This window comes from Amblyraja radiata, chromosome 28 (genome assembly GCF_010909765.2).
Source record: "Amblyraja radiata isolate CabotCenter1 chromosome 28, sAmbRad1.1.pri, whole genome shotgun sequence".
In the NCBI taxonomy this organism is placed as follows: Eukaryota; Metazoa; Chordata; class Chondrichthyes; order Rajiformes; family Rajidae; genus Amblyraja; species Amblyraja radiata.
In genome coordinates, this window is record NC_045983.1 from 35741450 (window position 1) to 35811453 (window position 70004).

Here is a 70004-nt window from a genome sequence, read left to right on the forward strand (position 1 = left end):
GCCACGCTCACATACAGAACATACAGACTCAGGGATAGCTTCTTCCCCTCCATTATCAGGCATGTTTTCAAGAGAGAGTTAGGCTTAGTTAGGCTTAGCTCTGAGGGTTACCGGAATCAAGAGATATGGGGAGAAAGCAGGAACGGGGTACTGATTGTGGATGATCAGTCATGATCATATTGAATAGCCGTGCTGGCTCAAAGGGCCAAATGGCCTACTCCCGCACCTATTTTCTATGTTTCCATGTTTCTATCTGAATAGTCACAGAGTGATACAGCGTGGAAACAGGCCCTTCAGCCCAACTTGCTCATACCGACCAACATGTCCCATCTGCACTAGTCCCACCTGCCCATATCCCTCCAAACCTGTCCTATCCATGTACCTGTCTAACTGCTTCTTAAACGTTGCAATAGTCCCTGCCTCAACTATCTCCTCTGGCAGCTCGTTCCATACACCCACCTGTGTGAAAATGTTACCCCTCAGATTCCTATTAAATCTTTCCCCTCTCAAACGATGTCCCCTGGTCCTCGATTCCCCTACTCTGGGCAAGAGACTGTGCCTCTACAAGATTATCCCATCCTCCTGGACTCCAAGGAATAAAGTCCTAGCCTGCTCATCCTCTCCCTGTAGCTCAGGCCCTCGAGTCCTGGCAACATCCTTGTAAATCTTTTCTGTACTCTTTGCAGCTTGACAACATCTTTCCTATAACATGATGTCCAAAACTGAACATAATTCTCTAAATGTGGCCTTACCAAAGTCTCATACAACTGTAACATGACCTTCCATGAGTTAAGGTGTCCCTGCCCCATTGCAGACATTGGACTTTGTCTCTGGAACTGCTGCGCTACAATGCTGAGAACTATATTCTGCACTCTGTATCTTCCCCTTTGCTCTGCCTGTTGTAGTTGAGTTTGGGTTGATCGTATAGGAAGGAACTGCAGATGCTGGTTTACACTGAAGATAGACCCAAAATGCTGGAGTAACTCAGTGGGACAGTGTAATATCAGCCATGATCACAATGAATGGCGGTGCTGGATCGAAGGGCCGAATGGCCTCCTCCTGCACCTATTTTCTATGTTTTCCATGTTTCTATCTCTGGAGAGAAGGATGTCTGAAGAAGGGTCCGACCCGAATCGTCACCCATTCCATCTCTCCAGAGATGCTGCCTGTTCCACTGAGTTATTCCAGCATTTTGTGTCTATCTTCGGTGTAAACCAGCATCTGCAGTTCCTTGCTACACAATTAAACCATCTTGACTCTTGTACACCTGGCCATTATTTCAGAGCCAGTCTGACAGGATATTGTCCTGCAGACATTATTGCCATTCGCATGTGGCCTTAAATTAAAAACCCACTCGATGATGCAGCAGATCCCATCTGAAGATGGAAACATTGATAATTCAGGCTGGAAACAAGAGGAAGAAGAGAGAAGGAAACATTGGTGATGTTTATCTGTGGCCGTCTGTACATTGGTGGGAATGCAGGCGACAGTTAGATATAACAATTGGATTATTGTAGCAGACATTAGTCCACAGATAGACAAAAAAGCTGGAGAAACTCAGTGGGTGAAACTCTCCATAGACGCTGCCTCACCCGCTGAGTTTCTCCAGGTTTTTGTCTACCTTTGATTTTTCCAGCACCTGCAGTTCCTTCACAGGTAGATTGTCCAAACCACGTCAACAGTGCACAGTGGAGTGAGAGTTCCTGAACAAGGTTCGGGATGAGGGTTTGGGGCAGCGGTGACAAACCCAAGACAATTAACCTACAAACCTGCACGCCTTTGAAATGTGGGAGGAAACTGGAGCACCCGGAGAAAACCCACGCAGGTCACGGGGAAATCGTGCAAACTCCGTACAGACAGCACCTGTGATCAGGATGGAACCTGGGTCTCTGGTGCTGTGAGGCAGCAGCTCTACCCGCTGCACCACCGTGCCGTGAAGCAGAGAGGTCCACGCGGCAACTGACACAGATTTCCAGAAGACTTTCTTGGAGGTTCCACTGCGAGAGGTTTGCTGTGGACGAATGCTGAAACGTTGGAAACTAAAGGCTGTTCTGGTCTGGCCGTGAGATGGATTAGTTAGCAGCCAGCGACGGTGAGATAATGAGAACTTGGAACAAGTGCCCGGATCATCAGTGGAGCAGCAATCATTCACCAACGTTATTAATGGCAGCACGGCATGGAGGAGCAGTGACCAGCGACAGTGTGAACAACCGCAGTCTGGACAACCACGCTGACCCACTGTGACAATGGACAATACTGTACAATGTGCAGTGGGCTCACCCACACTGAATGACAAACACATGCTCTACATTCATGCAGGGCTCAGAGCGATGAACAGCAGGAGAGAGAATAATCCCTGCACCGATGATCAAAATATTGTTACAGGCCGGCACGGTGGCGCAGCAGGTAGAGCTGCTGCCTCACAGCGCCATAGACCCGGGTTCCATCCTGACTACGGGTGCTGTCTGTACATTCTCCCTGTCACTGCGTGGGTTTTCTCCGGGTGCTCCGGTTTCCTCCCACACTAGTTCAGTTTATTTTATTGTCACGTGTACCGAGGTACAATGAAAAGCTTTTGTTGCGTGCTAACCAGTCAGCGGAAAGACTATACATGATTACAATCGAGCCGTTCACAGTGTGTAGATAGATGTTAGAGTGTGGAGCGATTGTAATATGTGATTGTAGATCTGCTTCAGTGGCGAGCACGCAGACAGTCGCCTGGGTCGGGCACCGTCAAACACTCCAAAGACGTGCAGGTTTGTGGGAAAATTGTCCCGAGTGTGTGTAGGGTAGTGTGAAGGGCCTGTCCCACTTTGCGATCTTTTCGGCGACTGCGAATGTCAGCGACTGACGCCCTAAAAACCGTCAAGTTGTACGACACTACGCGTCACCCGCCTTCACAACACAAGTCACAACTACTGATTTGTCCTCCACAGCCCTCTGTGGCAATGAGTTCCACAGACTCACCACCCTCTGACTAAAGAAGTTCCTCTTTTCAAATAGAGCGCCCTTTAATTCTGATTCTAAAGATCACCTGATGATGGGCCTGAGGTGGGGGCTGTGGGGACCTGGAGGTGGGGATACACAGAGAACCAGGTGGAGGGCAGGTGTCTAATGCACCTGAAGGTACTTTAACCTATAAACTCCAGGTGTGGTGCGGCCCAAACTATCACACGCCACCTGCGATACCTTGTTCTTCACGTCTCCTGTCAATACGTGATTGCACCATCTGGTCCGGGCTGGTGTTAGACCCAGTCTGCTGCTCATGTACATGGCAACAGGGTGACTCACCATTGCCTGGGTACAAAGGGCAGACAGGTAGATGGCGTGGGCCGATGCTGGCTCCACTCCAAGCTCCTTCAAAGGGAAATGATCTTGCAATCCCTTCCCTTCCCGCTGCTTGACCAAGCCCAGTACACTGACCACAGGCTCAGCACAAATTAATATCTGGTTCAATCCAAAATCCAATTGTTTTGTTTAGTTTAGTGGTGAATCTGTGGAATCCTTCATCACAGGCGGCAGTGGATGTTTTATGGCGGAGATTGACAGATTTGTGATTAGTACTGGTGGCAGAAGTTATGGGGAGAAGGCAGAGAATGGGGTTAGGAGGGAGAGATAGATTAGCCATGATTGAGTAGCGGAGTGGACCTGTTGTGAGAAGTCCCACACATCTTTACCCCCCTATTTACCCTGGTTGCTATTTCATGGCCCCCCACAATATACTGTTTCAGTCCGGCCCCTCTTTGATAATGTACCTCCTAATAATAGTCAGGATTAAATCCCGTGATCCAACACTCTTCACAACATTCCATCTGATCCACACCCTGCTGTAGTCCTGGACAAGACAGGGCTCTGAAAAATAGCGGAGTCAGGGGATATGGGGAGAAGGCAGGAACGGGGTACTGATTGTGGATGATCAGCCATGATCACATTGAATGGCGGTGCTGGCTCGAAGGGCCAAAGGGCCTACTCCTGCACCTATTGTCTATTATCTATGGACAACTCATAGTTTGATAGTGAAATTCCTTTTACATATATTACACATGCAGGTGCTGCCGGTGTTGAAAGGCCATTCGGCCCACGTGCGTGATGTACTGGTACGGTCCCCCCACCATCCACGACATCACCAACTTCACACCACCCACATATGGACGAACCATTCATGCCACATTCACTGTGTCACAAACGAGGCTGCTCCCAGACCCACCCCAGGGCGACACTGCCGGCAAACAGAGTCTCCCTTCCTTCTTTAGTTTTAGTTTTTAGTTTAGTTTTAGAGATACAGCGCGGAAACAGGCCTTTCGGCCCACCGAGTCCGTGCCGACCAGCGATCCCCGTACACTAACACTACCCCACACACACTCGGGACAATTTACATTTACACCAAATTAATTAACCTACAAACCTGCACGTCTTTGGAGTGTGGGGAGGAAACTGAAGATCTCGGAGAAAACCCACACAGGTCAGGGGAGAAGGTACAAACTCCGTACAGACAGCACCTGTAGTCAGGATCGAACCCGGGTCTCCGGCGCTGTGAGGCAGCAACTCTACCGCTGCACCACTGTGCCGCCCATTCTTATTCACTCACGCTAAAGCCCAGTGTCCCGGCAGCACTTCAGTTGAGTTTATTGTCACGTGTACCGAGGTACAGTGAAAAGCTTTTGTTGCGTGCTAACCAGTCAGCAGTGAGACAATACATGATTACAATCGAACCATTCACAGTGTACAGATACATGATAAAGGGAATAACGTTCAGTGCAAGGTAAAGCCAGTAAAGTCCGATCAACGATAGTCCGAGGGTCACCAATGAGGTAGGTAGTAGTTCAGGACCGCTCTCTGGTTGTGGTAGGATGGTTCAGTTGCCTGATAACAGTCGGGAAGAAACTGTCCCTGAATCTGGAGGTGTGTGTTTTAACACTTGGTTTTTGCACTTTCTGGGCCCAGTGGTGGGAGAGTGATGTGTGTGTGTGTGGGTGTGTGTGGGTGTGTGTGGGTGTGTGTGGGTGTGTGTGTGGGTGTGTGTGTGTGTGTGTGTGTGTGTGTGTGGGATTGTGTTGGGTTGTGTAGTGTGTGTGTGGTTGTGTGTGGGTGAATGTGTGGTGTGTGCAGTGGTGTGTGTGGTTGATGGGTTGGTGGGTGTGGGTGTGCGTAGTGTTGTGTGTGTGGGTGGGTGTGGGTGTGTGTGGGTGTGGGGGGGTGGGTGTGTGTGTTGTGGGTTGGTGTGTGTGTGGGTGGGGTGTGTTGTGGGTGGGTGTGGGTTTTGGGTGGCTGTGTGTGTGGGTGTGGGTGTGTGTGTGTGTGTGTGTGTGTGTGTGGGTGGGTGTGAGTGTGTGTGTGTGTGTGTGTGTGTGTGTGTGTGTGTGGGTGTGTGTGGACGCTGTCATCAGAATGCCGTGCCCATGCCTTGTGTCTCCACGTAGACGGTAGGCGCAAGAGGCCAGACGCTAGATACTAGACTGTAGACGGTAGACGGCAGACTGTAGACGGTAGACGCCAGACGCCATTCTCGGCAGCGACACGAGTTTTACCCAATTACAATTCCATGCCTGGCCTTGGCCACTAAAATTGTCAGCTATTACAATGTTCACGGCGTGTGATTTGGAGACTGGACCCACAAGGTCAGATGTTAATGGGATTAAGAAGGGTCGCTGGTCGGAGGCACATCGGAAATGTAAATGAGCTCAGCATCAAACTGGCTCCATCTCTGCAGACACATGGTATTCATTTGTCAACAGAATCAAATCAATTGCTCCAGCTTGTTGCAATTAATGTTTCATGCCTGCCACCCTGTATCATCAGTTACAGCCACAAGCAGCGTTATTCTACAATTGTACACAGACAAGATGCTCCACACACCCACCCCCCCACACACACACCCCACACACACACACACCCCCCCCACACACACACCCCCCACACACACACACACACCCCACACACACACCCCACACACACACCCCACCCACACACACACACACACACACCCCACACACACACACCCCCCCACACACACACACCCTCCCACACACACACACAACCCACACCCCCACCCCCCCCCACACACACACACCCCCACCCACACACACCCCCCCACACACACACCCTCCCACACACCCACACCCACCCCCCCCCCCCCCCCCCCCCACACACCCCCCACACACACACACCCCCCACACACGCCCCCCACACCCCACACACACCCCACCCACACACACACACACACCCCACACACACACACCCCACACCACACACACACAAACCACCACCCCACAAAAAAAAACAACAAAAAAAAAACAAAAAAAAAAAAAACAAAAAAAAACACAAAAAAAAAAAAAAAACAACCAAAAAAAAAAAACCCACCAAAACAAACAACCACCAAAAAAAAAAAAAACAACAAACACAAAAAAACACAAAACAAACAACAAAAACAACCAAAAACAAAAAAACCAAAAAAAAAACAAAAAAACAAACAAAACAAAAAACACCAAACCAAAACAAACAAAAAACACCCAAACAACCAAACAACACCAAACAGACAACACCCCCACACACAGACACCACCCCCACACACAAACAAGCCCCCCCACAACAAAACAGCCCCCCCACACACACACTCACCACCACCCCACAAACACACCCCCCACACACACACACCCCCCACACACACCCACACACACACCGCCCCCCCCCCCCCACACCCCCCCCCCACACCCCCCCCCCCCCCCCCCCACACACACACCCACCACCCCCCCCCCCCCCCCACCACACGTTCTCCACAGAAGCTGCCTGACCCGCTGAGTTACTCCAGGGAGTAACTCAGCGGGTCAAGCAGCATCTGTGGATGCTGAGCTGTGGGCAATGCATCAGCTCCACACTGCCACAGCTACAACTCTAACGCCACACACTCCCGTAATCATTAACGTTCTGGACTCGCTGTATTATCATGTGTATCAGTGTAGTGCTGAGTAACCAGGTACAAGGTCGACCTTTGTCCAAGCAGTAGATACTTGCAAACAGATTTATCTAAATCCCATGATCATAAATGCAACATTAATGCTGCATGCAGCTGATACCAGATGTCCACAACTCCACAACACTTAGCCAACAGTGAGTGAGTTGCCAACTGCACTGTCACCCACACAGCCCGTTACAGAGGTACAGAGACCCGAATATTCCAACAATAACCATTTGTGTAAGAAGGAACTGCAGATGCTGGTTTAAACCGAAGATAGACACAAAATGCTGGAGTAACTCAGCGGGTCAGGCAGCATCTGTGGAGAACATGGATAGGTGACGTTTCAGGTCGAGACCCTTCTTCAGACAGAGAGTCGGGGGAAAGGGAAACGAGAGATAGAGACGGTGATGGAGGGAGATAGAGAACAAATGAATGAAAGATATGCAAAAATGTAACAATGATAAAGGAAACAGGCTATTGTTAGCTGTTTGCTGGGTGAGAACGAGAAGCTGGTGTGACTTGGGTGGGGGAGGGATGGAGAGAGGGGGAATGCCGGGGTTACATGAAGTTAGGGAAATCAATTATTCTATTTTGTTCATATCCTGCAACCGACAATAGGGTGATTTCACGTAAAGGTCACTGGAGCGTAGATCCGCACCCACGTGACCGAAAATTTTAACTGGGGGACAAGCGTCACTTCCGGTACATGTTAGTGAATGGGAAAACACGCACTTTCACACCCGTTAAAAACATCGGAAACGGCCAGTTTTTGAGCTGCAATTTACTGAGCCAGTCGGGGTGACCGTGAGGAACAGCTACCTAAATTTACAGTAAAAAAAAAAGATAGAAACTAAGGTAAATACAAGAGGGAGCTGAAGGGGCAAAAAAAGCGGAAGTTGATAGCGGACATTTTTCGTGGAGATTTAAAGATCCAAAATATCGGGAATTATTGCGTTTGCTCGCTGCATTTCATCAAAAGTGGCATTATTGACTTTGTTATCTTTATTCATTTGTTAGATGAAAAGTATTAAAAGTTAGAAATCCTTCAGTAAAATTGCAAAATCGCCCATGGTTCTCGGGTGGGTTTTAACACGTCTTGAAATAAATTTTACTCAGATGCAAGCTAAGGAATGGTATAATTGTCATTTGACAAAATCAGGACATTTTTTGGCTAATAATAAACAGCTGACAATTATACCATTCCTTAGCTTGCATCTGAGTAAAATTTATTTCAAGAAGCATTTATGATTCACGGATATTTAAATGGTGAATGTAGCTTCAGAAGCGTTTTCATTTTGCATGTTAAAACCCACCCGAGAACCATGGGCGATTTTGCAATTTTACTGAAGGATTTCTAACTTTTAATACTTTTCATCTAACAAATGAATAATGATAACAAAGTCAATAATGCCACTTTTGATGAAATGCAGCGAGCAAACGCGACAATTCCCGATATTTTCGATCTTTAAATCTCCACGGCAAATGTCCGCTATCAACTTCCGCTTATTTTGCCCCTTCAGCGCCCTCTTGTATTTACCTTAGTTTCTATCTTTTTTTTTTACTGTAAATTTAGGTAGCTGTGCCTCACGGTCACCCCGACTGGCTCAGTAAATTGCAGCTCAAAACCTGGCCGTTTTCGATTATTTTAACGGGTGTGAAAGTGCGTGTTTTCCCATTCACTAACATGTACCGGAAGTGACGCTTGTCCCCCAGTTAAAATTTTCGGTCACGTGGGTGCGGAACTACGCTCCAGTGACCTTTCGTGAAATCACCCTATAGCCATTACCTCTTTAACAACAGGCAGCAGGAAAAGAAATATAAAATGCATTGTTTATAAATGATAGGAACAGAATGAGGCCATTCGGCCCATCGTCAACTTCACCATTCAATCATGGCTGATCTATCTCTTCCTCCTAACCCCATTCTCCTACCTTCTCCCCATAATCACTGACACCCAAACTGATCAAGAATCTATTAATCTAGACCTGAAGAAAATCATCTGAAGGGTGTCGACCGGAAACGTCGCCCATTCCTTCTCTCCAGAGATTCTGCCCGTCCCGCTGAGTCACTCCAGCTTTTTGTCACTACCTTCTGAAGAAAATCCATTGACTTGGCCTCCACAGCCGGCTGTGGCAATTAATTCCACAGATTCACCGCCCTCTGTCTAAAGAAACTCCTCCTCATCTCCTTCCTAAAGGTAGAACATTGCCTGGTGGTCGCTGGTGTGGACATAGTTTGCTTCATTAGCTGAGGTGTTGCTGCTGGATTGGAGTGTGATCAGTACGGGTGTCAGGGGTTATGGGGAGAAGGCAAGAGAATGGGGTCAGGAGGGAGAGATAGATCAGCCATGATTGAATGGTGGAGTAGACTTGATGGGCCAAATGGCCTAATTCCACTCCTATCACTTATGACCTGATGGACCACAATCCCACATTGGCCTCTCTCTGTGTGTTTCCCAGCCTGAGGTCCGTGTTCACCAAAGTCCTTCCACTGTGAGCGATCTTGCTTCTTCAATACTCTTGTCTCGTCTCAAACACGGACAGCCCAGCCATTTATCTTTCACACACACGCCCTCTGACAGCCGGCTGTCTGTAACCACTCCAGCACAAAGCCATCTTGCACTTTAATCTGTCAAACCAAACACTCCTTGTATTTATCAGCCCTTGCATCAGGCAACGCCTCAACTAATATACCCTGCATCTTCTCCGGAAACCACAGTGTCTTTACGAACAATTTGTGGGGAGGGGGGGGGGCATGTGGGATTGTGGTCCATAAGTGATAGGAGCAGAATTAGGTCATTCGGCCCATCGGATGTCTCTGGGAAGGCAAAGCTTATCTTAGTGACGTCGCATGTTGTCTCATGATGTCCTGGTCCCTTTGAATGCACCCAAGCATTCTTCAAAACTTCAGAAACATCGACGTTCCCTAAACTGGCTTAGAAACGCTGCGCTGCTAATTTTGCTGACATTAACCCTTGTTTAACATGTTTAACCCTTACATTCCATAACTTGGGGTCAAGGGAAGAGCGGTCACATCGCGGCCTGTTCCCACCACCTCGTTTGCTCGCACACTCACACAAGAAGCACATGATGCACTAGACACCATTGTAGGCAGTGTAGAGAATTGTGTTCAGCTCCGGCTGAACAATTTCTAATCTTGTGACATGGACTCGATAAGGAGATTACATAACCTGGGTGCAGGAAGGAACTGCAGATGCTGGTTTAAACTGGAGATAGACACAAAAAGCTGGAGTAACAAGCTGCAGTAACTTGAGGGTGGTGGGTGTGTGGAACGAGCTGCCACAGGAGGTAGTTGAGACAGTTGCTATAACAACATTTGGACAGCCACGTGGATAGGTCAGATTTAGGAGGATGTGGGCCAAATGCAGGCTTATAGGATGCGCTGGATTCAGTCTTTGACACTTCCGGCCACATCAAGCTTCTGACTGTGTCTCCTGTCTATGCCACTCAATATGTGACGTACTGTACATCAATCAGGTCTCCCCTCAGCCTGTGATGCTTGAGAGAAAACAAGCTCTTATATCTGACACCCTCTAATACAGGCATCGTTGTGGTAAACCACCCCTGCCCCACGCGCTCCCTGTAATGGAGGTGACCAGAACTGCACACAATACTCCACATGCAACATGACCAAAGTCCCATAAAGCTGCATCAGGACTTCCTGCCTCTTGTACTCAACGCCCCGACCGATGAATATAGAATATAGAAATACTAGAATGGTGGAGACAACTCAATGGGCTGAATGGCCTTGTACTGTTCTCACTTCTTGTGGTCTTGAGGGGGTGGGGGGTGGGGGGGGAGGCAGAATTGGAATCGGTCATTGATTGGAATCAGGGAGGAGCTTGGACATGGTCATCTGCTGGAGTTCCTGGTGACCAGTGACTGCCAGCGGTCAGTCTGCCCCTTGCCTGAAGGACTAGAATCCTGGTTGCTGTGTTGCAAAAATGATGCCTGACTCATCGGGTCAGAGACAGAGTGACACAGCTTGGAAACAGGCCCTTCAGCCCAACTTGCCCATACCAGCCATCATGTCCCAGCTACACTAGTCCCACCTGCCCGTGTTTGGTCCATATCCCTCCAAACCTGTCCTATCCAAAGTCACAGTCTAAATGTTTCTTAAACTATGTGATAGTCCCTGCCTCAACTACCTCCTCCGGCAGCTCGTTCATACACCTACCATCCTTTGTATTAAAAATGTTACTCTTCAGATTCCTATTAAATCTATTCCCTTTCACCTTAACCCTCTGGCCCTTGATTCCCCTACTCTGGGCGAGAGACTCTGTGCATCGACCCCATCTATTCCTCGATTTAACAAAGACCTGGGGCCCCTGATTACTGGATTCTGTGATGTGTAATCTGGATGAAGGCAGGTTGTAGATCTGGGTGTCGGGTTTGCTCACCTCTTCACTTGCTCTCTTGAGTTTCACCTCATTGTGTAACACGCTGGTGGGATCAGCGAGTGACGGAGCGGCTCGTCTGCTTCAGGTAGCAGTGTCCAGCACACATTGCTGACCAGTGTCTGTGGGTCATCTTAATCACCTCTGCAACCGCACAGGTGAAACCTGTTGAACTTTCATTCCATTTAACAAGGTAATGATAGCTTCAGGCACATACATCAAGCTGAAGTTTATCAGTTTAGTTTAGAGATAGAGAAGAAACCGGCCCTTCATGCCGGCACCGACCAGCGATCCCCGCACACTGCCACTACCCTACGCACACTAGGGACAATTTACATTTACACCAAGCCAATTAACCTACAAACCTGCACGTCTTTGGAGTGTCGGAGGAAACTGGAGCACCCGGAGAAAACCCACGCAGGTCACGGGGAGAACGTGCAAACTCCGTACAGACAGCACCCGTAGTCAGGATGGAACCCGGGTCCCTGGCGCTGTGAGGCAGCAACTCTACCCGCTGCACCACCGTGCCACCCTTAACCCAAGCTTATTTTCAGATTGCAAGCACACAGGGCAGCTTCCATGTTGTAAATGCAGTGAAATATATAACAGGCATTGTTCATGCAACAGTAATAATGTGCTTGGAATTATTAACCCCATTACATTATTCAGTAACGGTCTGGATTTCACCTGGATCTGCATCAATAATCTTTTATTATTAATGTTTAATGTTTTATGTGTCATTCCTAACTGTCACTGTATGTCATCTTGTCACTTGCGGGCAGAGCACCAAGGCAAATTCCTTGTATGTGAATACTTAGCCAATAAATTTATTCATTCATTCATTTGAGCTTGGAGATGAACATGTGTCGGAAGAAAGTTTCCCCACCAAAGATAGACACAAAATGCTGTTGAGACCCTTCTTCCGACAAGTCTGAAGACCAATCTGTAGAAGGGTGTTGACCCGAAACGTTGCCCATTCCTTCTCTCCAGAGATGCTGCCTGTCCCGCTGAGTTACTGCAGCGTTTTGTGTCTATCTTTGGTGTAAACCGGCATCTGCAGTTCCTAAGTAATTACTAAGTATTGTATAGAGTCAATGATTTGCAATGTATTTTTTCACAAAATACTCCAGCATCTTGTGTCTATCTTTAGAGTTGAACATGTTTTATAAATTAAGCTCCTCTTTGCAAAGTGCACTTACTAAATTGGCAGAGTTGAATTTCAGTTTAAAAATCTTTTTTTTGCATCTATGCAAAGTCTCCAAGTGGCTTGTAGCCAATTATAATTGTGTAAATTATTGATGTTCATTCGTTGCTGAAGATCTATCCGACCTCTCATTTCCTCATGTGGATCCGGTGCCAATATTTGCTGCTGTGTTTCTGTACATTCAGTAACTCAGTGAAACCATCATTGTCTCTTGTTAGAGCCAAACACAAACATGAGTTGGAGCCCAGGGGATTTATTGGAACAAGCTTCAGAGTTTGGAGACAAGGATGTTTGTGGAACGTGTTTCAGACCTGTGAGGCATTACAGGTGAATGTGCTTAGCTAAAGAGGTCTCGTCCCCCCCTCCCCACACACACATCCCCCACCCCCATCCACACCAACTCCCACAAACACCCCCCCCCCCACACACACACACACACACACCACGCCCTGGTCATCCCCCACCACTCGCTTTGCCACACCACCCCACCCCCCCTCCACTCTCCCCCACACCACTGGTCAACCACAAAGTTTGTTTTGTTTGGGACAACTACAGAGTTGGTCACATACACACACAATGTGTAACTGCTGTTACTCCAGCATTTGGCGTTAAATCTTAAAATGTATGTGTATGCACGTGTACCCGTTACATTTACATTAGTATATAGATAAATAACATGTATGTATAACACACACACACGCACGTCCTCTGGCCCCACTCATCGCTACCGGCCATGTTGGTTTGAGCTAGTCCCACCTGCCTGCGTTTGGCCCTTATCCCTCTCAACCCTTCCTCAATCCATCCTCTCCAAATGTCTTTTAACGTTGGGATAGTCCCAGCCTCAACTACCTCCTCTGGCAACTCGTTCCATACACCCACCACCCTATGCGTGAAAAGGTTACCCTCAGATTCCTGTTCAATCTTTCCATTCCCATCTTAAACCCGTATCCTCTAGTTCTAGATATCACAACACTTGGGAAAAAACTGACATCCACCTTATCTCTACCCCTTATGATGTTAGACAAGGGGATGGTGTGTGGGACTACTCTGATCAGCCTCTCCAGCTAACCCAGGCCCTCCAGTTACAGTAATGTCTCTTGAATCCAGATTCAGGGACAGATTCCTGACCCGCTGAGTTACTCCAGCACTCTGTGTGATTTGCTTTAATTTGACAAGTCAGTGTAAATAATGAATGGAACCAGTATTTCTGATTGCAAGGTGATGCAAGTGAATATTCTGGACCTTCCTGCTGTGACGTCAAGCCCAGGAATATCAACGTCCTGGGCATGGAGATGTAACGCTGGTGATCTGGGCGCAGTGGGACCGGTGATTAGACCGTGAGCTGTATAAATGTGGGAAGTGGGACTGGCAATTAGACCATGAGCTGTATAGATGTGGGAGGTGTCAGCTGTTACTGCCTCACACACACCAGCTGCATTACCTCTTGTTCACATAATCATTGCTTCCATTCAGGATCGATGGGCTATTGAAAGCTGCCAGAGTGTGGCCTAAATCACAGCCCCCCCCCCCCCCACCGCCAACAACATTTAACCCTTTCCTCACCACACACTGCCTGCTGCCAGATTCATTTCCAGAGTTTGCATTCACCATCAGCCCTTACCGGAATCTTCCACGGATCCACGTTCACAAGTTCTTGGAGTAGAATTAGGCCATTCGGCCCATCGAGTCCACTCCGCCATTCAAACATGGCTGATCTCTGCATCCTAATCCCATTTTCCTGCCTTCTCCCCATGACCCTCGACACCCGTACTAATCAAGAATTTGTCTATCTCTGCCAGTCAGTGGATATGTTTAAGGCAGAGATAGATAGATTCTTGATTAGTGCGGGTGTCAGGGGTTATGGGGAGAAGGCAGGAGAATGGGGTTGAGAGGGAAAGATAGACCAGCCATGATTGAATGGTAGAGTAGACTTGATGGGCTGAATGGCCTAATTCTGCTCCTATCACTAATGAAACCTGTAAATGGAAGTTTCAGGAGACGTTACTCTTTGCACCTTTGTCTGCCGTTGTTGGAACTCTGCTGTAAAGAACAAGGAGAATAAAGCTGACCACAGCAAGCCCGTTTCATAGTGGTACTACCAGTTCAAGACTCAGGCTGTGTAGGGAGGAACTGCAGATGCTGGTTTACACCAAAGATAGACACTAAATACTGGAGTAACTCATCAGGACAGGCAGCATCTCTGGAGAGAAGGAATGGGTGACGTTTCAGGTCGAAACATCCCTATTCTTTCTCTCCACAGATGCTGCCTGACCCCCTGAGTTACTCCAGCACTCTGTGTCCATCTATAGACAAGGTGTTTACTTGTCATATGTACTGGCCACACAACAAGGAGGTTCTTACAAAAGCTCAACAGGCTTGTAAACACAATAACACACCGATAAATATGTAATGTTTAAGAAGGAACTGCAGATGCTGAAAAAATCGAAAGTAGACGAAAAATGTTGGAGAAACTCAGCGGGTGAGGCAGCATCTATGGAGAGAAGGAATGGGTGACGTTTCAGGTCGAGACCCTTCTTCAGACTAAATATATACTCATCAGTACTAGGTAACCATCAGTGTAAAATGGACATCCGTAGTGGAACCAAAGATTCAGTCCGCAGAAGATCACAGTTGCTGAGGTCCGTCTTGTGTAGTTTAGTTTAAAGATACATTGTGGAAACAGGCCCTTCGGCCCACCGAGTCCATGCCGACCATCGATCAACTGTTCCCACTAGTTCTATGTTATCCTACTTTTTCATCCACTCCCTACACACTAGAGGACAATTTACAGAGGGGGGCCGATTAACCTACAAACCCGCACGCCTTTGGGATGTGGGAGGAAACTGGAGCACCCGGAGAAAACCCACGTGGTCACGGGGAGAACGTGCAAACTCCACACAGACTGACAGCACCCAAGGTCAGGATGGAACCCGGGTCCCTGGCGCTGTGAGGCAGCAGTTCTACCCGCTGCACCACCATGCCAGTCAGTCGACGGACATTTAAATAAAGGACACCCATCGGAACCGATGTATGAATACATGTTTTATTTTGGAAAGGCAAATCATCTCTGATTCTGGCTTTGTAGCTCGATCAACAACAGGTCAAAAATAAAGAGTTATCGATGGAGAATCACAGGCGGAGTTACTGGAGACAGGGGCAATGTTTAACATTGCAGATGTACCTGTTCACCTACAGAATGGAATGACACTAGCTCCAGTCTCACAATCACGCTCCCGTCTCCTTAGATACAAACAACAGATAAAGTCCAAGTGGCATTTGGTGGAAAATATTCAGCTTTAGAAAAATGATCCGTTTTCAAAATTGGTGACTGTGGACACTGGCGTAGAAACAGTTTGCCCGTGATATTGTCTGTACTGAGCGCGAGACCCCGACTATTGGGGGGGGGGATAACAGGGAGAGAGAGTAATTAAAAAAGAAACAAACTTCTCTTTAACCGACTAATATCACTGTTTTATACATTAGTGGCTTTACCTGTTCACCTCTCTGAATGTGGCCATTCCGTAGTTTATTAAAGAGCATTTCAATTCTCCAACCAACCATAGTCCAACAATAAGAGTCCTGTGCTCCTCACGACAAGATCACATCCCTCCTGCCCATAGATAGAGAGGACACAGAGTGCTGGAGTATCTCAGCGGGACCGGCGGCATCAGTGGAGAGAAGGAATGGGTGACACACTTCACTCATTCAGAGTCTGAAGAAGGTTCTCAACCTGAAACGTCGCCCATTGCATCTCTCCAGAGATGCTGCTTGTCCCGCTGAGTTACTCCAGCACTCTGTGTTTTACCTGCTCAGGTTCGGTTGCATGTGTTGGCTGTGGAGTGAACATTGCAATGGGGCCATGTGCGGTGCAGGGCTAACTCCATGCATGGTCAGTATGGCTGGGTCAGTGAATCTGTCGTTCTTTAGGCAGAAGGTGGTGAATCTGTGGAACTCATTGCTACAGAAGCTTGTGGACACCATCAATGGATATATTTAAGGCAGAGATAAACAGATTCTTGATTAGTGCGGGTGTCAGGGGTTATGAGGAGAAGGCAGGAGAATGGGATTAGGAGGGAGAGATAGATCAGCCAAGACTGAATGGCAGAGTAGACTTGATGGGCTGAATGGCCTAATTCTGCTCCTATCACTTATGGACCTAGGATCTTTCTCCGAGCATGTTCAACATGGTAATTCTGAGACTGGGTAACATGGCCAGCTCTGGGCACAGTAACAAGGCTAACTGTGAAGGCTGGTATATGTTTGATCACCTGAGATGCCCACACTAGGCAGCTTACATTACAGTACACAAGATCATGCTCCCCATGACAAACACACTTTGTGTAGCACCAATCACCAGCCTGCATCAGTGACCATCACGTGGGATGGTGCAGGAGTAGGCCATTCGGCCCTTCGAGCCAGCACCGACATTCAATGTGATCATGGCTGATCATCCACAATCAGTACCCCGTTCCTGCCTTCTCCCCATATTCCTTGATTCAGCAAGCCCCAAGAGCTCTATCAAACTCCTTTTTGAATGCATCCAGTGAATTGGCCTCCACTGTCTTCTGAGGCAGAGAATCCCAGACTCACAACTCTCTGGGTGAATAACGTTTTCCTCATCTCAGTACTAAATGGCCTACCCCTTATTCTTACACGCCTCTCACACACACAGTTCTGTTGCTTGTCACCTCGTTACTGATCCTCAAACACGAGTGCACACAGTTTAAAAGCTGCCTGAAGCCCAAAGATGCAAAGACATGTCCAGGGCCGTTCCAGCAGCCCACATTGGACTGGGACCTGTTCTGGAGCAACCCTTTGCAATGGGAGTAGCCAGAGGTCATGAGCTCCGTTTCGATGGGCATGCGTCTAGAGAGATTAGACAAATACCATCGACAATGGTCACATGGTGAAGGTATTGATGTCTCCCTGAAGTGGGCAACCCCACCGATCGAGCACAGTGCCATCAGTCACACTCACAGTGGCAATGTTCCTAGTGCAGGGAGATCCCACATGTACCATGGCCCTCTTGTTGTATCTCAGTACATGTGAAGAAAAGGGAAAGCTATCAATGTTAAAGGAATAACCTTGTCTCTGTCCATCTGCCCATCGTTCAGGCAATGATCTTCTGTGGGATCTCCACTGAAGCTCTGATGAAGATCGAGTTGTCCCTGATGTAGTTCCTCTTCTTGATCTCCTCGTGAGAGATGAACTTGGGATAGCCGAAGCCTAGGCTGCTCTCGTCCATGGAGTTCCTGGAGTTCAGAGGCTTCTGGAAGTTCTTCCAGTTGGGATCTGGGATAAAAGTCTCGGTGATGTGTTGGGGTTTGGAGAGGGATGGATCACTCTGGTCCATAATGGAGAAGGTCACCTTGAAGGAGAAGGGCCACTCCAGGAGGTTGTCATATTCCCCATGTAGGACACGGATGTAGACGGAGAGATGGGTCCCCTCGCCGCTGCCGTTACCGTTGAGAAAGGCGGAGACCTGAAGCTTGTAACCGTAGCGATGGGTGTAGAAGGGAGGGCTGAAGAACTCGTGATTGTTGCGTAGTTTGGCTTCCTGCATCTTGCGCAAGTAGTCGGCGATTTTCCAGATGAGGACCCCGTCGCTGCCCACGGACAACTCCTCCACCTCCCGCCGAAGCTCCAGGATGTCCTGTCTCTGCCGGCCAACCAGGCTGCACATGAAGTTCAGGTGAACCTTCACACTCTCGTCAACGTGCCGGCCCAAAGCCATCTTGTGGCACTAGAGGGAGAAACACACCATTAACACCACGCACCGACATGCTCATCAGCTCATAGAGCAGAGTCAGGCCATTCGGCCCATCATGTCTACTCCACCATTCAATCATGGCTGATCTATCTCTCCCTCCTAACCCCATGATGAGCGTTTGTCGGCACTGGGCCTGTACTCGCTGGGGTTTAGAAGAATGAGGGGCGACCTCATTGAAACGTACCGAATAGTGAAAGGCTTGGATAGAGTGGATGTGGAGAGGATGTTTCCACTAGTGGGAGAGTCTAGGACCAGAGGTCACAGCCTCAGAATTAAAGGACGTTCCTTTAGGAAGGAGATGAGGAGAAAGTTATTTTGTCAGAGGGTGGTGAATCTGTGGAATTCATTGCCACAGACGGCTGTGGATATTTTTAAGATTCGTGATTAGTGCGGGGGTCAGGGTATTTGGGGAGAAGGCTGGGTTAGGATGGAGAGATAGATCAGCCATGATTGAATGCTGGAATAAACTTGATGGGCCGAATGGCCTAATTCTACTCCTATCACTTGACCTTATGGCCCAAATTGTTAGGCCATAGGAAGGAATGTAGGAGTCCAGGGAAAGGGGGGGGGGGGGGAGAGAGAAATAGATGCAGGTCCAGGTGGGGCGGAGGGGAGAGGGATGGCGTGAGGAAAAGATGGGGGGCGAGGAGTGAGAGGTGGGGGGCGGGGAGGTGGGGGGTGGGAGGCGGGGAGGTGGGGGGTGGGAGGCGGGGAGGTGGGGGGTGGAGGGAGGGGAGGTGGGGACGTTATAGGGGAGAGGATGGGGCAGGTTAGAGTGGGTGGGTGGGCGTGCGATGTACCACTTACCCTGTGCTTGCAGCCAGCATCTTTGAATGGACACAGGACCATGGCAGTGGTGCAACTATCCTTCAGATGGTGGGGCAGGTCCTCACGGGCAACGTTGCCGACCCCACACTGATTGGGGCAGGAGACGGGATACCGCGGGCACTGGTACTGGTGGTTCTACCGGAACACAAGCGCCCGTTAGTATCCGGCATTATTACTCCCACTGATGCTCCGCCATTATTACTCCCTTCATTGGGAGCATTATTACTCCCTACGCTGGACCACCCACACCAATACTGTCGGGGCTAGTATCCGGTCCTCACACCAACCCCCCTCCCCCCCCAACTAGTCCATGATTCCATCTGCCACCTGGTGCAAACCCACTGGCCCATCACTGGCCCCATCACTGGCCCCATCACCACCAGTGGGATCCAGTGTGGGGTCCAGTGCGGGGTCCAGTGCGGGGTCCAGTGCGGGGTCCAGTGCGGGGTCCAGTGCGGGGTCCAGTGCGGGATCCAGTGCGGGGTCCAGTGCGGGGTCCAGTGTGGTTCACTGAGGTCCACCACAGACTGATCCACCAACCCTTGCCCCACATGCTGGTCTGGTCCCATCACTATAGTTGATGTCCACTACTGACCCAACCCACCAGCCGTGCCCCAGCTGAGACCCACCTGGATGGTGTCAAACACAAACTCCTTGCCGCAGAACTTGCATGGCTGCGTGCGTTTAGGGCAATCACTGAGGCAGTGCTGCGAGAGGAGACGTCGCATCATCCTGGCCCCACACTTGTTCTCACAGTAGACGCTCTCCTGGGGACAGATGCCCTGGTGGTTCTGTGACAGAGACAGAGACAGACACAGCCGTCACAGTGGGCAGCGATAGAGAGACACACAACCCATCACTACACAAGGAAGGAGACAGCGGGTAGAGCTGCTGCCTCACAGCGCCAGAGACCCGGGTTCCATCCTGACTACGGGTGCTGTCTGCGTGGAGTTTGCACGTTCTCCCCGTGACCTGCGTGGGTTTTCTCCGGGTGCTCCGGTTTCCTCCCACACTCCAAAGACGTGCAGGTTTGTTGGTTAATTGGCTCGGTCTATGTGTAAATTGTCCCTAGTGTGTGTAGGATAGAGTTAGTGTGCGGGGATCGCTGGTCGGCGCGGACTCGGTGGGGCGAAGGGCCTGTTTCCGTGCTGTATCTCTAAACTAAACTAATTTAACCCATCATTACGCTGTGCAAGGAGGCAGATTTCTGTATCAATCTATGACTCAATTAGGACAGGTTTGGAGGGATATGGACCATCGCAGGCAGGTGGGACCAGTGTAGCTGGGACATGTTGGCCAGTGTGGGCAAGTTGGGCCAAAGGAGGAATTTCTTTGGTCAGAGGGTGGTGAATCTGTGGAATTCATTGCCACAGACGGCTGTGGAGGCCATGTCAGTGGATATTTTTAAGGCAGAGATAGATAGATTTTTGATTAGTCCAGGTGTCTGGGGTTATGGGGAGAAGGCAGGAGAATGGGGTTAGGAGGGAGAGATAGATCAGCCATGATTGAATGGCGGAGTAGACTTGATGGGCCGAATGGACTAATTCTGCTCCTATCACATGAACTTCTGACAGGGAGAATTAAATATTGAGGGTAGTGAAGGAAGGAACTGCAGATGCTGGTTTACACCAAAGATAGACACAAAGTGCTGGAGTAACTCAGCGGGACAGGCAGCATAAAAGTAATGGATGATGTTTCGGGTCGAGACCCTTCTTCAGATGGGTGGTGGCTGGGTTGTTGGATGTCTGTCATGTTGTGGTCAGCATTGGAGAGGATTCCTTGCCGCTGCTGACCGGGCCTCAGGCCATGTGTAAACCCACCACTCGCTAATCTTCAGCTTCAAGGCAGAATATTAAATGACCATCTCTCATGGTCAGGGCCAAACAGATTAATGCCAGGCCTGGCTGTACACTAATGTTATCTCGTCCACCCCCTGCCCTGCACTTGTGCCAGCTGGGTCACTAACCCCGCTGTAGACGGCTGTAGGAGCAAGTACTGCAGTGGACATTCACACCACTGACCACACACTGTGGCCACCACTGACACAGACACACACTGACCCACACACACACACTGACCCACACACACACACACACACACACACACACACACACACACACACACACACACACACACACACACTGACACGCGCACACGCACTCTGACACACACACACACACACACACACACACACACACACACACTGACCCACACACACACACACACTGACCCACACACACACACACACTGACCCACACACACACACACTGACCCACACCGGCACACGCACACTGACACACACACACACACACACACACACACACACACACACACACACACACACACACACACACACACACACACACACACACACACTGCCCCAGGTGCCCACTCACCTCATACCCCTCTCCGGTGAAGTCGTTGCCGCAGTATTCACACTTGAGGCGCCGCTTGAGGCAGTCGTGCTGCAGGTGGTCGGCCAGGTCCCGGCGGCTCAACTTGACCGCACAGCGGTTGGGGCAGGGGATGACGTTGAACGGGCAGGTGGCCAGGTGTGGCTGCACAGGCAAGGTCAAAGGTCAGTGAACCAAGACGACAGGTGAGGCAGGACAAGGGTGAGGAAGCGCGGAGGGGGAGTGAGGGTGGGGGGAGGGGGAGTGGGGAGAGGGTGGGGGGAGAGGGGGGAGAGGGTGGTGAGGGAGTGTTGGTGAGGGAGTGAGTGTTGGTGAGGGGGGGGGGGGGGGTGAGGGAGTGGGTGTTGGTGGGGGGGGGGGTGTGGGGGGGGGGGTTACCTGTAGCTGTTTGATGGGCCCATTCCAGCGACATCCCTCCTCACTGTGGATGCAGCGGATGATGAGGGCAAGGGTCAGAACTTCCAGTTCGGGGTCGGGGTAGATCTGTAAACACAGAGCCGTCACCTCAACCAATAAAACATGTCTGTAGAAGGGTCTCCACCCGAAACCTCACCCATTCCTTCTCTCCAGAGATGCTGCCTGTCCCGCTGAGTTACTCCAGCATTTTGTGCCTACCTTCAGTGTAAACCAGCATCTGCAGTTCCTTCCAGAGTCATGGCAAGGTACAGCATGGAAACAGACCGCTCGGCCCATCGAGTCTGTGCCAGCCTTATTACTAATCACATTCCCCTCAACACTGGCCCATCTTTCTGCAACTCACCCACACGCTGGGGACAATTTACAGAGCACCAATTAACCTGCGCGTCTTTGGAGTGTGGGGGGGAACCGGAGCACCTGGAGAAAACCCACGCAGGTCAGGGGGAGAACGTGCAAACTCCGTACAGACAGCACCTGTAGTTGGGATCGAACCCGTGTCTCTGGCGCTGCATTCACTGCAAGGCAGCAACTCTACCGCTGTGCCATCGTGACCACAGATACGATAGTGGTGTTTAAAAGGCTAGTGGTGCACAGGTAGAGGAGACCAGTTTAATAATAATAATAATAATAATAAATACTTTATTGATCCCCTCAGGGAAATTCAGATGTCCAGAAGCTCCCAACCAACAAACCCACAGATTCAAAACGAACGCAGACAGAAAATACATAGAATATAATGTGGACACTACCTGAGAGCAATAAATACTTAAAAAGACCAATAATTAACAGTTAAAAATTAATAATTGCAAAATGCATCCCCCTACAGCCTAGCGATCCGAATTATAAAATCTAATGGCTGCAGGGGTGAAGGATCTCCTGAACCGCTCCGTTCTACAGGGCAGGGAGAGGAGCCGGTTGTTGTTCCGAGTGCTCTTTTGACTCTCCAGAATTACATGGAGGGGATGCCCGGGGTTTTTCAGGATGACCTGCACCTTGTGCCTCATACGCCTCTCAAGCACATCCATCCCAGAGTCTACTGGGATCATGTCGGGCATGGACATCTCCAGAGATGCTGCCCGACCCGCTGAGTTACTCCAGCATGTTGTGTCTATGTTTGGTTTATACCAGCATCTGCAGTTCCTTCCTACACATTCTGTACTGTTCCATGTTCTATCGCTCACAACATAAGTCGATGTGGAACAGGAAGAAAGGCACAAAGCCCGGTCGACAGATGACGGACATATCTGTTGTCCATGTGGGCGCTGGCCTGTGGAATATCTCCAGTATCGTGTCTCTGGCACGATGAGGCAGCAACTCTACCACTGCACCATATTGTACAACATAGAACAGCACAAGAACAGGCCCTTCAGCCCATCATGCCTGTGCCAAACATGATGCCCAGACCATCATTGATCAACCTGCATGTAACTCATATCCTCCAGTCCCGGTTATTGTCACAAGAGTTAGACAGAGCTCTTAGGGCTAACGGAATCAAGGGATGTGGGGAGAATGGAGAGGAGGTGGGCGTGGGGGGGGGGGGGGGGGAGAGGAGGTACGTGAGGGTGGGGGGGGGTGGGGAGAGAGATGGTGGGGGTGAGGGGGGAGAGGAGGTGGGGGTGGGGGGTGGGGGGGGAGAGGAATTGGGGGTGGGGGTGGGGGGGGGGGGGGAGGAGAGGCAGGCGGGGTGGGGGGGACCTGGGGGAGAGTCGAGGAAGGTGGGCGGTGGGGGTGGCGGCAGAGGGGGGGGTTGCGGGGGGGGCGTAGGGGGGGGAGGAGGAGGGGGATGGGGGGGGACGAGGACGGGGGGGGGGGCGGGGAGGGGGGAGGAGAGGAGGGGGGGGGAGGGGGGGCGGGGGGGGGGGAGAGGAGGGGGGGGGGGGGGGGAGAGGAGGGTGGGGGGGGGGGGGGGGGGGGGGGAGAGAGAGGGAGAGGGGGGGAGGGGAGGGAGGGGGGGGGGGGTGGGGCAGAGGATGGGTGGTGGGTGGGTGGGGGGGCAGGGGGGGGAGAGGAGGTGGGCCGCGGGGGAGGGGAGGGGGGGCCGAGAGAGGGGTGGTGGGGGGGGGGGGGGAGGAGAGTAGGGGGGGGGGGGGGGGCGGGGGGGGAAGAGGGGTGGGGGCGGGGGGAGAGGAGCGTGGGCGGGTGGGGGGGTGGGGGGTGGAGAGGAGGGGGGGGTGGGGGTGGGGGGGGGGAGAGGAAGGGGGGGGTGGGGGGGGGGGTGGGGGGGGGAGAGGAGAGGAGGTGGGTGGGGGGGGTGGAGAGGAGGTGGGGGTGGGGGGTGGGGGGGTGGGGGTGGGGGGGGGGGGGGAGGGGAGGTGGGGGCGGGGGGGGGGGCGGGGGGGGGGAGGTGGGGGAGAGGAGGGTGGGGGGGGGGGGAACGAGTACTGCATCTAGTGCATCTGGAGCCAACATCGTGAATACACAGAGCTGTCAGCTGCCTCCCTTCCCTCTCACCGCTGGCACGGGTGATGATACCCAGAGCCAGCCGGCAGTAACTAGCAGCAAACTGACGCACGATTGTCCCGGCTGTCTTACTATGAAAGGGACAGATCATCGGGCTGCTTCCTGCAAGAGGAAGGATGTGTCGGCTCTGGAGAGGGTCCAGAGGAGGTTTACAAGAATGGTCCCAGGAATGAGTGGGTTAACATATGGGGAGGGGGGGGCAGAGAGTGGGGTGAGAGAGGGGGAGAGGGGGGGGGGGAGGGGAGAGGGGGGGGGGGGAGAGAGGGGAGAGAGGGGAGAGGGGGGGAGAGAGGGGAGACCACTGATCACTGATCACTGCCAGCAGACAGGCAGCAATGATCACTGAGTCTATTCAAGCTGTTTGTGATGGACAGTGCCACCCATTGTGTCACCACTAGCCAGGAGAGAGAGAGAGAGAGGAAGCTGCCTCATCCCTGGACTTAGTGCCATGAAACTGCTGGAGGACAGGCCAGGCAGTCAGCTCGCTACGAATAAACCCTCCCTTCAGTCCCTGCAAAACCCCACCAAAACGGACCATTCTCCAGCCAACAGCCTCCTCCCGCAGGCAGGGAGAAGCCAGTCTCCTCTCCCAGAGGGCGGCCCAGTTTGGTGAATTTATAAATCAAACACTGGGGACATTGTCAGGAGATGTAATGTCTGATAGGCCATCAGAGTGCTGGAGTGACTCAGTGGGTCAGGCAGCATCTGTGGAGAACATGGATAGGTTTGTTTTAACTGACCCGCTGAGTTACTCCAGCACTCTGTGACTATCTTCTGTATAAAGCAGCATCTGCAGTTGCTCCCTACATGCTGGGATTGCTGGTGGATACGGCAGCAATGGATCTGCGTTGAGCTGTTTAATGGGAGCTGACAGGACACCTTGGAATTACAAGCCATGTCACTTCACATTAAGCAAAAAGAATTAGCAATTTATAAAAAAAATCTTCATCTCATTTCAGGTCAAATTAGTTCCGTTATCCTGGTGTGATTATTGCAGACAAAACAAATCTGAAAATTGCTGACAGCTAATTATTCCATCAAATATCACCGTCTATATCTCTCGTGTCCCTCTCCCCCCGACTCCGTCTGCAGAAGGGTCTCGCCCCGAAACGTCACCCATTCCTTCTCTCCACAGATGCTGCCTGTCCCGCTGAGTTACTCCAGCATTTTGTGTCTGTCTTCAGTTTAAACCAGCATCTGCAGTTCCTTCCTACACAAGTTCCCTTCACACACACACACACAAGGAACTGCAGGTGCTGGTTTACTAAAAAAGGCACAAAGTGCTGGAGCAACTTGGGGAAGTTATTCCATTTAAAAGAAATCTAAAATAATGTATTCAGGACATCTTCAGCCCCCCTACCCTCTCCCCTACACACAGGGTGAGGGTGGTGGGTGTGAAGTGCGGCCTGAAGGCAGGAGCAGACTTACCTTGGCGTAGTCTAGTGGCAGCTGATCCTCTGGACATTTAAACACACCTTCACTGAAACAGAGAGAGGGTGAAGGTTAGTACAGGGCAGTACACAAGATGCTGTCCAGAGTGGCTGGACACTCCCCTCTGTAACCTGGCAACCTATACCAAACCAGGACCCCCCTCACCCCACAATGTGACCATCTCATGCCAACTGCCACCCCAGTGCCCACTGGACAACTCTGTCACCCACACACGGCCACAGTCTGACAAAGCACAACCTTCACCTGGACCCAGCAGACAAATGGACAGCAACACAGGCGATAAACCCCCCCCTCCCCTCCCCCATAGCACCAGGCTCCAGCTCATGCACACTCACACTCACGCTCACACTCACGCTCACACACAGCCAGCTCCTCACACACTCACGTAACTCAGTCACTGTATGTCATGTTGTTACTTGTGGGCGGAGCACCAAGGCAGATTCCTTGTATGTGAATACTTGGCCAATAAACATACTCACTCTCTCTCCCACACTCACTGAACAATGTTTTCCTCATTGATGATGTAGTTTGCAGTCTGCACAGTTTGCATATTGTGTTGTGTTGCTGCAAGGATGTCAATGTTCTATCTGGGACACATGATGATACAACACTCTGGACTCTTGAAAGGCAGTGAGATTCTCTTCTTACAAACAGTAGCGTATCGGCCATCCCCAAGTACATCCACGATGACAAAGTGTACAGGAATAGTCCGCTCATCCTACATACACCAGCTTCTGCTGCTATTTTAGTTTCCAATCCCATGATCTTCCAAAGATGTTTCACCGTTCCCCTGGAACTAATCAGCAGATCCTCCGGTGCAGAAGCTTCCGGAGCTTCACACCCACGGCTAGAAGCTCCTCCGTTTTATACCACCACGTCTGGCTGGGCAACCCTGACCTCCGATCATCCCACTAGTGGAAACCTCGCCGCATCTCCACCGCCAAACCTGCACAACTCCTCACATAGACACAGAGTGTTGGCCTGGACCAGACGCTGCCAGACCCACTGAGTTACTCCAGCACTCTGTGAAACGTCACCTATCCATGTTCTCCAGAGATGCTGCCTGTCCCGCTGAGTTACTCCAGCACTGTGTGTAACGTTACCTATCCATGTTCTCCACTGATGCTGCCTGACCCGCTGAGTTACTCCAGCACTTTGTGTAATGTTACCTATCCATGTTCTCCACAGATGCTGCCTGACCCGCTGAGTTACTCCAGCACTCTGTGTCCACACTGATCCCAGTTTGTTGTTTAAGAAGGAACTGCAGATGCTGGAAAAATCGGAAGTAGACAAAAAATGTTGGAGAAACTCAGCGGGCGAGGCAGCATCTGTGGAGAAAAGGAGTAGGTGACGTTTCGGGTCGAGACCCTTCTTTTGTTGTTTGTTCCATTTGAACAAATCACGATTAAAAAGAGCTGTTAGTTTTTACGCCACGATGTCTTGCAGCGTATTTATTTCATGTTGATGGTGAACTGTCTGGAAGCAGCTGTTGTGTGTGACTGGGCCAAACGTGACGTTACAAATCGCTCCTGCAATTCCAACTGCTCGATGATTATACCTCAAATAAACTGCCCAGAGAAATAAAAGTGAAATTAAAGTTAGTCTATACCGTTTATGTTGCCAGCAGAATAGTTGCCCTGGAGGTGGCCAGACCCCATCCTAGTTCGACAATTCTCCTGATTAATATTACTGATTCTACGCCTCGTTCTCACCTTCCCCTCAGCCAACAATCGACCATTAACTACATTTGTGTAGGAAGGAACTGCAGATGCTGGTTTACACCAAAGATAGACACAAAAAGCTGGAGTAACTCAGTGGGACAGGCAGCATTTCTGGAGAGAAGGAATGGGTGACGTTTCGGGTCGAGACCCTTCTTCAGACCCAACAGTGTGAACTTTCTTTTGAACATTCTACATTTCCTTGAACATCGTCTGCTTTGATGTGTCGTTTTCACATCTTATCCTTCCATATCTCTAGACTCCCTTTCCCCTGACCCTCCCCACCATCAAAGGGATCTACAGGAGGCGCTGCCTCAAAAAGGCAGCCAGCATCACCAGAGACCCACACCATCCTGGCCACGCTCTCATCTCGCTGCTACCATCGGGAAGAAGGTACAGGAGCCTGAAAACCGTGACCTCCAGGTTCTAGAACAGCTTCTTCCCACCAACCATCAGGCTCTAGAACACTGAGGAAAGGTCCTGACCTGAAACGTTGTCTGTCCATTCCCTCCACGGATGCTGCCTGACCCACTGTTTAACTCAAGATTCCAGCATCTGCAGTTCTTTGTGTCACCACTCTCAATATTATCTGTTCAAACCCTTTCAATTCCACTAATAATGAGGATTAATTACACGTATATACCCGATAGAAGTGTATAAAATTGGGAGAGCCAGTGATATATTCTTCCCAGGATGGAAGTGTCAAAGACTAGAGAGCACAGCTTTAAGGTGAGAGAGGCAAAGTGTAAAGGAGATGTGCGGGGCAGGTTTTTTTACACAGAGGGTGGTGGGTGCCTGGAACGCGCTGCCAGGGGTGGGGGTGGAGGCAGATACCATGTGGTGTCCAAGAGGCTTTTGAACAGGCACATGGATATGCAGGGAATGGAGGGAGAGGAGATCATGTACGGCAAGGACATTGTGGGCCGAAGGGCCTGTTCCTGTGCTGGACTGGTCTATGAAGTAGATTCTTCTGGTTAGTCTACTGCTGACAACCGATCGTTCCCACACACACACAAACAACAAGGCATCCATTTGTAACTCACTTTGAGAGTGGAAGCCACCAGTGGGCGGCACGGTGGCGCAGCGGGTAGAGCTGCTGCCTCACAGCGCCAGAGACCTCAGTTCAAACCTGACTACGGGTGCTGTCTGTACGGAGTTTGTACGTTCTCCCCGTGACTGCGTGGGTTTTCTCCGGGTGCTCCGGTTTCCTCCCACACTACAAGGTTTGTAGGTTAATTGGCTTGGTGTAAATGTAAATTGTTCCCAGAGTGTGTGTGGGATTGTGTTTGTGTTTGGATGAGAAAGGGCAACAGAACAAACGTGCCTTTTGGGGCTGATATCCTCAGACTATCCTTGATCGGACTTTGCTGACTTTGCCTGGCACTAAATGTCAGGAGGAATTTCTTTAGTCAGCGGGTGGTGAATCTGTGGAATTATTTGCCACAGACGGCTGTGGAGGCCAAGTCCTTGGATATATTTAAGGCAGAGATAGATAGATTCTTGATTAGTGCGGGTGTCGGGGGTTATGGGGAGAAGGCAGGAGAATGGGGTTAGGAGGGAGAGATAGAACAGCCATGATTGAATGGTGGAGTAGACTTGATGGGCCGAATGGCCTAATTCTGCTCCTATGACATGTAGACAGGATGTGTGAATGGCAGACCGACTGCTGACTGGTATTGGAAGGGTTAACGATGTTGGTGTGTACCCCCCCCCCCCCCCAAACAATGAGCTGGGAGCTGCTCCTCACTGCGGTGGTGCCACATGCACAGGACACCATGCACTGCCACATGCATCTTACCCCCGACTCCCCCTGTCTGACATTTGGACACAAGCCGGAAGCATAAATCACACGGCATTGTAGAGCAGCCGGCAAACGGCTGAAGAAATGCCAGACACTGACTTGCAAATGTCAGCATTTTTATGGTTCAGCATTGAAGTCAATTGGCTCTGCTTTTGTGAAAGGAAGCAGAGGTTTAGCAGCGGGTGATTCTGCCGTTAATCACAGCCCTCTTTGTTAACTCTTCTGCCTTTTGTCACAGAGACTCATCAATGATGTCGGTACAAGCAGCTTAAACCAAACACGGTGACAAGCGCTGGCCCGTCTAACAGATCACCGGTCTGTCTACCTGCTCCTGGTCTCAGCGGTTGCACAGGTACCTTCACCTGGCCCAGCACGGTGGTGCAGCGGGTAGAGCTGCTGCCTCACAGCGCCAGTGACCCGGGTTCCATCCCGACCACGGGTGCTGTCTGTACGGAGTTTGCACGTTCTCCCCGTGACCTGCGTGGGTTTTGTCCGAGATCTCCGGTTTCCTCCCACACTCTAAAGACGTGCAGGTTTGTAGGTTAATTGACTTGGTGTAAGTGTAAATTGTCGCTGGTGTGTGTAGGATAGTGTTACCAGCACTGTGTGTTCTCTAGTGTAAACCAGTATCTGCTCCTCCATGTTTCTGCACGAGTACAATCCATTCACACAACAGGTCAGGCAAAGAGAAAGATTCATGACCACAAATATAAAAATATTTAGCATACATCCCCCGACACAACCCAACCCAAAACCCCAAATCATTTCACACTAATGGGGGTTGTGGAATGTTGGCAGAAAAACACTAACTATTTTATAATTAGAAATTAAATTAATTGTTTTGACGTCAACTTAATCAGGTCTGCGGTCCCGGGAATCACAGGGATATTGGCCAAACTCGGCCAGGTGGGACTAGTGTAGTGTTGGTCAGTATGGGCATGGTGGGCTGAAGGGCCTGTTTCCACACTGTATCACTCTATGACTAGTGTAGTGGGGCATGTTGGCCGGTGTGGGCATGTTGGCCGGTGTGGGCAAGTTGGGCCGAAGAGCCTGTTTCCAAACTGAACTCAACTAAACTACAAGAGTGTTACCCAGAGGCGGTACACAAGACTGACCTCGTTTCTGGTCCCTACCTGTATCCACAAAGGTCAAGGTGTTGAGACAAACACCTGTGATGCTGACAGTGTGAAATGGAAAACAAGAAAAGTCAGAAACCCTCAGATAGTCAGGCAGCCCGTGTTTACTGAGAAATAGACAGATGATTCACATCTGGGCATCCTGATGTCAGATTAACAGCAGGGCAGCACGGTGGTGCAGCGGGTAGAGTTGCTGCCTCACAGCGCCAGAGATCCGGGTTCCATCCTGACCACGGGCGCTGTCTGTGTGGAGTTTGTACGTTCTCCCCGTGACCTGCGTGGGTTTTCTCCAGGTGCTCCAGCACTCCAAAGACGTGCAGATTTGTAGGTTAATTGGATTGGTATAAATTGTCCCGAGTGTGTGTGGGGTAGTGTTGGTGTACGGGGATCGCTGGTCAGCATGGACTCAGTGGGCTGAAGGGCCTGTTTCTGTGATGTATATCTAAACTCTAAAGGCTGAAGGGAAGCGTACAGGTACAGGTGAGCGCCACCACGTACAGGTACAGGTAGAGGTAGAGGTAGAGGTAGAGGTACAGGTAGAGATACAGGTACAGGTACAGGTAGAGATACAGATACAGGTACAGGTAGAGATACAGGTACAGGTAGAGGTAGAGGTAGAGGTAGAGGTAGAGGTAGAGGTAGAGGTACAGGTACAGGTAGAGGTAGAGATACAGATACAGGTACACGTAGAGGTACAGGTACAGGTAGAGATACAGGTACAGGTAGAGGTAGAGGTAGAGGTAGAGGTAGAGGTACAGGTACAGGTAGAGGTAGAGATACAGATACAGGTACAGGTAGAGATACAGATACAGGTACAGGTAGAGATACAGGTACAGGTAGAGGTAGAGGTACAGGTACAGGTCGAGATACAGGTACAGGTACAGGTAGAGGTACAGGTACAGGTACAGGTACAGGTAGAGGTACAGGTACAGGTAGAGGTAGAGGTACAGGTACAGGTCGAGATACAGGTACAGGTACAGGTAGAGGTAGCGGTACAGGTACAGGTACAGGTAGAGGTACAGGTACACGTAGAGGTACAGGTAGAGGTACAGGTAGAGGTAGAGGTACAGGTACATGTAGAGGTACAGGTACACGTAGAGGTACACGTAGAGGTACACGTAGAGGTACAGGTACAGGTACAGGTACAGGTAGGGGTGATGTGAGTCAGCAACACAGCAGGTAATCAGGGCTGTGGAATGTAATCCCTGCGGAACAGGAAATGGTGACAAAGAGTTGCTGACATTAGCAACGCCAGGAATGAGAGGCGGGGACGGGCGTGACGGGATGACGAGGTGGGGAGTGGAAAGGAACCAGAAAAACTGAAAACACGGGAGCAAATGGTAGGGCTGCACGGTGGCGCAGCGGGTAGAGCTGCTGCCTCACAGCACCAGAGACACGGGTTTCATCCCGACTACGGGTGCTGTCTGTATGGAGTTTGCACGTTCTCCCCGTGACCTGCGTGTGTTTCCTCCGGGATCTTCGGTTTCCTCCCACACTCCAAAGACGTGCAGGTTTGCAGGTTAATTGGCTTGGTGTAAATGTAAAATTGTCCCTAGTGTGGGTAGGATAGTGTTAATGTGCGGGGATCGCTGGCCGGCACGGACTCGATGGGCCGAAGGGCCTGTTTCTGCACTGGATCTCTAAACTGAATTCTACAGATTCACCTCCCTCTGACTAAAGAGATTCTTCCTAAAGGAACGTCCTTTAATTGTGAGGCTGTGCCCTCTGATCCTAGACTCTCCCACTAGTGGAAATCCTCTCCACATCCACTCTATCTGGACCTTTCACCACCCAATGCTGCCTCAGTGTCCCCAGAGCCACTATTTAAGGTAACGCTGATCAGCTGGGCTGGCTTGGCCCGGCTCTGCTCAGGATGGACCTGAATAGATCGACTCCACACTGAAGTGAGCAGTGATCCGGGCCACAGTCACACAGTAGACAAACAGGCCATTCGGCCCATCCCATCCATGCCCACCACAATGATTAGTACAGGATTTTTTATTAATACGGGTGTCAGAGGTTATGGGGAGAAGGCAGGAGAATGGGGTTAGGAGGGAGAGATCGATCAGACATGATTGAATGGTGTAGACTTGATGGGCCGAATGGCCTAATTCTGCTCCTATTCTTTATGACCTGATGCCCCATCTCATTCAGTTGCAAACACTGTACACAATTCAGCCAGTGAATGTAACGGCTTTGTGATAAACAAGCAAGGCCACACATCTTTGGAGATTCTGCGCTAAGAACATATGGGATCAGAGAGGGGTTGACATGGTCTCCAGTAGAGATGGTCTCACTACTAACGACAGGCCCGATCCTCGTGGCCCAATGCCTAATGATCAGTCCCCCTGTGGTCACCTTCACACAGGCTTTGTTCAGCAAGTAGATGGGTCCAGGTGTCAGCAGGTAGCTTCAGCGTCGCTTCCTTTAGTTTGGTTTAGAGATACAGCGCAGAAACAGGCCCTTCGGCCCACCCAGTCCTCGCCATCCAGCGATCGCCACACACTAACACTATCCCACACACACTAGGGACAATTTATTATTTTACCAAAGCCAATTAATATCCAAACCTGTACGTCTTTGGAGTGTGGGAGGAAACCGAGGATCTCGGAGAAAACCCACGCAGGTCACGGGGAGAACGTGCAAACACCGTACAGACAGCGCCCGTAGTCGGGATCGAACCCAGGTCTCTGGCGCTGTGATGCAGCAGCTCTACCCGCTGCACCATCGTGCTGTAGGTGGCGTTTGGGTCAGCTGTCAGCTACAAGGGGACTAACGATGCTGGTGATGTCGTGAACCATGCAGAGAGAGACCACAGCGAGAATATAGAAACATAGACAACAGGTGCAGGAGGAGGCCATTCGGCCCTTCCAGCCAGCACCGCCATTCAATATGATCATGTCTGATCATCCACAATCAGTACCCTGTTCCCCATATCCCTTGATTCCGTTAGCCCCAAGAGCTAAATCTAACTCTCTCTTGAAAACATCTTGAGAACGCTCCAACACAGTTAGACACCAGCGTTTGATAACACTCTCACAGCTGGCTTTACTGCCCCTGTCTTTCACAAGCAGCAGTTGGTACCAAATGTTGTTCCTGGCAGAGGTGAGAAAAACAGCAGGTCAGCGCTGCTTGTGTGAGCTGGGGAGGGGGGGGGGGGGGGGGAGGGGGGGGGGGAAGGGGGGCAGAGTCACAGAGTGTAACGCTGGCCATGACCCAGCATGGATGCACCATTCGGTCAGCAAGGTGTGTACTGCCCACAGCTCCGGCACGTCCCACGCAGCCCACACTGCCTGCCTGCAACACACCAGGGCTCTCTGTTGGTAGAAGGTGCCAGAACACACATCAATTAAACATTGAGCTGAAGACAGGCACAAAATGCTGGAGTAACTCAGCGGGACAGGCAGCATCTCTGGAGAGAAGGAATGGGTGACGTTTCGGGACGAGACCCTTCCTCAGGCTGAGTTAATCCAGCACTTTGATTTGGTGTAAACCAGCATCTGCAGTTCCCTCCGACTAAACATTGAGCCTCATTAATCAACAATGTTTTCCCATCAATATGCCCAAGATCCAGGACAGTTTAAACATGTGATCACCCCCCTCTCTTATCCTGTAACTGCTGCACACCAGCGCTTTCTATTTGTTCATTTCAGTTTAGTTTATTGTCACGTGTACCGAGTGAAAAACTTTCTTGTTGCGTGCTAACCAGTCAGCGGAAAGACTGCACATCCACCGTGTACAGATACATGACGAAGGGAATAATCTAAATGAAGTTTGCAGCAAGATAAAGTCAAGTAAAGTCTGATCAAAGATAGTCTGAGGGTCTCTAGTGAGGTAGATGGGAAGATGCTGGAACACACATTGAACGACATTGATCACCAAAGTATTTTCCCATCCATATGCCCGATTAAGACAGTTTAACATGTAATGTAACTGAACTCTGAGTCTAAACTAATAAGTGGTTCTAATTTATCCATTAGCTCAGTATAATTAATAAACATATGTGTCACGTTAGAGGTGCCCGTCCACTGACCTGCCACAGAAAAAAAGCAATGGTTATTTAGTTTAGTTTAGAGATACAGCATGGAAACAGGCCCTTCGGCCCATCGAGTCCGTGCTGACCAGCAATCCCCGAACATTAGTTCTATCCAACACACTCTAGGGACAATTTACAGAAGCCAATTAACCTACAAACCTGCACGTCTTTGGAGTGTGGGAGGAAACCGGAGCACCCGGAGAAAACCCACGCAGGTCACGGGGAGAACGTGCAAACTCCGTACAGACAGCGCCTGTAGTCAGGATCAAACCCGGGTCTCTGGTGCTAGATGTGCGCCTTTGTATGAAGGCTTGAATGTTGTATATCCATGTTCTCCACAGATGCTGCCTGACCTGCTGAGTTACTCCAGCACTCTGTGAAACGTCACCTATCCATGTTCTCCACAGATGCTGCCTGACCCGCTGAGTTACTCCAGCTTTTTGTGTCTGTCTTAGAAACATAGAAAATAGGTGCAGGAGTAGGCCATTCGGCCCATCGAGCCAGCATCACCATTCAATATGATCATGGCTGAACATCCAGAATCAGTATCCCGTTCCTGCTTTCTCCCCACATCCCTTGATTCCGTTAGCCCTAAGAACTAAATCTAACTCTCTCTTGAAAACATCCAGTGAATTGGCCTCCACTGCCTTCTATGGCAGAGAATTCCAGATTCACAACTCTCTGGGTGAAAAAGATTTTCCTCATCTCTCAGTCCTAAATGGCCGACCCCTTGTTGTTGAATACTGTATGGAGCGCAGTGTGTTGGGGTAATACCTCTGCCCTGTTCTCAGTGTGTGAGGAGCCTTCAATGAAGCAAACGTTAAATAAAGGATTTGGTTCACAAGTTGAATAAAAGCAGGGCAGGGGGTTCATGTTACAGGAAATAAAACAGCGCGCTTCATCCAAACACTTTGCACATTTGTTTAACAAGAGGAAACGAATATTCCTGACTAAGTCACACACTGCACACTCTGTGTATCAGGACATCTAGCTGCTCAATAAAGATTTGAAATCTTGCAGAGCCAACGGGACTTAATGAAGGACAGCAGAGTTGAGCTCAGAGAGACAGATAAAGCTGTTAGTCATTCAGGAAAAGAGCCGTTTGTTTTCTATCCGGGCAGGGAGAAGGGGGTAGTTATTGGAACTCACAATGATCTTTCCCTCAACCAGGCTCATTCAGCATTCATGCAGGAACTGCTGAACCTTTCATTCCTCATGCACGCCAGCTGGAGAGATCGTTGCCAACTTCCTGCTGCCTTGGTTTTTAGTGTTTAGTTTAGAGATACAGCGTGGAAACAGGCCCTTCGGCCCATCGAGTCAGCACCGACCAGCGATCCCCGCACACTAACATCATCCTACACACACCTGGAGAAAACTCACGCAGTCATGGAGAGAACGTGCAAACTCCGTACAGACAGCACCCGTGGTCAGGATGAAACCCGGGTCTCTGGCGCTGTGAGGCAGCAGCTCTACCCGCTGCACCACCGTGCCGCCCTCGTGACGATGTAGATGGCAACAAAATCCCTAACCCCCGACTCACATCAACACCCCACAAACCAGAAGATGCAGCCCCCTCCCCTGCCCTGCCCGTCCCCTCACACCTAGCCCTGATGGAGGGGGAGATTACACTGTGGGTGGGGGGGGGGGGGGGAGTCTGGGGGCGTGCAGCAGCCCACACGTATCTCTGCTGCATCTCTACACACAGCAGTGAACTGGCCCCACCCAAACACAACGCTCCTTAAACTCATCAGGTCATCTACATGTGCATGCACACTCACACACACACACACACACTCACTCACACACACACACACTCGCGCACTCACACACTCGCGCTCACCCATGCACACCCACACTCGCACGCACACTCATGCACACTCACTCTCATATGCACGCGCAGACTTGCACGCCCAGTCATACACACTCTCATGCACTCACATGTGTGCACACACTACCACAAACACACACACGCCCACACTCACGCCCACCCACCCACACGGTCACACACCCACACACACACACACACCCATCCACACACCCACACACACACACCCACACACCTACCCACACCCACCCACACACACACACACCCACCCACACAAACACACACCCACCCACACACACACCCACCCACACACACACACACGCCCACACACACGTCCACACACACGTCCACACCACACAACCAACACACAAAACACCCAACCCAAACAAACACAAACGCCCACACAACACACCCGCACCACAAACAGTCACAACAAACGTCCACACAAACAACACACACAACACACAACCACCACACACACACGCCCACACACACGCCCACACACACGTCCACACACACGTCCACACACACACCCACACACACGTCCACACACACACCCACACACACACGTCCACACACACCCACACACACGGCCACACACCCACACACACACACACGCCCACACACACGTCCACACACACACACCCACACGGCCACACTACACAAAGTGAGTGTGTGGGAGACTCTCTGCCTCCACACATCTCCAGTGTCTGAGATGCCCCCACCCACCCTGCCTGAAGCAGACCCTGGTTGTCTGGGTGATACAGGGTGGGGAAGACAACACCTGCTAGAAATATTTACTCAAAATATTGCCCACCTCCAGCCCCGGCACAAATGTTTGTTTCTGCGACAGTTTCATCTCCTGAAGCTGGACTCGTGAAAGTGACGCAAGACTGATTTCCAAAACACACGTGCAAATTTAAAATGCACAGAATAATCTCCTGGAGTTCAAATAAAAATAATCGCTGTTAAACCTGACGCTCAATGAACTTAACATAGACGTCACCTATCCATGTTGTCCACAGATGCTGCCTGACCCGCTGAGTTACTCCAGCATTTTGTGTCCATCTTCGGTTTTTATTGAGTGAGTGTGCAGCTCCAGCTCTGTGCCAATTAACATGACCTGGGTGGGTTGTACTTATCCCATCAGGCCCTTTGTCCAAGTGCTGGTCTCTGTAACAATGGGCTTCACTCAATGCCAACTGTTCACCAAACTCCACCTTCAACACCCAACTCTGCTCTCAGCTAAACATGCCTGTCTCTCCATTGTTAACCGCAGACCACTTTAGATATTAGAAACATAGAAACATAGTTTAGATATTGTTTAAGAAAGAACTGCAGATGCTGGAAAAATCAAAGGTAGACAAAAATGCTGGTGAGGCAGAATCTATGGAGCGAAGGAATAGGTGACGTTTCGGGTCGAGACCCTTCTTCAGACTTTGAGTATTGTGTTCTGTTCTGGGAACCATGTTGTAGGAAAGATATTGTCAAGATGGATAGGGTACAGTGAAGATTTAGTTCAGTTTCTGTGGAGAACATGGACAGGTGACGTTTCACAGAGTGCTGGAGTAACTCAGCGGGTCAGGCAGCATCTGTGGAGAACATGGATAGGTGACGTTTCACAGAGTGCTGGAGTAACTCAGTGGGTCAGGCAGCATCTGTGGTGAACATGGATAGGTGACGTTTCACAGAGTGCTGGAGTAACTCAGCGGGTCAGGCAGCATCTGTGGAGAACATGGATAGGTGACTTTTCGGGCCAGACCCTTCTTCAGACTGTCCATTCCCTCCTGAGATGCTTCCTGACCCGCTGAGTTACTCCAGCACTTTGCATCTTTTTTTTTAAATTGTAAACCAGCGCCTGCAGTTCCTTGCGTCAGCATATTGGACACAACCTCGCAAGGACGGAATCTTTGAGCCTCGTTACATATTATGAGGACAAGTGCAGTGTCTCTTTGGCTAACGACCCGATCTGACCTCTCTATGTAAACCGGATGGACACTAACATCACCTCTAAGGCCCCGTCACAGAGTGACACAATCTCCGTCTGGATCAGGATCCACTTCACTGCTTCACACAAGAGCGACTGCCAGGCCTTGAATATCAAATGAATGATAAACCCTGGTTGGAAAGAAAGGCCTAATCCCATATTACACACAATTTAATCTCCTTGTTCAAGGAGGACTGATGGCTCTGTTAAGATGCAGTCTGGTGCCATACACACCATTGTGTTATTCACGCATGGAGCTGTCAAAGGACAGAGAGAGGGGCAGAGACAATGTCACCTGGCTCATTGTCACGTGTACCGAGGTACTGCGAAAAGCTTTTGTTGTGTTCTAACCAGTCAGTGGAAAGACATGATTGCAATCCAGCGATCACAGTGTACAGATACAGGATAACTTAATAATGTTTAGTGCAAGGTAAAGCCAGCAAAGTCCCATCAAAGATAGTCTGAGGGTCTCCAATGAGGTAGATAGTAGTTCAGGACCGCTCTCTGGTTGTGGTAGGATGGTTCAGTTGCCTGATAACAGCCGGGAAGAAACTGTCCCTGGATCTGGAGGTGTGCGTTTTCACACTTCTGTACCTCTTGCCCGATGGGAGAGGGGAGAAGAGGGAGTGGCCAGGGTGAGACTGGTCCTTGATGATGCTGCTGGCCTTGCCGAGGCAGCGTGAGTTGTAGATGGGGTCAAGGGAAGGGAGGTTGACTAGAACAGGTGTCAGGGGTTACGGGAAGAAGTCAGCAGTATGGGGTTAGGGGGAGATAGATCAGCCATGATTGAATGATGGAGTAGACTTGATGGGCTGAATGGCCTAATTCTGCTCCTATGACTGATGATGTAACGATTCTCCACGCTCGCAGTGGGCACGATATTCTGACGGGAATAGTGTTTGTCTCTTACAGTTTGTTCTGTAGAAGGAATAATGTGGAGAATGAGATATAGTGGGTTGGCTGCACGACCGACGTCGCAGCGACCTCTGCAGTCTGTCTGTCTTTTTTTATTTTTTTGTCCCGTTGAGGGTATTGTTTGTAGTGGGTTTTTAAATGTGTATGTGTGGGGGGCGGGGAGTGGGTGGGGAAACTTTTAAATCTCTTCCCTGTACGGGGACCCGACCTTTTCCCTGTCGGGTCTCCATTGTCGTTGGGGCCTAGCACCGTGGAGCGGCCTCCAACCGGAACGACCTGGGGGCTCAAGTCGCGGAGTCGGCGGAGCTGCGGACCTACCATCGTGGAGCTGGCCGGCTTCGGAGCGTGGAGAGCTGCGGTGGCTCGCTGCTGCGACCCGACTCCGGTGGATGGTGACACCGGGAGCTCGCGGGTCCCCGGTGGGAGACCGCTTTGCGGGGCACCGGCAACGGCGACTTCTCCCGCTCGAATTGCGGGGTTGAGAGTGACCTGGAGCGGGGCCTTACATCGCCCGGTGCGGCTTTAAATGGCCGCGGACTTGCTAGCGCCCGCCGGGGGCTCCAACATCAAGACCCGGAGCAGGGCCCTTACATCGCAGTGAGGAGGAGATTCACTGTGATGGATGTTTGTGTAAATTGTGTTGGTGTGTGTCTTGGTTCTTTTCTTGTATGACTGCAGAAACCAAATTTTGTTTGAACCTCATGTGAGGTTCAAATGACAAATAAACGGTATTGTATTGTATTTGCATTTGCAGTTGGTCCAGTGAAAGGAGAAAGTTGGAGCTGGATCAATCCCCACGGTTATGCAAAAGCAGCGGCTCCAATGTAAACGTGAAGGTTCACAGTGCAAGACAACAGAGCATGAAACCAGAGTGGACCAGCAGGTAGTTAGTGGTCAGGGATCGCTGGCCAGCACGGGCTCGATGGGCTGAAGGGCCTGTTTCCACGCTGTATCTCGAAACTAAACAGTATCTCCAGCCAGGGGGGGGGGGGTTGGGGGGGAGAGGCCAATGTGGATAAACGACTGGAGTGAATGAACTAGGTGGTCGACCTTTTGCCTTTTGCCTTTTACCAGAAACCAGTCGCTTCATGGTCATTTATTATTGCGGATTAATATAACACATTCATTTGTAGGATGCACAAAGTTGAATAAATTTTGGAGCGATATATTTGATATATTTACAAAGCTTTTCAAGTCCACAATAGAACCTAATACGGAATGGATTATATTTGGAATAATAGTAGAATATATCAATTTAAATAAAGACCAAAACTTTTTTTAAATTATGGGTTAATAATTGGAACCAATTGATACTTAAATTTTGGAAAAATACAACCATACCAACTGTTAAAATGTGGATTAGGAATATGATGGACATAGCACGCCTTGAAGAAATGAGACTCCGACTAATAGATAGATATGACCAATTCTTAAGGAGTTGGTCTCCTTTCATCTGCTTCACCTCCTGCTGCTGAAAGACTCATCCATGCCTTCATCTCCTCCCGACTGGACTATTGCAACTCACTTCTCCTTGGCATCAGCTCCACCTACATCAACCGACTCCAACTGGTCCAGAACGCAGCCGCCCGACTCATCACCCACACCAAATCCTGGCATCACATCACTCCAGTCCTCAAACAACTTCACTGGCTTCCCATCTCCCACCGGATCACCTACAAAATCCTGATCCTCACCTACAAAGCCCTCCACCATCTGGCCCCCACATATCTCACTGACCTCCTCTCCCCCTACCAACCCTCACGGTCCCTCAGATCCACATCAGCCGGTCTCCTCTCCATCCACAAGTCCAACCTCCGCAGTTTTGAGGACAGAGCCTTCTCCAGGGCAGCTCCCAGGCTCTGGAACTCCCTCCCCCAACTGATCCGCAATTCCGTGTCCCTCACCATCTTCCAGTCCCGCCTCAAGACCCATCTCTTCACCTCTGCCTATCCTTAGCCCCACGTCCCCCTCCCTTTTCATCTGTGCATTAATTGCCTCATATTGTGTTTTGAATTGAATTCTGTCTTTACTTTGTGTACTAGTCATGTCTCTACTATTTATTTCATTCCCCTTACATGTTTTTCCTCTACTTGCTAAATTTTTGTAAGGTGTCCTTGAGACTCTTGAAAGGTGCCCATAAATAAAATGTATTATTATTATTATTTCATCGACTTTTTGGAATCATGTGATGCAGCGGTACAGTAAAGATTGCTGATTTCAGTTCATGCCGCGGATAGATCTACATCTCCCAATTAATATTTGAAAATTTCTCTTTTAAGGGGCCTTCTTTCCTATTTCTACTTTCCACTTTTTCTTTTTTATATATATACACACTTCACGTTTTTCTATTCTCTACCATCTATTTTTCCTCTTTTTCCCCTTTCTATTGTTTTCTTTTTCTTGTCTTGCTTACTTCCTTCTCAAAACATAAAAGTAGAGGTTGTACATAGAATGGATTACGGTATGACATAGTTGGCACCAAAAATTAGGTTCCACTGTACTGTTTTGTACTGTATAAACTTCTAATAAAATAAGCAAAAAAAAACACAAAAACAAAAACAAAAACAAAAAAATTATTGCGGATTATACTTTACAATTTAATTTAGATTCACCAGCTGCAGAGGTGATATCTCCCGATCATTCATCCCTGGATAACAAAGTCAGCGATGTTGCTGTTGTGATAGCACCAGGGGAGGGGGAAGCCCATTCAGTCCAGAGGCCCTTTGTCACAACCTGGCCCCTGTGCTATCTCACCTTGTTATTAATCATGCCTGTTACTCTCACGGGACAGACTGAACCTCAGCCTGGAAACAGGCCCTTCAGCCCATCATAACCGTGCAGTCCAGCCCACCAAATCCGTGCTGACCAGCGATCACCCATTCACATTAGTTCTATCACACACACACACACACGCACGCACGCACGCGCGCACACACACACACACACACACACACACACACACACACACACACACACACACACACACACCAAGCCAAGCCAATTAACGTACAAACCTGCACGTCTTTCGAGTGTGGGAGGAAACCGGAGCACCCGGAGAAAACCCACGCAGGTCACGGGGAGAACGTACAAACTCCATAAAGACAGCACCCGTAGTCAGGATGGAACCCGGGTCTCTGGCGCTGTGAGGCAGCAGCTCTACCCGCTGCACCACCAATTTGAGTTGGACAATGTGGAAACTGAAGATTGGTCAATAGTTGGAGACAGCAGCTTCGGTGCCGGCTCGAAGGGCCGAATGGCCTACTCGTGCACCTATTGTCTATTGCCTACGTATAGATTGCACATCTAACATCTGCAGCACCTCAGGATTGAAGGAATGGGTGAGGTTTCAGGTCGAGACCCTTCCTCAGGCTCGGGGGAGAGGGAGGGCTTGATCCTGTGTGGAGGGGCAGTTTATCCCAGCTACCATAACCTGCACATGCCAGGAAAACCACCTCGAACAAAACGTGTCACCTCGTCCAAAGTCAAGTGAGTTATTTGAACGCGAGGCCAAAACAAAATGGAATAATTTTGTTAAACATCCAGCATTTAATATTATTGATGAGTACCCGCCGCATCAAGAGAATTACACGTTTATGTTTCAATCTAATGACTGACTTATATTGGGTCTTTTATGTTCTTGGTAAAGCACGGAACTGCCAGGGAATCACTTCTAGCTGGTAGTCAATGCTGTGATAGAGACAGGACGGCTAATTTACACACAGCTCCAGCCCACGAATAGCAGCAGACAAACGGAGCAGATAATGTCTTGTTGCTTGTGTTACTGAAGGATAAATACAAGAAAAACAACAGCTATCGTTCAAATACAGTTTCCAACCCAGCAATGTGTATAAGCCTCGGCACAATGGTTAGTTGTAGTTTAGACATACAGCACGGAAACTGGCCCTTCGGCCCATCTGTGCTGACCGGCGATCCTCACACTCGAACACTACCCTACACACATACTAGGGACAATTTACACATACACCAAGCCAATTAACCTACAAACCTACACGCATTTGGAGTGTGGGAGGAAACCTGAGCACCTGGAAAAAACCCACGCAGGTCACGGAGAGAACGTACAAACTCCGTACAGACAGCACCCGTAGTCAGGATTGAACCCGGGTCTCTGGCGCTGTGCGACAGCAGCTCTACCCGCTGCACCAGACGTCTGGAGGGATGTGGGAGGAGACCCTGCACTGGCAGACTCCACACCGGCAGCATCCATGGTCAGGATTGAACCTGTGACCTGGTGTTGTGAGTCCGTCCGGCCTGTTACTGTATCAGACACCCCCTCAACATGGGCAGGTCACAAGCAGACGTCTGTCTTCCAGCCAACCCACAGTACAGTGAACATCACCCAACAAACTCAGTCCTGGAGTCCTCAATGCAGCCAACAAACATAGGAAAGGGCTTCATTCCATGGAGCGCAGGAGGGTGAGGGGAGATCTTACAGAGGTGTATAAAATCATCAGGTAGATGCACAGAGTCTCTTGCCCAAAGTAGGGGAATCGAGGACTAGAGGATGTGGGTTTATGGTGAGGGGGGGAAGATTTGATAGGAATCTGAGAGGTTACTTTTTCACAGAGGGTGGTGGGTGTATGGAACAAGCTGCCAGAGGAGGTAGTTGAGGCTGGGACTATCCCAACATTTAAGAAACAGTTAGACTGATACATGGATAGGACAGATTTGGTGGGATATGGGCCTAACGCAGGCAGGTGGAACGTGTAGATGGGACATGTTGGTCGGTGTGGGCAGATTGGGCTGAAGGGCCTGTTTCCACAATGTATCACTCTGTGACATCTGGATAATGATGGATTACTCAGTCACTCTGGAGAGATGCTCCTCAGTTTTACAATTCAATGTGTACAGGGTTGGCACACAAGTTGATCGTTGTGTCTCTTGTTGCTGCCAGTAACAATTTACAGGAGTCAGGACCACACTTCAGCTATTAAATAAGAAGCCACAAATTGCCAAACACTGCCAAAGATCATCGCAATTTGTCATGATTCATCAGGCCAACAAAGTGAGCAAGTTTAAAACACTGCAGACACCACACAAACCGACACAGAGTGCTGGAGTAACTCAGCGGGTCAGGCAGCATCTGTGGAGAACATGGATAAGTGACGTTTCACAGAGTGCTGGAGTAACACAGCGGGTCAGGCAGCATCTGTGGAGAACATGGATAGGTGACGTTTAGGGTCTCTGCAAGCCAGTCAGGTGGGCACTGTGTACAGGTATGTGTAGATCGGTACAGTCCTGATCACAACAGGGTTGGGCCTTCTCTTGACATTGAAGCTTTTTAATGAATGCAACAAGTTTGGGCAAAGATACTGAGACATCCACCCGTTGGGGTTACTGCCCAGCTAATGTCAACATCATCACGTGTGGTGGAGGGAGGATTGAGTAAGATTCAACCTTTAATGGTGTGTCACAGACTGAAAAATAATCACATTGAATCACGAATAGTGAAAAGCCTGGATAGAGTATGTGTAGAGGATGTTTCCACTAGTGGAGAGTGTGGCACTAGAGGGCTCAGCCCCAGAATTAAAGGACGTTCCTATTGGAAGGAGATGGGGAGGCATTTCTTTAGTCAGAGGGTGATGAATCTGTGGAACTCATCGTCACAGAGGCTGTGGAGGCCAAATCAGTGGATCTTTTTATGGCAGAGAGATAGATTCTTGATTAGCATGGGTGTCGGAGGTCATGGGGAGAAGGCAGGAGAATAATAATAATAATAACTTTATTTATAAAGCACTTTAAACAACTGCAGTTGCCACAAAGTGCTGTACATGAGAACTCATGAACAAAAAGCCATTACAAACAATTAAAAACCATTAAAAACCGTAAAACGAAGGACTATAAAAAAACACACTAAAAATTAAAAGACATTAAAAGCACTAAAAACAGGAGCAATGCCTCAGCCAGTGTTGAAAGCCAAAGAATAAAAATGTGTTTTTAGGGAGGATTTGAAGATGGACAGTGAGGGGGCCTGTCTGATGTGCAACGGCAGGGTGTTCCATAGTGCCGGAGCAGCAACAGAAAAGGCTCTATCCCCTCTGAGCTTCCGCTTAGACCTTGGTACCTCCAGGAGCAGCTGATCAGCTGACCTGAGGCACCGGGCAGGAGCATATAGGTGGAGCAGCTCAGAGAGGTAAGGCGGGGCGAGCCCATTCAACGATTTAAAAACAAATAAAAGAATTTTGAAATGAACTCGAAAGTGCACTGGGAGCCAGTGAAGGGAGGCCAAAATTGGCGTAATGTGCTCCCTCTTTCGAGTTCCAGACAAAAGGCGAGCGGCAGCATTTTGAACAAGCTGGAGACGAGCCAATGAAGCTCGTGCGACTCCAGAGTAGAGTGCGTTACAGTAATCCAGCCTAGATGTAATAAAGGCATGGATTACTGTTTCAAAATGTTGCCGCTCGAGAATGGGGTTAGGAGAGAGAGATAGATCAGCCGTGATTGAATGGTGGAGTAGACTTGATGGGCCGAATGGCCTAATTCTGTTCCTATCACTTATGACCTTATGATAAATGGGTGCTAAATGGCTAGCATGGATTTGAGGGGTTGAAGGACCCGTTTCCCTGATGCATCTTCCCACAACTCTACTAAAGTTAAACATTATGTTAAGAAAACCATTGGTTTAGTTCCACCTCTGGACAAAGATAAAGTAGACTTGAAATGCAAACACTGCTTGTGATTTCTTGTCCTGACTTGAGGAGAGGCTTCAGGTACCTGTTGACAGGTGGGTCAATCACTGTGATCCTCTCCTGCCTTCCCTCTACCTATGTCCACCTCCACACTCGCCACACGTACACCCTTCCACCTCTGACGGCTTTGCTTCAGGCAGTCTACGAACGGCCTGGTACTTATTCACACATTCACACTTCCCTCCGCTCAGCCAACCTCACATCAACAGCTCACACATCTGTCCGCACATCTGTCCGCACTGACGTACAACATCCAGAAATTGGACCCAAGGCAGATGAAGGAACAAAAAGCTGGAGTAACTCAGCGGGTCAGGCAGCATCTGTGGAGAACATGGATAGGTGACGTTTCAGAGTGCTGGAGTAACTCAGTGGGTCAGGCAGCATCTGTGGAGAACATGGATAGGTGATGTTTCACAGAGTGCTGGAGTAACTCATGAGTCACTCCAGCATGTTGTGTCTTTCTTCGGTGTAAACCAGCATCTGCAGTTCCTCCTTACACACTTCTGATCAAGGGCTTTTGGACAAGAGGGCCTGGCGTTATAGTCACAGTGTGGAAACAGGCCCTTTGGCCCGACTAGTCCACACCGACCACAAAATCATGAGATTTTGTACAAAATCCTGAGAGGAATTGATTGGGTAGATGCACAGAGTCTCTTGCCCAAAGTAGGGGAATCGAGGACCAGAGGACATGGGTTTAAAGTGAAGGGTTGAGAGACGATGGATCACATGCCAGAGGGTCAGTGGAAGGGTCGGACACCCTGAGTCCCCGCTGACCCCAGGGTCAGGGATTCCAACCACGGCCCCACTCCCCAGAGACGACAAGGTCTTCTCCTCACAGGGGGGGGGGGGGGGGGGTGTACAGTCCTTGTATATTGTATTAGAGATCCAGCACGAGAACAAGCCCTTCAGCCCACCGAGTCCGTGCTGTCCATCGATCACCCATTCACACACTAGGTCTATGATATCGGCCCTTCTCATCCACTCCCGACACTAGGGACAGTTTACAGAGGGGCTGATTCACCTACAAACTGCACACCATTGGGATGTGGGAGGAAACCGGAGCACCGTAAATGACCGACACAGGCATGGGTCAGGGTGCTGTAGACATGCAAGGTGGGGCTGGGGAACCCCCCCCCCCCCCCGTGACATCCGCCCCCTCGAGCACCTTCCAGAACATTCTCCGTGTGACCGCGTGAGTTCCTCCCACATTCTAGAGACGTACAGGTTTACAGGTTAATTGGCTTTGAATAAAAATTGTAAACTGTCACTGACGTGTGCAGGATAATGTGGGCAGTGTGCAGTGTGCAGTGCGCAGGTGGGCAGTGGGCAGTGTGCAGGTGGGCAGTGCGCAGGTGGGCAATGTGCAGGTGGGCAGTGTGCAGGTGGGCAGTGGGCAGTGCGCAGGTGGGCAGTGCGCAGGTGGGCAGTGTGCAGGTGGGCAGTGGGCAGTGTGCAGGTGGGCAGTGGGCAGGTGGGCAGTGTGCAGGTGGGCAGTGTGCAGTGTGCAGGTGGGCAGTGTGCAGGTGGGCAGTGCGCAGGTGGGCAGTGCGCAGGTGGGCAGTGTGCAGTGTGCAGGTGGGCAGTGTGCAGGTGGGCAGTGTGCAGGTGGGCAGTGTGCAGGTGGGCAGTGCGCAGGTGGGCAGTGCGCAGGTGGGCAGTGGGCAATGTGCAGGTGGGCAGTGTGCAGGTGGGCAGTGTGCAGGTGGGCAGTGTGCAGGTGGGCAGTGCGCAGGTGGGCAGTGCGCAGGTGGGCAGTGGGCAGTGTGCAGGTGGGCAGTGTGCAGGTGGGCAGTGTGCAGGTGGGCAGTGTGCAGGTGGGCAGTGTGCAGGTGGGCAGTGTGCAGGTGGGCAGTGCGCAGGTGGGCAGTGGGCAATGTGCAGGTGGGCAGTGTGCAGGTGGGCAGTGTGCAGGTGGGCAGTGTGCAGGTGGGCAGTGTGCAGGTGGGCAGTGTGCAGGTGGGCAGTGTGCAGGTGGGCAGTGCGCAGGTGGGCAGTGTGCAGGTGGGCAGTGTGCAGGTGGGCAGTGTGCAGGTGGGCAGTGTGCAGTGGGCAGTGTGCAGTGCACAGGTGGGCAGTGTGCAGGTGGGCAGTGTGCAGTGTGCAGTGCGCAGGTGGGCAGTGTGCAGGTGGGCAGTGTGCAGGTGGGCAGTGTGCAGGTGGGCAGTGTGCAGGTGGGCAGTGCGCAGGTGGGCAGTGCGCAGGTGGGCAGTGCGCAGGTGGGCAGTGCGCAGGTGGGCAGTGCGCAGGTGGGCAGTGCGCAGGTGGGCAGTGCGCAGGTGGGCAGTGCGCAGGTGGGCAGTGCGCAGGTGGGCAGTGTGCAGGTGGGCAGTGCGCAGGTGGGCAGTGCGCAGGTGGGCAGTGTGCAGGTGGGCAGTGCGCAGGTGGGCAGTGTGCAGGTGGGCAGTGTGCAGGTGGGCAGTGCGCAGGTGGGCAGTGGGCAATGTGCAGGTGGGCAGTGCGCAGGTGGGCAGTGTGCAGGTGGGCAGTGTGCAGGTGGGCAGTGTGCAGGTGGGCAGTGTGCAGGTGGGCAGTGTGCAGGTGGGCAGTGTGCAGTGTGCAGTGTGCAGTGTGCAGGTGGGCAGTGTGCAGGTGGGCAGTGTGCAGTGCGCAGGTGGGCAGTGTGCAGGTGGGCAGTGTGCAGTGTGCAGGTGGGCAGTGTGCAGGTGGGCAGTGTGCAGTGTGCAGGTGGGCAGTGTGCAGTGTGCAGTGTGCAGTGCGCAGGTGGGCAGTGTGCAGGTGGGCAGTGTGCAGGTGGGCAGTGTGCAGGTGGGCAGTGTGCAGGTGGGCAGTGTGCAGTGTGCAGTGTGCAGTGCGCAGGTGGGCAGTGTGCAGGTGGGCAGTGTGCAGGTGGGCAGTGGGCAGTGTGCAGGTGGGCAGTGCGCAGGTGGGCAGTGGGCAGTGTGCAGGTGGGCAGTGTGCAGGTGGGCAGTGTGCAGTGTGCAGTGTGCAGTGCGCAGGTGGGCAGTGTGCAGGTGGGCAGTGCGCAGGTGGGCAGTGTGCAGGTGGGCAGTGTGCAGTGTGCAGGTGGGCAGTGCGCAGGTGGGCAGTGCGCAGGTGGGCAGTGCGCAGGTGGGCAGTGCGCAGGTGGGCAGTGCGCAGGTGGGCAGTGGGCAGGTGGGCAGTGCGCAGGTGGGCAGTGTGCAGGTGGGCAGTGTGCAGGTGGGCAGTGTGCAGGTGGGCAGTGTGCAGGTGGGCAGTGTGCAGGTGGGCACGTTAGGAATTTGCAGACAGTTTCACTGCAATGAGGAGCAGGAAGTGACGTACATTGTTTGCACGCTCCGTGCTTCAAGCTACTATTCTGGTCTAACAACCTCCCCTGACTCCAGCAATCAACATTCCCTGCATCAGCCACTCACATCTACAACTTATGTCACAATAGACATCTATTGTTTTGAAATACTTGTGTAACAGAACCTTCAACTAATCTCAAATATCATTGTATTTGTGTTTCGAGTAATGGTTTAAAAGTTATGTCCTTTACCACATGGTTCAGCTGTGAGCGATTCCATTGGTGCTCAGGGTGATCTGACGCGTATTCTCAGGTATTTCTGGCCGCTGACATAATTGCGGTGAATGCCCGTTGAGAATTGAGTTTGCTTTAAGGATCCACAAGAATAACAGGTAACAGGTGAGGTGACAGGTGAGGTGACAGGTGAGCACATTGCTGCAACACCTGGCTGCTCCCCAGATGCCCTGGTCCGGGGAACAGGTCACCTTGAAAGTCAATGGAACAAGAACCGCACGTCAACAACAGCCAGACGCTCCTGTCCTTGCCCGGCCCAATCACACAAAGTGCTGGAGTAACTCAGCGGGACAGGCAGCATCTGTGGAGAGAGGGAATGGGTGACGTTTCGGGTCGAGACCTTTCTACAGACTGATCCCAATCACATGCCCTTTATCAGTTTAGTGTAGTTTAGAGATATAGCGCAGAAACAGGCCCTTCGGCCCACCGAGTCCGTGCTGACCAGCGATCCCCGCACACTAACACTATACTACACTCACTAGGGACAATTTACAAATTTACAGAAACCAATTAACCAACAAACCTGCACGTCTTTGGAGTGTGGGAGGAAACCGGAGCTCCCGGAGCAAACCCACGCAGTCACGGGGTGAACATATAAACTCCGTACAGACAGCACCCGTAGTCAGGATGGGACTGGGTGGTGGTGAGGGTGGGGGGTGGTTGTGAGGGGGGGGGTGGTGGTGAGGGGGGGGCGGGTGGTGAGGGGGGGATGGTGAGCGGGGGTGGGTGGTGAGGAGGGGGGGTGGTGGTGAGGGGGGGGTGGTGGTGAGGGGGGGGTGGTGGTGAGGGGGGATGTTGGTGAGGGGGGGGTGGTGGTGAGTGGGGGTGGTGGTGAGGGGGGATGTTGGTGAGGGGGGGTGGTGGTGAGGGGGGGTGGTGAGGGGGGGGGGGTGAGCGGGGGGGGGGGGGTGGTGAGGGGGGGGTGAGCGGGGGTGAGGGAGGGTGGGCAGTAACTTCAACAGAACACGTGTGGCTATTTTTACTTTACTAGAACAAGAACATAGAGAGGTTTGATTCCGTGGTCGGAGCTGCAGGAATTATGTACACAGCACATTCCTGAATATTTTACAGGCTGTGTGAGGAGGAACTGCAGATGTTGGTTTAAACTGAAGACAGACAAAATGCTGGAGTAACTCAGCAGGACAGGCAGCATTTCTGGAGAGGGAATGGGTGACGTTTCAGGTCGAGACCCTTCTTCAGGGGAAAGGGAAACAAGAGATAGATGGTGATATAGAGAGATAAAGAACAAATGAATGAAAGATTGCAATAACATAATGATGATATAGGAACCGGGCCGTTGCTGGCTGTGGTCTAGGTGAGAACAAGTTACAGACAATGAGACTAAACAAGACGACTTTGAAGCTGGTGCGACTGGGGTGGGGGATGGAGAAAGGGGGAGTGCAAGGGTTACTTGAAGTTAGAGAAATCAATATTCATTCCGCTGGGCTGTAAGCTGCCCAAGCGAAATAAGAGATGCTGTTCCTCCAATTTGTATTTGGCCTCAATCTGACCAAGTTGTAATCGTTTCAAAGTCGTCTTGTTGAGTCTCATCGTCAGTAACTCGTTCTCACCTAGCCCACCGCCGATCTCTCTACATCACCGTCTATATCTCTCGTTTCCCTTTCCCCTGACTCTCAGCCTGAAGAAAGGTCTTGACCCGAAACGTCACCTATCCATGTTGTCTAGACTCGCTGAGTTACTCCAGAACTCTGTGTCTATCTTCAGATCTAAGAGGAGGTGAGGTTTGACATTTCCATGTCAGACGCAGCACCAAATGTCCAAGGACGGTAGCGTTACATGAAGCCACCGCTGTAAACGTCCAATAGATTTCATCTCTAGATGTCACCTCATGTGAACCACCTTTGTAACCCGAGCACCCACGGAACATGCAAATTGTCAGATCAGAGTGTGATTGTGTTCAAATTAGATTTGGCCTCGTCAGGGAGGGTGGGGAGGGGGAGAGCGGGGGAGGGGGAGAGTTGGCGCTGAATCCAGGGTAGACTCTGTTCAGGGCCAATATTGGCTGAAGTCGGAGCGGGGATTGCTGTGGTTTTCCATGGACCACTGACAGACATCGCCCCCAGACTAACAGCAGCAACAACTCGCTTTGTCTAGACTCATTGGTTCCCATCCCACGGGGCAGGTGCCTGCACAGGTCCCAGTGATAGGTCCTGGTGCAAGGTACTTGTGTCAGACCCTCGTGCAAGGTCCTGGTGCAAGGTTCGCTCATCACCCTCTGGCCCACGACCCACCCGCCCCCACGACCCACCCGCCCCCACGACCCACCCGCCCCCCACGACCCACCCGCCCCCCACGACCCACCCCCTCCCACGACCCACCCGCCCCCACCCCACTGGGCAACAGGGTGACCCTCGGACTATCCTTGATCGGACATTACTGGCTTTACCTTGCATCAAACGTTCTTCCCTCATCATGTATCTATACACTGTGGACGGCTCGATTGTAATCATGTGTTGTCTTTAGACTGACTGGATAGCTCGCAACATAAGTTTTTCACTGTACCTCAGTACACGTGACAATAAACTCAACAGAAACCAGCATTCGAGCTCATCCGCTGCCCGACCACCAGCAAATATCATCGTCTGGGGAAACGCACCCAGTAAACAGGCAGAACAGATACAGTCGGCTCATTCATTCATAAACACATTACAGCAGCGGGGGGGAGAGGGGGAGGGGTTACAGATCACACACACACTTACACACGCACACACTTGCACGCACACACTTACACACACTTCCCCACGGAAGAGAGGGGGGAGATTAGGGGGGGCGGGAAAGAATAGAGAGGGGAGACAAATGCACCCGCACTCACACTCAAGGCACCCACACACACTGGGACACACTCACTGGGACACACACTCACTGGGACACACACTCACTGGGACACACACACACACACTCACTGGGACACACACTCACTGGGACACACACATCGACACACTCACTGGGGGACACCCACCCACACACACACTCACTAGGACACACACACCCACTGGGACACACACACCCACTGGGACACACACACACCCACTGGGACGGACACACACACACACACACACTCACTGGGACACACACACCGACACACTCACTGGGGACACCCACCCACACACACACTCACTGGGACACACACACACACTCACTGGGACACACACACCGACACACTCACTGGGTCACACACACACACACACACACCCACTGGGACACACACACACCCACTGGGACGGACACACACACACACACTGGGACACACACTCACTGGGACACACACACCGACACACTCACTGGGGACACCCACCCACACACACACACTCACTGGGACACACACACACACTCACTGGGACACACACACCGACACACTCACTGGGTCACACACACACACACACACACACACACACACTGGGACACACACTCACTAGGACACACACACCCACACACACCGTGCCCGGGGTGAGTCTCTCTGTCCCGGTGCAACGACCATGGGCCGGTGTGAGCGATTCTAATCCACCGGGACCCGGCCCTTGACCGCAATCAGACCCGGGGCGATGGGCAGCGGCTCCGGACACGGTCTGACCTCGACCCTGGCCCCCTTCACGACCTGACCCGGCCGCCGGTCCCGAGGCAACAGGTAGCTCTGACCCGCAGAGTGACCGCTCCCGGACCCCGACCCCGGGCTCCACGAACAACAACCGCAGCGAGTTACAGGAAACTTGACCGGAGAATCCCGCAGTGGAAACACAGGCGGGTTACACATCCCCCCCCCGGTACCCCGGTAAATCCCCGGTACATGTGCCCCCCCCCCCCCCCGGGTCCACCCGTGTACAGTTGCAATTGCAGCGCAGATACAAACACACACATTATGTGGGGGAGGGGGAGAAAACTAAGGGGGGGGGGGTGCATGTACCGCATGTAATGTATACACACACATGTACACACACACTCATGTATACACAGGTACACACACACACACAGGTACACACACACATATGTACACACACACATGTACACATACATACGTACACACATACATGTACACACACATACGTACACACATACATGTACACACACATGTACACACACATGTACACACACACGCATGTACACACACACACACACATGTACACACACATGTACACACACACACATGTACACACACACATGTACACACACACATGTATACACACACACATGTACACACACACATGTACACACACACATGTACACACACACATATACACACACATGTACACACACACATGTGTAGACACAGGTAGAGTGGGCGCCGGGTGTGGGGATTACCTGAGGAACTCCTGTAGGCAGGTATCACAGAAGCGGTGGCCGCAGGTCGACACTTGCACGGGTTCCCGCATCGGTTTGTTACAGAGCGGACACTGGAAGCGGCGCTTCGGCTTCTCCAGGAACTTGTAGTCGTAGCCGGGCATGGCCGGAGAGGCCGGAGAGGCCGGGACAGAGAGAGGGGCCGGAGGAGAGGGTCAAGGGGGCAGAGAGAGGGTCCAGGGTCCGGGGGCGTTAACGCCGCTGCCCTTCAGGGAGTGTCCGCGCTGACCGGCCTCTCCCTCCGGACACGGTCCGAATCTGACTCTCTCTCCCCGTCTGCTGCTGTCCGGACTCTCCCTGCGGCCGCTGACCGGTCCGGTCCCGGTCTCAGTCTCCGTGTCTCCGCCACTGACGCCGCCGCCGCTGTTGATGGTTGGAGATGGTTTTCCTGGCGGAGAATCGCCGGCGCTGCAGCCCCGGGTCCTAGTGCCCGCCCGTGTCTAATGTCACTGCCCCACTGGGTCCTAGTGCCCGTCTGTGTCTAATGTCACCGGGTCCTAGTGCCCGTCTGTGTCTAATGTCACCGGGTCCTAGTGCCCGTCTGTGTCTAATGTCCCTGCCCCACCGGGTCCTAGTGCCCGTCTGTGTCTAGTGTCACTGCCCCACCGGGTCCTAGTGCCCGTCTGTGTCTAATGTCACTGGGTCCTAGTGCCCGTCTGTGTCACTGCCCCACCGGGTCCTAGTGCCCGTCTGTGTCTAATGTCACCGGGTCCTAGTGCCCGTCTGTGTCTAGTGTCCCTGCCCCACCGGGTCCTAGTGCCCGTCTGTGTCTAGTGTCCCTGCCCCACCGGGTCCTAGTGCCCGTCTGTGTCTAATGTCACCGGGTCCTAGTGCCCGCCCGTGTCTAGTGTCACTGGGTCCTAGTGCCCGTCTGTGTCTAGTGTCACTGCCCCACCGGGTCCTAGTGCCCGTCTGTGTCTGTAGTGTCAATGCACCACCGGGTAGACTATAGAAGTGAGATCGACCGATTGATCAAATGGTGCCAGCACAATAACCTGGCCCTCAACACCAGCAAAACCAAGGAGCTGATTGTGGACCGGAAGGGGTAGGATAGGGACCCACAGTCCCGTTTATATCAATGAGACGATGGTGGAAAGGGTCAAGAATTGGTCCTGGTCCCTAAATACTGATGCAATTATAAAGAAAGCACATCAGCGCCTCTACTTCCTGAGAAGATTACGGAGAGTCGGTTTGTCAAAGAGGACTCTCTTGAACTTCAACAGGTGCACAGTAAAGAGCATGCTGACCGGTTGCATCGTGGCTTGGTTCGGCAACTCGAGCGTCCAGGAGCGGAACAGACTACAAAAAGTAGTAAACACTGCCCAGTCCATCATCGGCTCTGATCTCCCCACCAGCATCATGAAGGACCCACACCATCCTGGCCACACACTCGTCTCTACACTACCATCAGGTAGAAGGTACAGGAGCCTGAAATCTGCAACATCCAGGTTCATGAACAGCTTCTTCCCTACAACCATCAGGCTATTAAACTCGTCATCAAACAAACTCTGAACTGTAACAGCACATTATCTCTTTATTTATGTGTATATTGAATTGAACTGATCTGTTCTGTATTTTGCTGACTATATTCTGTTGTGCTGCAGCAAGCAAGAATGTCATTGTCCTATCTGGGTAACATGACAATAAAACTCTTGACAGCCGAGGCAAACAGCGGGTGAAGCAGTGTGTGTGGGGGGAGGGGGGAGAGAACTAAGGGGGGGCTCGGTGTGGGGGTGGGGCAGGGGGAGAGAAGGGATGAGTACTTTTGTAACTTTATGGCGACTCTTCCTCTACACCGAGCTAGATCCAGGCAACAATAAAGTGTCATCATCTATCTGTTCCAATTATTGTCCAACAGGCCATCAGGCCAAGCTCCCAACATGACCAGCACCAGCCCAGGACATTGTGCCATGAATGTTCCGTGAGGTGGGCCAGAAGGCCAAGCGCGGGTAAATGGGAGTGGTGTGGATGATCAGCATGAACGAGTTGGGCCGAAGGGCCTGAGTCCGTGCTGTGTGACTCTAAGGGACAGATGATTAATCTTCCCATCTCTGAATGACCAGAGTATGGCCCAGTTTGTGTGGATCTGGATGTGAACCCAGTGACAGAGACAGTGACAGTGACCAGGAGGGAGGGTGTGTTACCAACACAGTGATGGTGATCATTGGGCTGGGCAGGAGGACGTAACGGACGGCTGTTTAATGGAGTGGATGCACTTCACCAGTAATTAATTACGGGGCAGATTTATAAATGGCAGCAGCTGACGCCAGTGTGGACATTGATCAACCTGTTCTATTTAAACTCTAATGTGATATTACACGGGTTGCTTTATTAATCACTACCTCATTAACCCGCTGCACTCACTTCATCTCAAGCCTGGTAATCCAAGCTCAGCTGCTACTGACACTCCCAGTAGAGAGACCATCTCTAGCTATCTGCAACTACAACAACCTCAAGCTGATCTCAATTCTTCTAAACTAGTAGATGCTTAAATCACTCTAGTTTAGATTAGTTTAAACCAAAGATAGACACAAAATGCTGGAGTAACTCAGAGGGACAGGCAGCATCTATGGAGAGAAGAAATGGGTGATGTTTCAGGTCGAGGCTGCAGTTTATAGTTCAGTTTAGTTTATTGTCACGTGTACAGTGAAAAGTTTTTGTTGTGTGCTATCCAGTCAGCAGAAAGACAATACATGATTACAATCGAACCATTCACAGTGTACAAAGCAAATAGCAAAATTGAAGATAAAACAGCAATTGTTTTTTACAAATTGGTGGATATGGGTTTTGAACTGATATTGAACTGTAGCTGGTAACCAGTAACAAGGTCCATGTGGTATCACCATCATTGGCTAAGGTCAGGAGACTGCCCTGGGACATCTCCTGTAGACATCGCCTCCTCCAGAGGGTGACTGGTCAGTGACTCTGACTCTCAGTCTGAAAAAGGCTCTCATAAGGTCAGTGACAGGAGCAGAATTAGGCCATTCGGCCCATCAAGTCTACTTCACCATTCAATCGCTCCTAACCCTATTCTCCTGCCTTCTCCCCATAACCCCTGACACCCGTACTAATCAAGAGTCTCAACCCAAAACGTCACCCATTCCTTTTGACCCAGAGTTACTCCAGCATTTTATGTCTATGTTCAGTTTACACCAACATCTGCAGTTCCTTCCTACACATCTCCCCACAGATGCTGCCCGACCTGCTAACTATCTGTTTCAGTTGGTCTGGGATTGGCAGCATTTGCAGTATTTTGCAGGCGTTGTAAGCATGGACCCAGGAAAAGCAAGAGTGAAATGCAATGTATACCGAGGTTTATGAAACAAGAGCTTACACGTGAGTTTGCAAACAGACCAAAGCTGGGGATTCCTGATATCATTTGTCAACTCCTTGTGTGAATCCTCTCCTTGCAGTGTCGCAGACTGGCCACAGGGCGGCGTGCCTGAGCACCAAGGACAAGGACAAACATTCCTGCTCACAATTCCAATGGGAAAGGTAACTGAGAAGCATCATCTTTTTACCCAAGACGTGTTGCAGCGCTTGCGGTTGGGCTCCACAGCCTAACAATGACAGTTCAATGTCAGCAGAGACACAGAGTGCTGGAGTAACTCAGCGGGTCAGGCAGCATCTGTGGAGAACATGGATAGGTGATGTTTGGGGCCGGGACTCTATTAGTGGGCTGGGTAACACAGTGAGCTGTGTATGTGGACACACGTCCCCAGTACCACTCACCCGCTCATCACACTTGTAAAGCGGGGACATCATCCCCATAACACATGCAAAGTGGATTCCACCCCAGATCTGTGTACTGGCACTCTCACACACACACACGCATGCACGCACCCACACCCACTGACATGCACTCATACACACACCCACACTCACACCCACACACACATACCCACACACACATACACATCCACACTGACACCCATACTGACATGCACACTCATACACACCCACACACACACACACACCCACACTCATACACACCCACACACACACACACACCCACACACACACACACCCACACTCACACACACACACTCACACCCACACACACACACCCACACTCATACACACCCACACACACACCCACACACACACACACCCACACTCACACACACACACTCACACCCACACACACACACACACACACTCACACCCACACACACACACACCCACACACCCACACTCATACACACCCACACGCACCCACACCCACTGACATGCACTCATGCACACACTCACACTCACACACACACTCACTCACACTCACACACCCACACTCATACACACCCACACACACCAACACTCACTCACACCCACACTCATACACACCCACACACACTCATACACCCACACACACACCCACACTCACACACCCACACTCTCACACACCCACTCACACACACACTCACACACGCACGCACACACACACACTCTCTCACACACCCACTCACACACACACTCACACACGCACGCACACACACGCACACACACACACACACCACACACACACACACACAAACACACCACACACACACACACACACTCTCACACCACACTCACACACAAACACCACACACACACACACACACAACACACACACCCACCACACACACACACACACACAACAACTCACACCAAACCACACACCCACACCACACACACCACACACACACACACACCCACAAACACACAACCCAACACCAAACACACACACACACTCCACACACACCACTCCACACAACACACCCACACACAACACACACCCCACACGCACACCCACACACACCCACACACACATACGCACCCACACACACACCCACTCACACACACACACACACACACTCACGCACACACACACACACACTCACCCACACACACACCCACACACACACACACACACACACACACACTCACCCACACACACTCACACACACACACACACTCACCCACACACACCCACACACACACACACACACATACACACGCACGCACACACACACACGCACACACACACACACACGCACCCACACACACACCCACACACACACACACACACACACACACACACACACACACACACACACACACACACACACTCCAGGAGTGATGTGCCACAGACAGGGGGGGAGGGGATCGAATCGACAAGCGTTCAGATAACACAGAGAGCCGCCACTCACTGGGAAATGCGTTTAGATCAAGTGGCAACACTGGAAGCGTTTGATTTGCTGTAAGGGGAGTGTTGAATATTTCTACATCATTTGCTCCACTCTATGATCTTTGATTTGCACCCTGGTTCAGAGATTACAAACACCTCCACTATTGGTCCAGTCGTTGCCAGTGTGGCCATTTCATGTGTAAAGGTAGTGTGGATGCATCAAAGTGTTTGGCCAATATCTTCTTTGTAGAATCTTTATCATGATTGAAGCAATGTTGGTCTATTTCTGTCTTTGCACAATGGTCGTTTTATTATGTGCCTCTTTAATTCAGTTAACCAGTCTCTGAATTTGTGTGTGGCTCAAGTGATCACTGGTCTCTGTGTTGGGTGACTGTTGTGTTTGTGTCCCGGCCGGCAGCAGCATCTATCCACATTAACATCTGAACATAGAAACATAGAACATAGAAACATAGAAAATAGGTGCAGGAAGAGGTCATTCGGCCCTTCGAGCCAGCACCGCCATTCATTGTGATCATGGCTGATCGTCCCCAATCAATAACCCGTGCCTGCCTTCTCCCCATACTCTCTCCCCCCCACCCCCTGACCACCCACAACCCCCCCCCACACATCGCCCCGTCCCCAGTCTACCCACCTGCCTTCCTCTGGCCCCAACTCCCACCCCTGCCGGGTGTTCACCATCCCCCCCGACCTCCCCCTCTCCCCCACCCAACGGTCTGTCCTCAGCAGAGGTCTCACCTTTGTCCCCCTCCGTCCCCATCTCAATGAGTTCCGCGCCCACCATGACTTGGAGAGCTTCTACCGTCGTCTCCGCCTCACAGCGCACTTCCATGGGAAGGAGTCCTCGCCCCCTAATGATGACCCCTTTTCCCGTCTCCAATGCACCCCCTCCTCGTGGAACCCCCCTCATAAAGTCCCGGCTCTGGAACTCTTCATTCAGAACTGCCGCCGCGACGTCAACCGCCTCAACTTCTCCACTCCCCTGTCTCACTCCAATCTTTCCCCCTCTGAACGCGGAGTCTGAAGAAGGGTTTCGGCCCGAAACGTCGCCTATTTCCTTCGCTCCATAGATGCTACTGCACCCGCTGAGTTTCCCCAGCAATTGTGTGTACCTTCTCCCCATATCCCTTGATTCCACTAGCCCCTAGAGCTCTATATAACTCTCTCTTAAATCCATCCAGTGATTTGGCCTCCACTGCCCTCTGTGGCAGGGAATTCCATAAATTCACAACTCTCTGGGTGAAAAAGGTTTTTCTCACCTCAGTCTTAAATGACCTCCCCTTTATTCTAAGACTGTGGCCCCTGGTTCTGGACTCGCCCAACATTGGGAACATTTTTGGTGCATCTAGTTGTTCAGTCCTTTTATAATTTTATATGTTTCTATAAGAAACCCCCTCATCCTTCTAAACTCCAGTGAATACAAGCCTAGTCTTTTCAATCTTTCCTCATATGATAGTCCCGCCATCCTAGGGATCAATCTCGTGAACCTACGCTGCACTGCCTCAATCACAAGGATGTCCTTCCTCAAATTAGGAGACCAAAACTGTACACAATACTCCAGGTGTGATCTTACCAGAGCCCTATACAACTGCAGAAGAACCTCTCTACTCCTATACTGAAATCCTCTTGTTATGAAGGCCAACATTCTATTATCTTTCTTCACTGCCTGCTGTACTTGCACGCCAACTTTCAGTGACTGGTGTACAAGGACACCCAGGTCATCTGCCACACATCTGCCTCTTACCTAACCTAACCCCATTGAGATAATAATCTGCCCCCTTGTTTTTGCCACCAAAGTGGATAACCTCACATTTATCTATATTATACTGCATCTGCCACGCATCTGCCCACTCACTCAACCTGTCCAGGTCTCCCTGCAACCTCCTAACATCCTCTTCACAGTTCACACTGCCACCCAGCTTTGTGTCATCTGCAAACTTGCTAGTGTTGCTCCTAATTCCCTCTTCCAAATTATTAATATATGGTAAATAGTTGCGGCCCCAACACCGAGCCTTGCGGCACTCCACTCGCCACTGCCTGCCATTCTGAAAAGGACCCGTTCACTCCTACTCTTTGCTTCCTGTCTGTCAACCAATTTTCTATCCATGTCAACACCCTACCCCAATACCATGTGCTCTAATTTTAGTCACCAGTCTCCCGTGCGGGACCTTATCAAAGGCTTTCTGAAAGTCTAGATACACTACATCCACTGGCTCCCCTTCATCCATTTTACTTGTCACATCCTCAAAAAATTCCAGAAGATTAGTCAAGCATGATTTCCCTTTCGTAAATCCATGTTGACTTGGACTAATCCTTTTACTGCTATCCAAATGCCCCATTATTACCTCTCTAATAATTGACTCCAGCGTCTTTCCCACCACCGAAGTCAGGCTAACTGGTCTGTAATTCCCCGTTTTCTCTCTCGCTCCTTTCTTGAAAAGTGGGATAACATTAGCTATCCTCCAATCCACAGGAACTGATCCTGAATCTATTGAACATTGGAAAATGATCACCAATGCGTCCACTATTTCTAGAGCCACCTCCCTGAGGACCCTGGGATGCAGACCATCAGGCCCAGGGGATTTATCATCCTTCAGTCCCATTAGCCTACCCAATACTATTTCTCACCTAATGAATATTTCTTTCAGTTCCTCTATCCCCTTAGATCCTCTGTCCTCCAGTACATCTGGGAGATTGTTTGTGTCTTCCTTAGTGAAGACAGATTCGAAGTACCTGTTCAACTCTGCCATTTCCTTGTTGCCCATAATAATTTCACCCATGTCTGCCTTCAAGGGACCCACATTTGACTTTGCTACTCTTTTTCCCTTAACATATCTAAAGAAGCTTTTACTGTCCTTCTTTATATTCCTGGCCAGCTTTCCTTTTCAGCCCATATTGCCCGTTTTGTTTCCTTCTGTTGTCCTATGAAAGTTTCCCAATCCTCTGGCTCCCGGCTACTCTTTGCTGTGTTATACATCTTTTCTTTTAGTTTTATTCTGTCCCTAACTTCTCTTGTCACTGTTGCCTCCTACTCCCCTTAGAATCTTTCTTCCTTTTTAGAATGAAATGATCTGCTATTCAGGGTCACGAGCGTTTCACCATCATGTGCATCTTCTACAGAACAATGAGATGCTCACATTGGCATTTAGTCAATTGCCTTAACTGTGGCTTTCTATTATAAAGTTTAATTGGAAAGCATTGCGATGATCGCAGAAAAACTGGAGACATTTAGCATTGGAAGCATTAGCTGTCTGTTTATATATGTGTGTGTGTGTGTGTGTGTGTGTGTGTGTGTGTGTGTGTGTGTGTGTGTGTGTGTGTGTGTGTGTGTGTGTGTGTGTGTGTGTGTATGTGTGTGTGTGTGTGTGTGTGTGTATGTGTGTATATGTGTGTGTGTGTGTATGTGTGTGTGTGTATGTGTGTGTGTATGTATGTGTGTGTACTGTGTGTGTGTGTGTGTGTGTGTGTCTGTGTGTGTGTGTCTGTGTGTGTGTCTGTCTGTGTGTGTGTCTGTGTGTGTGTGTGTCTGTCTGTGTGTGTGTCTGTGTGTGTGTGTGTGTCTGTCTGTGTGTGTGTGTGTCTGTGTGTGTGTCTGTGTGTGTGTGTGTGTGTGTGTGTGTGTGTGTCTGTCTGTGTGTGTCTGTGTGTGTGTCTGTCTGTGTGTGTCTGTGTGTGTATGTGTGTGTGTGTGTGTGTGTGTGTGTGTGTGTGTGTGTGTGTGTGTGTGTCTGTGTCTGTGTGTGTATGTGTGTGTGTGTGTGTGTGTGTGTGTGTGTGTGTGTGTGTGTGGGAGGGAACTGCAGATGCCGGTTGATACCAAAGAAAGACACAGAGTGCTGGAGTAACTCAGCGGGACCGACAGGCAGCATCTCTGGAGAGAAGGAATGGGCGACGTTTCAGGTCGAGACCCTTCTCCAGACTCTGCAGCATCTGGACGGATGGAAACGGTTCAGGGGGTCCTGGAAGAAACGACAGAGCATGCTGGCCGGCACGGAGGTGTTGGGCTGAAGGGCCTGTTTCCGTGTTGAATGACTTTGTGACTATTTGTAACATGAGTCTATATTCAGTGTTTACATCAGCAGGTCACATTGGAAATCATATTTGTAATTGTTCTCAGCGAATCTTGTCATTAATGAATTAGAATCTGTCTCTCCAGGAGGCCGCAGCATATTAGGATGGGTGGGACGGCATTTAATATGCACAAGTCTCTCAGTATTACCACCTGATCACATGCGAATGAGTGCCAGAGGCCAGATTGCTGCTAAATCTACTTGCAATCCTCAAAGATGGGATGATAAACAAGTCATTTTCCCCTTCATTATTGCCTTGTGAGATTTCAAATTGCACATTAACCTCAACATGCAATCAGGCTATGTCAGGGTTACTGCAGCGATTTATAGACTTCAACCTTGTGACAATGTCCAGACAATAGCGTACAATACTGTGGTGTGTACAAAGAGTAAACGCTGATGTATTTGGAGCCTGAGGCACAGTGCACTGTTCAACAAGATGTGGAGAGGGAGCTGAGAATGAGAACAATCCCTCTTCACAATCTGCAATCAGGGAAAGATTGGGATTTTTAATTTGGTGCCAGTGTGAAGTAGGTGTTTGGATACTATAATAATAATAATAATACATTTTATTTAATGGGCGCCTTTCAGACATCTCAAGGACACCTTACATAGTAATCGGAATAACATATAATCGGAATATAACAAGTAATAAAGACATCACAGAGACACAAATTAAAAACAGAATTCAATCCAAAAACAGAAAATCAAAAACACAGTGTGACATACTGGGTGTAACATCGAGACAGGAGGAATTTCTTTAGTCAGAGGGTGGTGAATCTGTGGAACTCATTGTCACTGAAGGCTGTGGAGGCCAAGTCAATGGATATATTTATGGCAAAGATAGATAGATTGTTGATTAGTGCGGGTGTCAGGGGTTATGGGGAGGAGAATGGGGTTAGGTGGGAGACATAGATCAGCCATGATTGAATGATGGAGTATACTTGATGAGCCAAATGGCCTAATTCTGCTCCTATCACATAGAACACAGAACAGCACAGAAGATCAGCCCACAACGACTGAGGCTCATCCGCCTGTCATTCTCTGGTTAGTTTAATGGACAGTTTTACGTGTACGAGGTACAGTGAAAAGCTGCTGGGTTTCTAGTTACTTAAACAAAGGAACAACATTGGCCGCTCTCCAGTCCTCTGGGACCTCGCGTGGGGCTGGAGAAGAGGCAAAGATCTCTGTCAAGGCTCCTGCTATTCCTGCTCCAGCTTCCCTCAATAATCTGGGATGGATCCCACCAGGTCCTGGGGATTTATCCACCTTAATCTCGTCAACAGTCCCAACACCTCCTCCTCCTGGATCTCAAACGGCCCTTGCAAATAGTCCAATTACGTTCCAACATGATTTAGTAGAATTACCAGTGAAGTCAGAAGTTGGATCTCCACCCAAAACGTCACCTATTCCTTTTCTCCAGAGATGCTACTTGACCTGCTGTTGCTCCAGCACTGTGTCTCTATCTTTGGTATAAACCAGCATCTACAGGTCGTTCCTGCACAAGTCTCTTGGAAAGGCCTGTGTTGAAGTCTTGTCAAACACACAGAGGGGCAGTAGAGCACTTTTGAGGAGGTTTCTTACCCCAAGAGCCTGAAGAACCTTTCTTCCCCCTCCCCTTCCACAATCTTTGCACATCCCCAAAATATCTGATGTGTGTAGGAACTGCAGATGCTGGTTTAAACTGATTATAGACACAAAAAACTGGAGTAACTCTGCGGGACAGGCAGCGTCTTGTTGAGTCTCATTGTCTGTAACTGGTTTGCATCTAGCCCACAGCTAACAATGGCCTGTTTCCTTTATCATTGTTACTTTTCTGCATATCTTTCATTCATTGGTTCTATATCGCTCTCCATCATCGTCTATCTCTCTTGTTTCCCTTCTCCCCTAACTCTGTCTGAAGAAGGGTCTCGACCCGAAATGTCACCTATTCCTTCTCTCCAGAGACGCTGCCTGTCCCGCTGAGTTACTCCAGCATTTTGTGTCTATATTCAGTTTATATGTGATGTGACGTGTATATGTGATGAGCCTATATGTGGCCTGTTAGCCCACATCCTCCTTGACAGCTTGAACTGCCAACAAGAGTTACAAGCAGGCCCTGCACAATGTAAACTGCACTGTCTCTCCTGTCCCATCTCACTGTGTGCTGCTTTGTGTAGCATTGAGATTCAGGACATTTACATTTTAATAGGGTTTATTCCCTGGTGCCGACAGTTTGCAAGTGCAGGAGCTGCACATGTCGTTAATCCATTCACAGCCGCTTATTCAGGCTAATAGAGAGAGACCTGGAGCTATCACCTGACAACCCATTGTGTACAGGTAGTGTGGGAAGGAACTGCAGATGCTGCTTTACACTGAAGATAGACACAAAATGCTGGAGTAACTCAGCAGGACAGACAGCATCTCGGGAGAGAAGGAATGGGTGACGTATCGGGTCGAGACCCTTCTTCAGATCCAAAACGTCACCGAGATTCTGCCCGTCCCGCTGAGTTACTCCAGCATTTTGTGTCTAAGTTCGGTTTAAACCAGCATCTGCAGTTCATTCTTTCACATTTCAGAGCCTTACAGATCAGAATCTTCCAACGTTTAAGCCCTTTTGAAGATGTTTCAATCTTGTCAATAACAAGAATCTTTGCAATTTATTTCGCTGAGCGCCAGTTACTCCAGCACTTTGTGTCTTTCTTTTGCATCTGCAGTTCCTCATGTCTCCTGCACCCCACCCAGCCTTTGCTTGGCCATTATCTGTGCCAATGATAAGTGCTGGCCATCAGGCCTCAGGCTACAGAGGGGGGAGATAGACCATCATCGATGACCTCTCATCACCGCATTCACACCTATTGTTCCTTTCCCAACTGTTCAACAGATAAGGTCTTCAGCAAAGGGAAGCCAACACATACTAGGGACATTAACACCAGATATGTTTCTCAGGTTGATTTCACTCACATCACCCTGAATATTAATACCAGGGACAATTTACAATTCGTACCAAAGCTAAGTCTGAAGAATGGTCTTGACCCGAAACATCACCCATTCCTTTTCTCTGGAGATGCTGCCTGTCCCGCTGAGTTACTCCAGCATTTTGTGTCTAACCAACAAACCTGTACGTCTTTGGAGCATGGGAGGAAACCGGAGCAGGTTATGGGGAGAACGAACAAACTCCGTAGAGACAGCACTCGTAGTCAGGATTTAATCCGGGTGTCCAGCGCTGTGAGGCAGCAGCTCTACCCGCTGCACCACCGCGCCACTCATTACAGCAGGAGGCAGCCATATCTGAAGGAAGTTTGACGTTTAAATGCACTAATTACTTATACTCTTGAACTGGAGGCCATCAACCCTTTCATTAGTACACACGTCAACGTAATTTATCTGACACATATAATTTAGATAAAAATGGAAAAACGCTATATTTTCTTTACAAAGTCTTGCTTGCCAAATCTTTTTCAAGCCATGCTGCAAGAACATCTTCTGTTAATACTCCCTATTACATAAACATAAAACACCAAGGAGTTTGTTTAAGAAGGAACTGCAGATGCTGGAAAATCAAAGGTAGACAAAAATGCTGGAGAAACTCAGCAGGTGCAGCAGCATCTATGGAGCGAAGGAGATAGGCAACGTTTCGGGCCGAAACCCTTCTTCACACTTTTGTCTACATCAAGGAGTTTGGCTGCTGCACCCGCTGAGTTTCTCCAGCATTTTTGTGTACCTTCGATTTTCCAGCATCTGCAGTTCCTTCTTGAACACTGGTTACAGAAATCATGTGTTTAGAAATGAGAATCTGAATGATTAGATTCTGCGCTGTGGAAAAGTAATGCCTTTCTTGCTTTATAAATTACAGGACATACTCGTATCTCCGTTACTCATCATCACTCAGAGATTTTCCAGCTGAGTTTTTGATTTGTAAAACCCTGAGCTTTGGGGAGGGAGAGTCACGTCAAGCTCTGGTTGTCCTGATTGTCCTCACCTTCCACCTTGGGACTCACTGCATTTACAACAGGGAAGACATTGTCCCAAGGAATTGTCCCCTCCGCTTTCAAAACTGCTGCCGTTACACCAATCTTAAAGAAACCTGGTCTTGATCCCTCCTCTCTCATTAACTACCGCCCAATCTCAAACCTCCCCTTTCTTTCAAAAACCCTGGAGCGTATCGTTGCGTCACAACTTCATTCCCACCTCCTTGCGTATAACCTATTCGAACCCCTCCAATCTGGCTTTCGCCCCCTCCATAGCACAGAAACTGCTCTCCTCAAAGTCCTCAACGACCTCCTCACCTCTGCTGACACTGGTTCCCTCAACATCCTCATCTTCCTCGACCTGAGCGCAGCCTTCGATACAGTGATTAGATTAGATTAGATTAGATTAGATACAATTTATTTGTCATTTGGACCCCTTGAGGTCCAAACGAAATGACGTTTCTGCAGCCATACATTACAAACAAAAAGACCCGAGACACAACATAATTTACATAAACATCCATCACATCGCTGTGATGGAAGGCAAAAGAAGCTTCTCTCTCCACTGCACTCCCCCCCCCCCCCCCCCCCGATGTCAGAGTCAAAGTCAAAGCCCCCGGCTGGCGATGGCGATTGTCCCGCGGCCATTAAAGCCACGCCGGGTGATGCAAGGTCGCGCACCGGGTTTAGTTGTTAGAGCCCCTGGCGTGCGCTCGCAGAGTCCCGCGGCCATTCCAAGCCACGCGGGGCGGTGCTGTAAGGCCCCGCTCCAGGAGCTCTTCAACCCCGCAACTCGGGAGGGAGAAGTCGCCGTTGCGGGAGCCCCGAAAAGCGGTCTCCCTCCAGGGACCCGCGGGCTCCCGGTGCCGCCGTCCGCCAGACCCGCAGTTGCAGCCTCTGAATCTCCGGAGGTCGGGTGGCAGCAGCGTCCACCACAGCTCCACCCGCTCCGGACTCGGCCAGCCCCGTGACGGTGAGCAGTCGGCAGCTCCGCAGCTGGAACCCCAGGTCGTTCCTGTTGGAGGCCGCACCACGTTGCAGCCCCAACGACAACGGAGACCCGACAAAGAAAGGTCGGGTCTCCCGTGCAGGGAGAGATTTTAAAAGTTACCCCCTCCCTCCCACCCCACCCCCACCCCCCCACACACACACCCCCCAACAGAAAATAACAAAAACTACATAAAAACATAGACAAAAATAATAAAAACGCAGACGGGCTGCAGAGGCCGCTGCTGACGAGAGTCGCGCCGCCTACTACAGTGAACCATAACATCCTGCTTACCAGACTTGGGGACCTTGGCATTGAAGGTTCTGCACTCAGCTGGCTCTGTTCCTACCTTTCCAACAGATCCCACTTCATCTCTCTCCATAACCACACCTCTGCTACAGCCACAGTCACTCAAGGCATTCCCCAAGGCTCCGTACTCGGCCCCCTCTTCATCATCTACATCCTCCCCCTTGGTCAGATACTCCGCCACTTCAACCTGGACTTCCACTGTTACGCCGATGACACCCAGATCTACCTCGGCACCAAATCCCCCCACAACCCCCCGCTCTCCCATATCAACTCCTGTTTGTCAGCTATAAAAACCTGGATGCAACATAACTTCCTCAAACTCAACAGCGATAAAACAGAATTCCTCCTCATAGGCTCCAAATCCACACTCAGCAAAATCAATAACCCCACTCTCACCATCGACGGCACCACTGTCTCCCCATCTTCCCAGGCCCGCAACCTTGGCGTGATCTTTGATTCCACCCTCTCCCTTGAGCCTCACATCCGCCATGTCATTATAACTTCCTTCTTTCACCTCCGCAACATCGCCAAACTCAGACCCTCTCTCACACCTCCCGCTGCTGAAAGACTCATCCATGCCTTCATCTCCTCCCGACTGGACTATTGCAACTCACTTCTCCTTGGCATCAGCTCCACCTACATCAACCGACTCCAACTGGTCCAGAACGCAGCCGCCCGACTCATCACCCACACCAAATCCTGGCATCACATCACTCCAGTCCTCAAACAACTTCACTGGCTTCCCATCTCCCACCGGATCACCTACAAAATCCTGGTCCTCACCTACAAAGCCCTCCACCATCTGGCCCCCCCCATATCTCACTGACCTCCTCTCCCCCTACCAACCCTCACGGTCCCTCAGATCCACATCTGCCGGTCTCCTCTCCATCCACAAATCCAACCTCCGCAGTTTTGGGGACAGAGCCTTCTCCAGGGCAGCTCCCAGGCTCTGGGACTCCCTCCCCCAACTGATCCGCAATTCCGTGTCACTCACCATCTTCCAGTCCCGCCTCAAGACCCATCTCTTCACCTCTGCCTATCCTTAGCCCCACGTCCCCCTGCCTTTTCATCTGTGCTTGAATTGCCTCATATTGTGTTTTGAATTGAATTCTGTCTTTAATTTGTGTACTAGTCATGTCTCTACTATTTATTTCATTCCGCTTACATGTTTTTCCTCTACTTGCTAAATTTTTGTAAGGTGTCCTTGAGACTCTTGAAAGGCGCCCATAAAAAAAATAAAATTAAAAAAAAAATTACTGTCCTGTGTGGTTGCAATCTAACAATAATCTTGGATTAAGGGCGGCACGGTGGCGCAGCGGTAGAGCTGCTGCCTCACAGCGCCAGAGACCTGGGATCCATCCTGACCACAGGTGCTGTCTGTACAGAGTTTGCACGTTCTTCCCGTGACCGCGTGGGTTTTCTCCGGGTGCTCCGGTTTCCTCCCACACTCCAAAGACGTGCAGGTTTGTAGGTTAATTGGCTTGGTGTAAATGTAAATTGTCGCTAATGTGTAGGAAACATTAACACCATCCTACACACACTAGGGACATTAACACTATCCTACACACACTAGGGACAATG

The 70004-nt window shown here is 50.5% G+C and overlaps 1 protein-coding gene across 1 annotated transcript; it reads right to left on the reverse strand.

Moving 5' to 3' along the window:
- Positions 1 to 15603: 15603 nt before the first annotated feature.
- traf4 (TNF receptor associated factor 4) lies at positions 15604 to 54334 on the reverse strand. The gene is made up of 7 exons (XM_033046322.1): positions 53883 to 54334; positions 25894 to 25945; positions 21967 to 22071; positions 21571 to 21732; positions 19804 to 19965; positions 19154 to 19309; positions 15604 to 18319 (listed from the first exon to the last, which is right to left on the reverse strand). The coding sequence occupies exons 1-7, from the start codon at positions 54023 to 54025 to the stop codon at positions 17687 to 17689; spliced, it is 1413 nt and encodes a 470-aa protein (XP_032902213.1). The 5' UTR covers positions 54026 to 54334; the 3' UTR covers positions 15604 to 17686.
- Between the last annotated feature and the right edge of the window lie 15670 nt (positions 54335 to 70004).

Excerpts from the sequence above, each read along its gene's own strand:
- traf4 (XM_033046322.1), bottom strand. The coding sequence starts at position 54,025 with ATGCCCGGCTACGACTACAAGTTCCTGGAGAAGCCGAAGCGCCGCTTC. Across the intron at positions 19,310-19,803 it reads TTGTGTTTGACACCATCCAG|AACCACCAGTACCAGTGCCC; the intron begins GTGGGTCTCAGC and ends GTGTTCCGGTAG. Across the intron at positions 18,320-19,153 it reads ATGCTGGCTGCAAGCACAGG|TGCCACAAGATGGCTTTGGG; the intron begins GTAAGTGGTACA and ends TTCTCCCTCTAG.